The following is a 52,400-nucleotide window of genomic DNA, read 5'->3' on the forward strand; positions in this document are numbered from 1 at the left end:
TGTAAGTGCTGGGTTGAACCTATTGTAGACTATTCTAACTATGCTACTTGTGTTATCTAGCTTGTACATGTACTTGATGAAAGAGAAACAAAATAGATTAAAACATGTTTCTAAAACATTTATACAGAAGCAATAAAATCATCTCGGCCACATATGTACAGCTGGAAATTTGCTGGATGCAGCGTCAAAAAAACAAGCAAACACAAATCATGGGATGTTGTTCATTGTCATAATACCTCTCCTGGAACTAGGTTCATGCATGGCATAAATTGAATAAAGCAAGGTACATGGCTATGAGGGAATAACACAAGGTACATGGCTATGAGGGAATAAAGCAAGGCACATGACAATGATGGAATAAGACAAGGTGCATGTCAATGTTGGAATAAAGCAAGGTACATGGCTATGAGGGAATACCACAAGGTACATGGCTATGAGGGAATAACACAAGGTACATGGCTATGAGGGAATAACACAAGGTACATGGCTATGAGGGAATAAAGCAAGGCACATGACAATGATGGAATAAAGCAAGGTACATGTCAATGGTGGAATAAAGCAAGGTATATGGCTATGAGGGAATAAAGCAAGGTACATGGCTATGAGGGAATAACACAAGGTACATGGCTATGAGGGAATAAAGCAAGGCACATGACAATGATGGAATAAAACAAGGTACATGGCTATGAGGGAATAAAACAAGGTGCATGTCAATGATGGAATAAAACAAGGTGCATGTCAATGGTGGAATAAAGCAAGGTACATGGCTATGAGGGAATAAAGCAAGGTACATGGCTATGAGGGAATAACACAAGGTACATGGCTATGAGGGAATAAAGCAAGGCACATGGCTATGAGGGAATAAAGCAAGGTACATGGCTATGAGGGAATAAAGCAAGGCACATGACAATGATGGAATAAAACAAGGTGCATGTCAATGGTGAAATAAAGCAAGGTACATGTCAATGGTGGAATAAAGCAAGGTACATGTCAATGGTGGAATAAAGCAAGGTACATGGCTATGAGGGAATAAAGCAAGGTACATGACAATGAGGGAATAAAGCAAGGTACATGGCTATGAGGGAATAACACAAGGTACATGGCTATGAGGGAATAACACAAGGTGCCTGACAATGAGGGAATAACACAAGGTGCCTGACAATGAGGGAATAACACAAGGTGCCTGGCAATGAGGGAATAACACAAGGTGCCTGGCAATGAGGGAATAACACAAGGCACATGACAATGAGGGAATAACACAAGGTGCCTGGCAATGAGGGAATAACACAAGGCACATGACAATGAGGGAATAACACATGACACATGACAATGAGGGATTAACACAAGGTGCCTGGCAATGAGGGAATAACACAAGGCACATGACAATGAGGGAATAACACAAGGTGCCTGGCAATGAGGGAATAACACATGACACATGGCAAGCAAGCTCATGGTGATCATGATTATGATGTTGATTTTAAGTGGACAAAAGGCTGGACTATGAGAATGAAACAGTTGATGCTGGTTTGTCCTTTTTATTGATTTCCAAAGAACAAATAACTGATCACATGTTTCTTTTGGACAGAATAACTAGGCCCCTGGGACTCCTTTCATGAACCAACCTTTACTAAGGTTAACCGTAACTCCCATTCTTTAGCATTGCACCAAGGTTACTTTAATCACTTACTATCACCTTAGTGCTTTGTGAAAGGTGCTGATTTTATGTTCAACGTCAAAATTTCTATATTCAAATGTACACAGTTTGTAAAATTTGTAGACAGCTGACAGCTGGTTAAACCTATTGTCATCGAAATCCGTATTTCGTTTAACGTTTCAAGTTTTATGTGGAACATATCCGGTTTCATTCGATCCGGTTTCTGGTCAAAGTACACTTTCGTAACTCTCCGTAAGAAGAGTTCCGTCAGCATCAATGGCGGAGCTCTGAGGGCTTTTTGAGGAGAAGGCATTTTATCTGTCAATATCCCAGTCATCATAATACCAAATCAACAAACTACTGTTTATTTTAGTAAAAGAAGTATTCAAGGACATAATCAACTATGTATGGTCAAGATGAAGGTATATGTCGTTGTAATACGGGCAATTGTATTTGTTGTTTACATTTTGCGCACCAGCATCAGTTCAAAATGCTGACAAAGAAATACGACGCATTAGATCATAACTGATAGTGCATCAGTGGATCAGCTGGTGTAACTAAGGTTTTCTTAGTGAACAAAGTCCCTTGTTTATCTACCGAAAACCTACTAACGCGAACACATCAACTTCGCAATGTTTATATTTTGGCGGGTCCTAACACAAATCTGCCAGCGTACTCAATAATTTCCTCATCTTAATTCTAAATAATTTAGTCTCCAAGAGAACTGAAAGTACTGTGCCAAACAGTTGTTAGTTAAATGAGACCCAATCGTACTAAAATCGTGTCTGACACTTCCTACAAGTCATTGTTTTCGTTTTATATTTTGAAAATGCAACATAGACCCTCTTCAGAGTCACAGGATTGTGAAAACTGTCTTCAGTTAAAACTGTACTACAGATGTATTCTGGTAAATGCAGATGTACTTGCATCTCAGATCTAGACACATTACTGTCAAGTTTTAGGTTTTCCACTGCAATGTTGAAAATACTTCTGATAGATCTGACTTCACAGGGAGCTTGTTTTTGAATTAGCACATTTTTGCTACAGTTCTAGTGATGAAATACACAGAATCAGTCTATGAAATAGAATAGAAACATTGTTTCTCATTGTCAAAAATAACCTTCATCAATGTCCATATATCTCATCCTCACCTAAAATATAGGTTTTGTTCAAATTTTAGAGACATTTCAGTTTGAAACAGAAACATCACTAAATCGTTACAGAGAATATAATAGTTTGCTGTCAACATCAAAGTGATAGATCGTCTGCTTGGTGTTGATATCAGCCATTAGAAAATCATACAGCTTATGTGATGGTTAGCAGATGTAGATAGCAGGTCAATGACAAGAGTGAAAACCAGAACAATTTGTCCTAGAATTAATTCATATCTTTCAAGGACAAATGGCCTTGATTTCAGATTGTGCTGGGACTTTTCAGTATAGTAGAATGTACTATGTACTTAAAGTTAGAACCAGTGTTAAAGATGACTATCGCCAATCCCAGAGTTGCTCAGTGTTACTTTAAACAAATTCCTGGTGTCTTGTTGCAGAAATGTATGATGAGGGAGATGAAGGGGATGACCTCACTCCAGACCTGTGGCAGGAGGCCTGTTGGATCGTCATCAGTTCATATTTTGACGAGAAGGGTCTGGTACGTCAGCAGCTCGATTCCTTTGATGAGTTCATCCAGATGTCGGTGCAGAGAATTGTAGAAGATGCACCACCGATTGATCTGCAGGCAGAGGCCCAGCATACATCAGGGACACTGGAGACACCGGTGAGATATTCTCTTGGATGATTCAGTTTTGTGATGTAGCAACTTATTTTTATCCAAGAGCTTTGTTTGTGTAAGGGGCGGTTGGGGAGCCTAATGGTTAAAGTGTTTACTCATCACTACAAAATCCACTGAATCAGGTTAAAGTGTGGTTAAAGTGTTAACTCAGTTCCCCATATCATACAATGAGGGAAGCCCACTTGAGGTGTCCTCTGATGTGATATTATTGATATATTCCTTAAAACAGCATAAAACAATAATCACTCACTCACTGTTTGTGTATAATATGTTTGTTATCCTCAGAGACAATCCACATTCTTGTTAATAGGCATTTATCTCGTTTTACCGTGCTCAAAAAATCGTGGTAGGCATGTTGTTTGTTTTTCAAGGCTAGACAAATGATCTGATAATCTTGGTAATTAAAATGTATTGATTGAAACAACGCCTGTTCCATTTTGGGACTGTTTATTGTTGGCATTTTAGTGTGCAAATGACTGGTGCAGATGTGAAAGAAAGAAAAGGATCTTAATGAGTATATTCATAAATATGTCATGTACAGTTTACTTACGCTTACACCAGTTTTGCATAAACATATTAAGGAATTCAATGCCTATTTTATCCATACTAGTGTGTCTTTTTGTAATTTATGTATACTGCCAGCTGTAATTATTCTCACAAAATCATCTTACAAGACAGCTGTTACAGCCTTCAGCAATAGTTGGCTTGTTCAAAATAAAGGGGTTTTGCTTCTCTGTTGGTATTTGAATCCAGGGATCCTAAATAGAATTTCAGATGACACAGGAACTCTTGAAGTTGATGTTCATGCTGAATATGGTGAAATGTTTGTTTACCTACAATAGTGTGTCGTTTGTGTCTTGGCATAGTTTGCAGTCACGTTTGCCTTGCTACACTTTGGCTCATTATTATGATTATTATTATGATTATAGACAGAGCATACATGCCGCAATCACTATAGTATAACTCATGTCCTTTGCCTTTCAGCCAAGGTACCTACTGAAGTTTGAGCAGATCTACCTGTCCAAGCCCACTCATTGGGAGAAGGATGGTGCTCCTAGTCCCATGATGCCCAATGAGGCACGGCTCCGAAATCTCACGTATGTATAGGTTTGTTAATGTACTGTTAGCACTTTGTCACATATATTAAACAGTAGGTACACAATATTACATGGTATTTGGCCTTAGAGACTTGCTTTTCTAAATGGACATCTTTTTCAGTATAATTTTGCATTCACATGTGACTACGATGACAAATTGCAACTTTGCGCAGATAGGTTCAAATGACTGACACAGTTATTCTGTGACTTTCAGTAAGGCAATAAATGAAGTTCTCCCTGCCATGTGTCTGTGGATAGTAGGGTAGCCTTGTTGTTAAACTTAAAGCGTCATTTGTCACACCAAAGACCAAGGTTCATTTCCCCATATGGGTGCAATCTGTGAAGCCATCTGGTGTCCCCTGTGATGACATTGTTGGAATATTGCAGAAGGTGATGTAAAACTAAACTCACAACGTGTCACCAGGTACTCTGCACCTCTGTACGTGGACATCACAAAGACTGTGATCAAGGAGGGAGAGGAGTCGGTGGAGACGCTGCATCAGAAGACCTACATAGGCAAGATCCCCATCATGTTGAGGTCCACCTACTGCCTACTCAACGGACTCACAGATCGTGATTTGACAGAGCTGAACGAGTGTCCGCTGGACCCCGGCGGCTACTTCATAATCAATGGATCTGAGAAGGTGCTGATTGCTCAGGAGAAGATGGCTACCAATACAGGTGGGTGGACTTCTCATACAGCAGGCATAGCATTAACAGCATCATACACTGTCAGTGATGATATGAACCTCATCATGATTGCATTAAGAGATCAGGCACACAATAAAAGTCATTCGGTTGTAAAATTAAAAAAAAATGTTGCGATTATTACTTAAGGATTTGCTGGATCACATTTTCATGTGTCTGATATGAGAAAAAAGCAATAGGGATGTGGATGAGTGTGTTTTGTTTACTATTTTGGTGGTTAATAACTTAACAGTAGACCTCTCAACAGCAAACCTGACTGCTTATTCTCTTTGTTCCAGTCTACGTGTTTCAGCAGAAAGACTCGAAGTATGCCTTCAAGACAGAGTTGAGGTCATGCCTGGAGCACTCGTCACGTCCCACCAGTACACTGTGGGTTAACATGATGGCAAGAGGGGGATCGGTGAGTGGAATTGTCTTTGTTAAAATTGAAATATACAAATCCAGTTGGTAAAGAAGTGAAGCAGAATTATTTTAGAAATTTGACACTTAATGGCTGAAGACAAAATGAATCCTTAAATATGACTTAGCTGTTAGAGTTTAACCAGGGTACACCTAACAAGATCCTCAATGAGGAGTTATCTTTTTGTTGAGGTATCTGATTTCATTGGAGCTGGCTGTGTATTGCTGGGGTAACCGAATGATTAAGACGTCTGCTTGTGACACTGAAGACCTGGGTTTAATTCCCCACATGGGAACAATGTGTAAAGTCGATTCCTGGTCTCCCCTGCCATGATATTGCTTCTGTATTGCTAAAAGCAGCTTAAAACCACTCACTCACTCACTCACTCACTCACTCACTCACTCACTCACTCACTCACTGTGCTGCGCTTAGATGACCTTTTCCCATCTGTTTACAGGGAGCAAAGAAGAGCGCCATTGGTCAGAGAATCGTGTCCATTCTTCCTTACATCAAGCAGGAGATCCCCATCATCATTGTGTTCAGAGCTCTGGGCTTTGTGTCTGACAGGGATATCCTTGAACACATCATCTATGATTTCGATGATCCTGAAATGATGGAAATGGTAAAATTCTTTTTCAGAAGAAGTCCTCCTTGGGGTACATATAAGCATTTTTTTATGTCCATTAAAAATCCCTACGACAGTTGTAACTATTTTGATAATAAAATATTTACAAAACAAAAAACTCGTTTTTGTCTTGTGGGACCACCTTTACAGGGCCCCCCTAGGCCCCCTACAGCCAAGAGCAGGTAACTCTGGCCGTCTACCTCGCACCTCACTTTTCATGCTGTCGTTCGACTAGAAAGACGTGTGTGGTCCATTTAGATAGTTTTTTGTGCTATCTGCCTACGGAATTATGAGTGAGAAAGAGTCAGCTACTGTATGTATGGTTCCTTTTCTTTCGTACGGGCGTTAGTTGGAATTTCTTGGCTGAAATTTTCATTCATATATTGTTGTAACTTTGCCGGTCGGGTCCTATCTTCCTGTCATGTGGCAGGCAAGATGGCGGTCTTTATGGCTTCTTTTTAGTGCGGGAAGTGTTTCGCTTGCGTCTCACTTATTCCTACGTGTTTCTTATTAGTATGTTTTACATGCTAAGATGTCTTAACCCATTTGTTCTTGTTTCAGTCAAAATGGGGATGTTGGTTTTTAAGACTTTTCGTCTTTTTCATTGCATTACGCACTTGTGTGTGCACACTTGTTATTGCATTTATCCGCTTATACTTTCTTGTTTAGCTGGGTTAATGTATTTTGGCAATTTATTATCGCCCGTGCGTTTATATTTTGCATATTGTGTGTTCAATTGCGTATGTTTTCTGTACATCAGTTACCATTAGTTGGTTCTGATTGTTACAGTTTCGGGGTGCACCCAAGTCTTGGGTCTAGGCTCAGGCACGGGTGCTGTCCCCGTGGGAATGTCAGATCCAAGCTACGGCTCTGGTGTCGTTTTCCCAGCTGGCTCTAGGGGTTTTGCACCGAGCACCGGCTCGGGTGCAATTCCGCTTGCCGGCGCCGGTCCATCGGGTCTCGTACCGTTGGTCACCGGCAACCTAACTGGTGGTTCTCGAGCACCGGCTTTGCCGCCTGCCTCGGTTCCGCTCAGTGCATCGGGTGTCCCTGCTTCGGCAGCCGACCCCACAGGGTCTCGACACCCTGGTTCTTCAATGAGCCAGGGGTAGGCCGACTCGGACATCTCGGCTCTTCTGGGTCTGTTGTCCTTGTTGACGGGTCCCTTGTGCGTCGGGGTTACCGGCAACCTAACTGGTGGTTCTCGAGCACCGGCTTTGCCGCCTGCCTCGGTTCCGCTCAGTGCATCGGGTGTTCCTGCTTCGGCAGTCGACACCACGGGGTCTCGGCACCCTGGTTTTTCAGTGAACCAGAGGTAGGCCGACTCCGACAACTCGGCTCTTCTGGGTTTGTTGTCCTTGTTGACGGGTCCCTTGTGCGTCGGGGTTACCGGCAACCAAACTGGCGGTTCAAGCACCGGCTTTGCCGCCTGCATCGGTTCCGCTCAGTGCATCGGGGTCCCTACTTCGGCGGTCGATCTCACGAGGTCTCGACGCCTTCTTTTTTCGGCGAACCGACGGAGGCCGATTCGGAGCTTTTCGCTCCGTTCGTCCCCGGGGCAGGTACGTGAATGGATCGCGGTAGCACTGACCCGATTCCACGGAGTTTCGTCTTCCTGGGAAGTGTTTACTCCGTGCAGGGTAGCCGAGATCAAGGGGCTGTGCCGCAGGTGGTCGTCCCTGCGGACGCCCCCGATCCCGCGGAGTTTCGTCTTCTTGGGGAAGCGTTTGCTCCGTGTAGGGTGGCTGAGGCTCAATTGCCTATTTTACCTTCACTCCTCAGTGAGGTAATTAATCTGCTCCTGTAGGGTAGCCGTTCGCGGTTCGATCTCCCGGAGCTTGACCGGCTACTTGATGGGGGACGATGCGCTATTTGACCCTCCCGCTGTCGACGAGTGCGTGTACGCCTCGATCGCGCTTGGGGGGTCGTCTGGCCACTGCCAGGCGTCGGCTTGTCAGGGTCGCCGCTTGCCGCTTTGTACCTCATCGAACCAGGTGTTGCGCTCGGTTTCCGCTCCTTTGAGGAGCAATACCGGAACACCGTGCAGCAACTTAAGGTTGCGGTGCACTCAGCCTACCTCTCTGTCTTGCAGAGGCAGGTGGTGTCGCAGGAGGACGGGGACGAGGATTTTTCCTCGTCCACGTTAGAGCGGCAACTTACGGAGGTGCATTCACATTTGACGCGCGACTCAATGCGTTCACGAGTCAGATGATGTATGCTGTGATTGGCCTTCGTAGGTTATGGCTGTCGCCAGATATTCACCGGCTACACAGCAGGCACTGCTGTCTCTGCCTTTCCGACTGGGCTTGACCCTGTTCCCGGGGGCTTTGACGGGAGTTAGTGAGGCTGCGGAGGCCGTTAGTCAATTCAAGGACTCTTAAGTCTTTTCTTGAACAACCCTCCACCTCTCGCTCGCGGCCTTCGGTCCTCAGCTCAAGCTATCCTGCGACTCAGTCTAAGGATGCGCCGAAGTGGACTGCTCCACTACAGGCACGGAAGAGCAAGGGCAGGGGTAAAAGGAGTACCTCCGGAGCCCTCAGTTGTCCCGTTGCAAGCGGCAATCTCTGCCGTCGGCCGGGACACTTTGCCTTCTACCCGAAATTCCTGTGGGTGGTCGCCTCCCGTTATTACTCAGGGATGGCCACACGCCACAGTGGAAGCGAGAGCTTACTCCGGTGCCGAAGTCGCCGGAAAAGGTGGCAATTCTCCATGCCGAAATTCAGTCTTTACTGGACAAGGCAACTATAGAGATGGTTCCATCAGGACAGGAGACTATGGGGTTTTACTCCACTTTTTTCCTGGCAACCAAAAAGAACGGAGGGTTCAGACCCATTCTAAATCTCAAGGGTTTGAACAACTTGATAGAGGTGCCGTCTTTCAAGATGGAGACACTGAGGTTAGTGATCTCGTCTGTAGAGGCAGGGGATTGGCTTACGTCAATCGACCTCAAAGACGCATACCTCCATGTACCGATGCATCCCGATTTCAGGAAATACCTTCGGTTTTCCTTCGACGGGGTTTGTTATCAGTTTCGTGTGCTCCCCTTCGGCATCTCCACGGCGCCAAGGGTGTTCACCAAACTCATGCTTGTACCAGTTCAGGTCGCCAGGGCGCAGGGCAACTTTTGTTTCCCGTACCTGGACGACTGGATCCTCAGAGCGCTCTCCCAACACCTAAGTCGAGAATCCACACAGCAGGTGATGGATATTCTCACCAGACTAGGTTGGGTTATCTATCTTAAAAATCAATTGGTGCAGAGGCAGGATCTGGTTTTCTTAGGGGCGAGGTTCGAGACAACCCGAGGGGTGGTTTCTCTGTCCCAAGAGCGCATTTTCAAGGTACAGGGCATAGTGTTAAGGTTCCTTCAGTCCCATATTGCCTCAGCACGGACGTGGCTTCAGTTGCTAGGCAACATGGCGGCGACGGTGGACATAGTCTGGCGTGCACGTCCGAGAATGCGTTCCATTCAGCAGGCGTTAGCACAACAGTGGTCCCACTCGGAGAGCTACGAGAAGAATCTGGCTATTCCCCAGTGGTTGATACGTCACTTGCGGTGGTGGACAGATACCGGGAATCTATTCAAAGGTTTACCTCTGATGACCCCGGTACCGTCGCTCACAGTTCAGACGGATGCCTCCCTCACAGGGTTGGGGGGGATGCGTCCTGGGCGACCTCGCGATGTCGGGACTATTGTCCGACCAAGAGGCGACCTTGCACATCAATGTGTTAGAGTTGAGAGCTGTGACGTTGGTGTTCGAACGCTTCGTGGATCAGGTTCGAAGCCGAGTGGTTTGTCTAGAGATGGACAACCAGACGGCGATGTCCTACATTCTGAAGCAGGGCGGCACTGTGTCTCCGTCGCTCCTTCAGGAGGCGTGGCAGTTTTCTACTATGGTGCGATCAGTTCAGCATACAGGTTATGCCTGTGTATCTCCCATGGGTCGACAACGTGCGTGCAGATGCGCTCTCACGACGTGTTCTGGCTCCCCACGAGTGGTTGCTCGATCGGGAGATATTCGGGATTATCTCCCAGTTGTCTGGGTCGTTCTAGGTGGATCTGTTTGCCTCTGGAGTGACGAACTAGATTCCGGGGTTTTTGTTCGCGGATTCCTGATCCGAGAGCGATTGCCGCCGACGCCTTCCAGCGGGACTGGACGGACAGGGTGGTGTCGGCGTTTACGCCAATTCCCCTGATTTCCAAAGTTCTGTCTCAGCTTGCCACCCAACCAGCGCGGCTACTAGTGCTTCTCGCACCTCTGTGGCCGTCTCAACGCTGGTTTCCGGTAATACTCAGGTCGCTAGTGTAGCCGCCGGTACTATTACCGCGGCGACCGAACCTACTATCCCAGGACGGCCAGCCTCACCCCAATCCCCAGGATTCAGTGGGTGGCCTGGCCACTGTCCGGAATCGTCTCCAAAAGAGCGGAATTCCTGCATCAGTTGCAGACACAATTCTGGCTTCGTGGACGGATTCCACGAATGTACAGTGTGAGGATAGATGAGCCTGTTATGCGCGCTGGTGTGGAAATAGAGGGATTCTCGATCCCTTTTCTTCGACTGTAGTTGAAGTATTGGAGTTCTTACCGTCTTGTTTAGAATCTGGCTTAGCCCTTCTACGATTCGAGGCTACTCCCTGGCTATTTCAGCCTTCCACATACCCGTTGAGGGTGCCTTGTTGGGACAATACCCCCGGGTACAGCGTTTTCTTGCAGGCGTGGACAGACTGCGTCCGGTCGTGAAATTTGTCTCGAGTATTGGAATGGTTACCCACTCCTCTCGTTTATGACTTGGCCAACCCGTCGTTACAACTGTTAAGTTGGAAAATGACTTTTTAGTGGCGGTTACGTCTGGTAGACGTGTTAGCGACTTACACGTCATGTTTTCTGACCCGGATCTTACTATGTTCCATAAGGATCGGGTTAGCATTCGCTTACCGGATTCATACCGCCCAAAAAAATTCGATCATTCGCTTCGAATGACCGCGCCTATCGATCTAACTGGGTGCATGCTGCCTGCGTCGTCTGATAATACATACCGTAAGGTTCGTGTATTAGACGTTATGAAACCTCTTAAAGTTATTTTAAGAGAATAGCCTTGCTCCGCACGGAGAAACAGCTATTTTGCTGTTGTGGGGCGGAATGGCTGGCTATCCGACTGATACACAGACGGCATCCCGATGGATTGTATCGGCAGGCTGCAAGGTCTATATACATAAAGGCTTATCTCCCCAAAAAGGGGTTGTCAGCTCACTCAGTGAGAGCAGTGGCCACGTCAGAACCGTCATTACCAACTGAACAGACACTCACGAGAGTGTGCTCGGTTCGGTCAGTCAGTTCCCTGCAGTAGACAGAATAGTTCTGCTCAAGCTGATTAAGCTTTGTTTGATAACTATATCTGTTTGCACTCGGTGTTGGGTAACTATCCATTCCCATTTTATCGGCGGTGATATTTGGTGATGGTTTCTTAGTCCCGCCCTCTTTGGCTGGGTGCCTTACTTTCCTTTCCATTTCCCTGCTTAGCTTGCTAGTGCGGTATGGACAAGGTTCAGTTTGGCGAGTGTCCCGTACGTCCAGGTCTCCAAACTTTGATTTGGGTGGGCGGGGTTTCTCATTTGGGATTTCCCAAATTCTAGCCAATGGGCATGTAAGCTTTGACAAGCGGGTCCTCAGCTTTGTCACGCCCCCGCCTTGATTGACATCAGCGGTCAGGTGACCAGGTCGGTGCCTTTTCTATTTCCGTGTGATTGTAGATTTGCACTTCGATCGAATGGACTGTTGCTGTCAGACAGAATACCACTCCCAATTGCTTCTCTTCGGGAGTCTGTTTAATGCTTATATGTACCCCAAGGAGGACTTCTTCTGAAAAAGAATTATACAAACCTGTAGAGGTTATGAATTCTTTGAAGAATGTCCTCCCTGGGGTACGGCCACCCGCCTCCCCTCATTCTGTCTGATACGTTCAGCATGAAAAGTGAGGTGCGAGGTAGACGGCCAGAGTTACCTGCTCTTGGCTGTAGGGGGCCTAGGGGGGCCCTGTAAAGGTGGTCCCACAAGACAAAAACGAGTTTTTTGTTTTGTAAATATTTTATTATCAAAATAGTTACAACTGTCGTAGGGATTTTTAATGGACATAAAAAAATGCTTATATGTACCCCAAGGAGGACATTCTCCAAAGAATTCATAACCTCTACAGGTTTGTATAAATTTAGAGTAGTTTTGGTAATTCGGGTTATCTCATTTGATCAGTTTTTGATTGTTGTTTACTGCATCACTCAGCAATATTCCAGCTATATGATATCATTCTGCAAATAATCAAGTCTGGACCATGATCAACATCATGAGCATCTGTCTATGCATGTTTAATTCAATGACATGTCATTAAAGTCTTGAAGCCTTACCATTTGATCCCTTTTGTCACCTCTTATAACAAGCGTGGTTTGCTGAAGACCAATTCTACATCCGTGAAGGTCCCGGGGTAGAATTGGCCTTCAACAACCCATGTTTGCTATAAAAGGCGACTAAGCTTTTCGTAAGAGGCGAGTAACAGGATCGGGTGGTCTGGCTCACTGACTTGGTTGACACATCATCGGTTCAAAATTGTGCAGATCGATGCTCATGTTGTTGATCACTGGATTGTCTGGTCCAGACTCGATTATTTTCAGACAGCCACCATATAGCTAGAATATTGCTGAGTACAGCATAAAACTCAACCCACTCACTGAAGACCAATTCTAATCTTGACCTTCGTAGGTCCCATTAGAACTGGGAACAACTTATCAGTGTTTATGAGGAATCAATAGTATCAGATTCATAATGGACATGATTTTAAGTCTTGATTTGATCACAGGTATTGCAATAGTACACATGTAACCTGTCAACATCCCAATCTCACATTCCTCCTTTGTGAACAGGTAAAGCCATCGCTGGATGAAGCTTTTGTCATCCAGGAACAAAATGTGGCTCTCAACTTTATTGGCGCCAGAGGTGCTCGGCCTGGTGTCACAAAGGACAAGAGAATAAAGTATGCCAGGGAAATCTTGCAGAAGGAAATGTTGCCTCATGTGGGCGTCAGTGAGTTCTGTGAAACCAAGAAGGCTTATTTCCTTGGCTACATGGTCCATCGGTTGTTGATGGCAGCTCTAGGGAGGCGTGAGGTAGATGACAGAGATCACTATGGCAACAAGAGGCTGGACTTGGCTGGACCCCTCCTTGCTTTCTTGTTCAGAGGGTGAGTTAAATGTCTGTTCTGGCTCTGTGCAAACTGTTGTTTTGGTCCTACATGATCTTCTTTGAGGTCATTTGTTCATATTTATTAAAAGTTTGAAGACTCTTTGTCTTGTTTTACTTTCCAGCATGTTCCGTAACTTGATGAAAGAGGTACGGATGTATGCCCAGAAGTTCATTGATCGAGGGAAAGATTTCAACATGGAGTTGGCCATTAAGACTCGCATCATCACAGATGGACTCAAGTACTCCTTGGCCACAGGCAACTGGGGCGATCAGAAGAAGGCTTCGCAGGCCAGGGCTGGAGTGTCTCAAGTTAGTACCCAGCCAGATCGGGGTGTCAGGGTGATTACAATCCATACCATAGGTGCCTTTGGGTAGCATTCCTGGAGTTAGGTTTTTCAGTGCAGAAGACGGAGAGTTATTGTTGGTAGCTGCGCAGACTTAGGGTGTCCGTTGGTAACTGGTCAGACTGATGGTGTCTGTTGGTAGCTGGCCAGGCTTGAGGTGTCTGTTGGTAGCTGGCAATAGATTTTGTCTTCATTTAATTTTTTCAGTTCACTTGTTTTGAACAATGTTTCTCTTTGACAGGTGTTGAACAGATTGACATTTGCCTCCACCTTGTCTCACCTACGACGTCTCAACTCCCCCATTGGGCGAGACGGTAAACTGGCCCGACCTCGACAGCTGCACAACACCCTGTGGGGTATGATCTGTCCAGCCGAGACACCCGAGGTAAGGTTTTTATTGAACTACACTTTCTGTGAAATCCTCTGTTGCTTTATGACTGTAAACACCTTAAACATTTTAAGCATAGAGCATGTAAACTGGGAGGTAAAGTTAAGTGGTTTCATCACCAGCCTTCAAAGACAAGAAATTAGTTTTGAAATGGTACTTGCTTCCCTGCTTAGTGCAAGGGTAATAGACAACGACTGGTCAGGTGATGTCAGAAAACTGTGACTGAGTAGGGTGTTCTTGTTTAATGTGACCTGGTATCTCATGGACCATAAAACTGACATTAGCTGGGACTAGTACAAGCAGACACATAACACAGGAACACATAACACATTGGATTTTGGATATTGTGTCGATTGTGCTCACCTGTGTCTCTGTGTTTGTCTGAAGGGTGGTGCCGTCGGCCTGGTGAAGAATCTTGCTCTGATGGCCTACATCTCTGTGGGGTCACAACCGTCCCCCATCCTTGAGTTCTTGGAGGAGTGGAGTATGGAAAACCTGGAAGAAGTGGCACCATCCGCTATACAGGAGTATGTAGCCTTCTCCATATATAGGATTCAGCCTGTTCTAGGAATGATTTAAAAAAACTGGATGAGAATAGGGCCCAGTACCACATGCTTGTAAGTCAGCTAAAATGAGACCTCTGTTTCAGTGCGACCAAGATCTTTGTGAATGGGTGCTGGGTCGGCATCCATCGTGACCCAGACCAGCTGATGGCCACTCTGAGAAAGCTGAGAAGAGAGATGGACATCATTGTATCTGAGGTCAGTCATTGTTTAACACTGGTGGCACATTGTGTCCCAGAACAATTGACTTTTAATAGAATATTACGTCGGAGGTCAGTCATTGTTTAACACTGGTGGCACATTGTGTCCCAGAACAATTGACTTTTAATAGAATATTACGTCGGAGGTCAGTCATTGTTTAACACTGGTGGCACATTGTGTCCCAGAACAATTGACTTTTAATAGAATATTATGTCTGAGGTCAAATATTATGACTGAGGTCAGTCACACCTTGTTGTGTGTGGTATGTTTCCAATATTGTGTTTAGGATGCGTGGCAATTTTGATTCTATCAGGACATTGCATGTTTTCTAGGTATCCATGATTCGCGACTTCCACGACCGCGAGATCCGTATTTACACAGATGCAGGACGTATTTGTCGGCCACTGCTGATCGTGGAGAATCAGAAGCTGTTGCTGAAGCAGAGTCACATCAAGCAGCTGAAGCAGAGAGAGTACAACAACTACAGGTAATAATCACTGTAATCCTGGAGAACAGACCAGATTGGTCTCCTCACCTGCAACATATACCGGTCATGACTGACTGACCAGTGAATATCCGGGTTCGAATAGGCCTGCAGCAACCAGTGGTAGTAGGCTCGCTGACTTGGTTCACATGTCATTATATCCCAGTTGAGTAGATCAATGCTCATGCTCTTGATCACTAGATTGTCTGGTGACTTGATTATTTACAGACTACTAATGTAGCATGCATATTTGCCGAATCCATTGGACAGCAACAAACAAAAACGTAATTGGCGGGGCAGACATTACTCTGTCATCCTGTGGAGGTTCGATAGAATAGGTCACTTTTAGTGCTTTGTTTAGTAATCATTACCCCTGATGGCATGGACGTTTATTACAAATAAATACACTGTGTACTGGTGATTGGGTGCCTGGTCTTGATGTGTGGATTTGAATCTCGGATGGGTCTCCACCCTGTCAAGTACAAGAATCTGTTCTTTATTGAGAAAGGGAAATGCTAAATATGTGTTTCATATGCTTACAAAGCATGATGTAACTAGTACAGTTTAAAAAATGTGTTACAACTCACTGATGTCACTTTCATCATTTTAACTGGTATATGAGTGATCCGTGAATGTCCAGGGTAGAATAGGTCTTCAGGAACCCATGCTTGCCATAAAGTATGACTATGCTTGTCGTAAAAGGCGATTAACAGGAATGGGTGGTCAGGATCAAAACTTGGTTGACGTGTCACTGGTTCCCAGTTGTGCAGATCGATACTCATGCTGTTGATCACTGGATTGTCTGGTCCAGGCTCGATTCTTCACAGACAGCTGCCATATAGTTGGAATATTGCTGAGTGCGGCGTATAATTGTAGATATGTTTATCTGCACTATCAGTGCATGTTGCCAGCTCCAAACAGGGTTTGTGATACTGGAACATGCTCATATTCCTGTGTATCATGGCAAGTGATCTCTGTCCCCAGTTGGCAGGACTTGGTGGCAAGCGGCGTTGTGGAGTACATTGACCCAGTGGAAGAGGAAACAATCATGTTGGCCATGACTCCAGATGACCTCCAGGAGAAGGATTCGGCGTACTGTTCTACATACACCCACTGTGAGATCCACCCTGCCATGGTGCTCGGGGTGTGCGCTTCCATCATCCCATTCCCTGATCACAACCAGGTACAGACTCATCAAATGCTGGACCTGTCTTTGAATAAAAGGCTGAAAGAGTCTTGTATTCTTTATCAGCAACTGTTTATAACTGGTAGATGTATGAGTGTATTTTCATGTCTTTTGTTTGTCTGAACATCTTAATAGTGTTTTGGGCTTAAAAGTGGAGCCATTTGAAATAAAATGAATGAGTAGAAATGTCATAAAGAATTCCAGTGAAAATATCAGATCAAAGTTCTTTTTCACAGAGATGAGCACTCTTTGGCTTATGTTTGTCTTTGATAGTGTTGGTATTAGAAAATCCTGTGAAATCAATAAAATACATCCTACCTCTTAGTTTGTAATCGAAATATGTTTGTGGTTTGATGTTAAATTTGAAGCTGACATGACTATGGAGTTCTTGTACACTTAAGACGTGTGGCAGGCTGTATGCATGTGGAGAGTATATTACTTGTGTCTATGTTGCAGTCTCCCCGTAACACCTACCAGTCTGCTATGGGGAAGCAAGCCATGGGTGTCTATATCACCAACTACCACGTGAGGATGGACACCCTGGCCCACGGCCTGTTCTACCCGCAGAAGCCCCTCGTCACCACACGATCCATGGAGTATCTTCGCTTCAGAGAACTGCCAGCTGGTAGGTACAAACTGGTGTTCAGATTGTCATACTGCTGTACACAGTGACATAAACGTGTATTATTCCATTAGCTGTCTTCCAAGTGGGTAATACTGTGGCACTGTTTGTAATACCATTGATTTACTGTAATTCTATTGCACAGACTGTCATATCATAGCAGTGACTGTCATGCCATTTACTGTCACTCCATTGCACTGTCTGTCGTTCCATTACACTGTCATACCATTGAACTGGCTGTCATACCATTGACCTGACCATCATACCATTTAACTGGCTGTCATACCATTGACCTGACCATCATTCCATTGACCTAACTGTCATACCATTACCCTGTAATACCATTGACCTGACTGACATTTCATTGCATTGCTTGTTATTCCATTACACTGTCTTACCATTGACTGAACTGTCATACAATTGACCTGACCATCATTCCATTGACCTGTCATTCCATTGCACTGTCATACCCTTGACCTTATTGTTGTACCATTACATTGTCATACCATTGACCTGATTTTCATACCATTGACCTGTCATACCATTTTACTGCTAGTAATACCTTTGACCTCACTGTCATACCATTGACCTGAGTGATACCATTGACTTTTCTGTAATGTTGTTGACATGTCATACCACTGGCATGGTTGTCATAACATTGACCCTGCTGTCATACCATTGACCTATCTGTCATACCATTGACCTGCCATTCGATCACACTGCGACCCGTGAAGGTTAGGGGGTAGAAAAGGTCTTCAGCGACCCATGCTTGCCATAAGAGGTGACTATGCTTGTCATAAGAGGCGACTAACGGGATCGGGTGGTCAGACTTGCTGACTTGGTTGACGCATGTCACCGGTTCCCAATTGTGCAGATCGATGCTCATGTTGTTGATCACTTGATTGTCTGGTCCAGATTTGATTATTTACAGACCGCCACTATATAGCTGGAATATTGATGAGTGCAGCGTAAAACTCAACTCACTCACTCACTCTCACTATTCTTACAAAATCATCTTACAAGACAGCTGTTACAGCCTTCAGCCATACCTGGCTTGTTCAAAATAAAGGGGTCTTGCTTCTCTGTTGGTATTTGAATCTTGATTATTTACAGACCGCCACCATATAGCTGGAATATTGTTGAGTGCGGCATTATACTAAACTCACTCACTCCATCGCACTGCTTGTAGTATCATTGACCTGACTGTCATTCCATTAACCTGATTGTCATACTACTGATCTGACTGTAATACCATTGCTTTAGTTTTTCTGAGCCAGTGCTTGTGCCCGTTCCAGGTATCAACTCTATTGTGGCCATTGCCTGCTACACTGGATACAACCAAGAAGATTCTGTCATCTTGAACCAGGGAGCCATTGACAGGGGATTCTTTAGGTAGGCAGCCACTAGTCATTGGGGGTTGTTCAGCTTGACCTGAGCTACTCTACATATGCATGACCCGGGAGGTCAAACGGGTGGTTGGGTTAACTTCATTAAATAGGGGAGCTCGCTGCCTAAAAGCCCAAATAGGAAACATTAAACCATCTGTAGCTAATTGTTTAAAGAAAGTTACCACATTGCTGATGATTTCTTGACACTGAGATGTCAAATGCCGACCTTGTCTTGGCTGCTCAGACATGTCAACAATCACCTGACAAAGGTGCACCCCTTCACAATAATAGACCCAACCTGTTGTGACACGGTCACGCAGTGCATTAGTATTCACTTGATCAGGTCACACTGAAGAACCTGTAATAAAGACATACCAGTGATGTAACTGTCCTGATGTGATTGATTGTTTGCTTGTCCACACCACCAACCACAGGTTGGTCAGGTTGAGGCTCAAATACTTGGCAGGCACATTGACTTTTCTGTGTGTTTTGTTATGTAAGATGGAAAATGGATTTTGAAGTATGGTAGTTGAATGCATCCTCTCCAGGGTATATGTTCCAATAAGTCTCCACTATACCCTGGATGCATCTGTGGGATAATTTTATTACCTCCCTTTGCTGGCTCCGCTTTCTCACAGTAGCCCATCAGTTAAGCTGACATTACAACCGAACTTGCCAGTGTCAATAAAGAAAGTGTTTAGCAGCGGTGAAGGTTTGTTAGCAGTGTGACTCAGATTTGGGGAAAATCATAAGGACATATTGATAGGTCCAAAAGTTTAAAAATATATGTGCCAGAACTCCTCCTAACTTTTTTTACAGGACCTCTGCATGGTTTGTATTTCCTAGTTTAAAAAAACCAAAGTGAGTTGAGATTGGTTCACTCATCTTCCCAGTGTGGAGACTGGATTGGATAAAAAGCTAGCCAAGGGAGGTAATAAATTTATCAGGCTGAGCTGTACATGCTTCCAGGCTATTGTGGAGACTTATTGGAATGTATACCTTAGAGATATCAAAGATTAGTTGAATGTGGCATTCAATCAATCAGGCTTTCTGACAGTTAATTCCGGGTAGATGAGGGAAATTGAATGGTCTTACAATGTAATGCTTGCCAGGGAACCCCCACTACTGTTTGGACTGATCTTAATGTATGTTTTAATATGATCATCCTAATTTTATCTGTCAACTGAATCTGCTTTCAGATCTTTTTTCTTCCGTTCCTACAAGGATTCTGAATCTAAGAAGGGCCTCGATCAAGAGGAGGTGTTTGAGAAACCAACCAGAGACTATGTGCAAGGTAAACATGCTGACATATTGGTACAATGTGTGAAGCCCATTTCTGGTGTCCCATTGCTGGAATATTGCCAAAAGCAGCATGAAACTTAAACTCATAAAGTGGAGTTGTATGTAGTAACAGCTGATATTTTACAGACAGTTTTTCATGCTCAGTAAGGTGAAATGAGCTGTAATGTCTGCTCGTCTTGTATGTAGGTATGCGGCCAGCGACGTATGACAAACTGGATGATGATGGCATCATCGCCCCGGGAACCAGAGTGTCTGGAGATGATGTGTTGATTGGGAAGACAATCACACTCCCAGCTAATGACGATGAGGTCAGTCTGAAATGATATGGTATCAACGGAGTTTAATATCTGTATAATTAGATATAAGCAAATAATGGGTTTACAGTAAAAACTGTCAGAAATTATTAACTTGAAAGTAAGACATTGCTCATAATATTAATCATTGGTTTGTCCATCTTCATTACTTAAAACCTTTGTCATATATTTACGATATTGCTAACTGTCTTACTGTCCTTTGTCATTCAACGTTGTTTTCTCAAATGACATAAAAACTGTAAAACATGTTTTCAACTGTTTGTGTTGCAGCTTGAGTCCACAGCCAGGAGATTTTCCAAGAGAGATGCCAGTGTCTTCATGAGGAGAACTGAGACAGGCATTGTCGATCAGGTGAACAATTCAATCTCTATAAATGCTTTGTTTATACAAAATCAGAAAGAATAACTGGTGCCATCAGTTCAGTGCATAGATTGATGCTCATGTTGTTTATAACTGGATTGTCTGGTCCAGACTCAAGTATTTACAGACCCCGAACCATATAGCTGGAATAGTCCTGCCTGAGTGTGACATTAAACAACAAACACCAAGTAACATGTCTGTGATGGGGTAGAATATGCCTTCAGCAACCCATGCTTGCCATGAAAGGTGACTATGCTTGTCGTAAGAGGCATCTAATGGGATCGGGTGATCAAGCTCGCTGACTTGGTTTACACATATCATTGGCTTTCAGTTTTGCAGATTGATGCTCATGTTGTTGATCACTGGATTGTCTGGTCCAGACTTGATTATTTACAGACCACCTCCATAAAGCTGGAATATTGCTGAGTGCAACATAAAACTGAACTCACTCACTCACTCTTTTCTGATGTTGTAGGTGATGGTGACCATCAACAATGATGGCTACAAGTTCTGCAAGATCCGAGTGAGGACGGTAAAGACGCCTCAGATCGGAGACAAGTTTGCCAGTCGGCATGGACAGAAGGGTACCTGTGGTATAACATACAGGCAAGAGGTATGATAAAGGTCACTCAAAACATTTTCAAACTGAATTTATGTCCTCTACATTATAGCAGTCAGACTGTCTTAGTTATAGTGATGACTGTTATGACACACATTAAACAAGAATGCTATGCATGACAAGCCTTTCAAAATCTGGGATAGAATTGATCTTCAGCAACCCATGCTTGTTAAAAGGATTGGGTGGTTAGGCACTGCTGACTTGCTTGACATGTCATCATATCCCAGTCGTTGGATCACTGAATTTACAGACTGTCGCCGTGTAAAAGAAACTTGTGCATGACATTGTTCTATTACTGTGATTTCGAGCCTGTACTTGGCTGTCGAAACCTCTTCTTCACTGATTCTGAATCTCAGTACATAACCCTTTATCATGTGTTTCTCCGAGTAGTATTTGGCAGAGATAATGTCGGCCTTCCTACCACATCATAGTACTAAGGGTAGTAGGGTAGCCTAATGGCAAAAGTCTTCACTCATCATGCTGAAGATCTGGTGGAGTCCATTTCTGGTGTCCCACTGTCGTGATATTGCTTGAATATTGCTAGAAACAGTGTAAAACAAAATTCTTACTCACTTTGACTATGCTTTTTGTAAGAGGGGACTAACGGGACTAACGGGATCAGGTGGTCAGGCTGACTTGGTTGACACATGTCATCAGTTCCCAATTGTGCAGATCCATGCTCATGTTGTTGATCACTGGATTGTGTGATCTAGACTCAATTATTTAGAGACCTCCGCCATAACCTGAAATATTGATGAGTGCGGCATGAAACTCCACTCACTCACTCACTCACTCACTCACTCACTCACTCACATTACTGAAGTATCATTCACAGTATCATTGCACCGAACTCTCTCGCTCATGTATGAAGGAAGTTAAGGATTATCTTTGTCCTGATGTAAGACTTGTTTGTTCAGGACATGCCTTTCACGTGTGAGGGGATCACCCCTGACATCATCATCAATCCCCACGCCATCCCCAGTCGTATGACCATCGGTCACTTGACAGAATGCCTACAGGGCAAGGTGGCCGCTAACAAGGGCGAGATAGGCGATGCCACACCTTTCAACGATGCTGTCAACGTACAGAAGGTGTCGGATCTACTCAGTCAGTATGGCTATCATCAGAGAGGCAATGAGGTAAGTGTGTCATAGAGGATAGTTTCAGCTTGGAATGAAGCCTCTGAAAGACAGGATTTAGGTACTGTGAAAAGAAAATCTGTCAAAGTTCATTGAAAGACCTTGAAAATGTAGGATCATTCTTTGGTTTATTTAAATATATTTTATTCACAAATGTGAACAAGATTGTGGACAAGTTATCCTACTTAAAATAGTATCTTAAAGAGACTGTCAGTGAATTCCAGAAATTGATAGTAATTACTTTTCGTGGATATTGAAAATTTTACATGAAATTTGGCCTTTAACTGTATAAATGTTTGTAAACTTATGAAGTAAACCTAAGGTTTTATCTGTCCATGCCGACCCATGTAGGTCCCGGGGTAGAATAGGCCTTCAGCGACCCATGCTTGATAAAAAAGGCGACTATGCTTGTCGTAAGAGGCGACAAACGGGATCGGGTGGTCAGGCTCGCTGACTTGGTTGAGACATGTCATCGGTTCCCAATTGCGCAGATCGATGCACATGTTGTTAATTACTGGATTGTCTGGTCCAGACTTAATTATTTACAGACCTCCGCCATATAGCTGAAATATTGCCGAGTGCGGCGTAAAACTGAACTCACTCACTCACTCACTCACTCTGTCCATGCCACTATTAATTTTCATTACCCATATTTCCTTCAGTCTCTGAGAATATTTGTGTTTTAACCATCTTGTTTCATGTAGTGCTGATACACATACCTGTTTAATTGTAACCCTTAACGGTTTAGTCAAGGTATGTTATGACCCTGATCACTCTGATGTTGTTTTTCTCCTGTGTGAAGGTTATGATGAATGGGCACACAGGACGGAAGCTGAATGCCCAGATCTTCTTGGGTCCCACCTACTACCAGCGTCTCAAGCATATGGTGGATGACAAGATCCATTCCCGTGCCAGGGGTCCTTTACAGATCCTCAACAGACAGCCTATGGAGGGAAGATCTCGGTAAGAGGAAGGAGAAGGGATTGTAGTTTTAGTGGTTTTCCGTACCTACATACAGATACTAACCCTCGGGTTAAAATTGGTCTTCACCAACATGCTTGTTGTAAGAGATGACTAATGGGATTGGGTGGTCAAGCGTATTGATATGATTGACACGTCATCACATCCCAGTTGTGCAAATCGGTGCTCATGCTGTTGATCACTTGATTGTCTGGACAAAACTTTATTATATACTGACAACCACCATATAGCCGGAATGTTATTGAGTGTGGCGTTAAACAATAAGGAATATTGCTCCCAGCTGTTGACCATTGTCATCCTGTCCATGCCTTATTTCTTAAGTTGTTAGTACAGCTGACATGAAGTTGGCACAAAACAACATGCACTTCATTCCACTCAGGGCCAATTAACGGTGAATCTTGTTGAAAGAAAACTGAATGCTCTATATCTAATACATCACTTGTGGAAAGACGTAAATTAATGTTGACATTGTTGATGTTTTTCAGTGATGGTGGTCTGCGTTTTGGCGAGATGGAGCGAGATTGTCAGATTGCTCATGGTGCCTCACAGTTTCTTAGAGAGAGACTCTTTGAGGCATCTGACCCATACCGGTGCCATGTGTGTAATGTCTGTGGCCTTATCTGCATAGCCAACCTTCGCAACCAGACGTTCGAGTGCAGGGGCTGCAAGAACAAGACACATGTAAGAAAACATTTACATATACAAGTCAACTCCACTGACAGTATCCATCTCTGGTGTTCCCCGCTGTCATATTGCTTGAATATTGCTAATAGCCATGTAAAACCGTACTCAGTCGCTCCGCTGATAGCATAAGCATGTGTAGCAGACTGCATGTTTATGCAGGAGTGGAAATAACATATTGCCTGACATCCCAGTCCAGTCTTTTTTTTCCTCCAGGCATACAGATTTGTATGTGACGCAGTACTTGTGTCCAGTTGACTTTCCGATGTTAATTATGTTTCTTACTTTAAAAAAAAATGTCAACAAGAAAATTGGCTGGTAAAGTGGAATATTATCAGGACAAGTGATTTTACATGTGCAACTGTGCCGGAGTACTGTAGCAATTTTTATGTTATTTCCACCCCTGGTTTATGTGATAATTCTGTTTTGATATATACTATAATATTTGAACTGTCCACTTCAGATTTTGTTTCACTTGGTGACTTGTGATTCACCCTGGGATTTTTCCATAAAACATAACATGCACTGTATTGTATTTGGTGTTGGTTAGTAAATTGGTCAGAGAGGTTGTGACCTCAGCAATTTATCACTCACCTATGGTGTCATTATACAGGGTGATGGGGTAGCCCCGTGGTTAAACTGTTAACAAGTCATGCCAAAGACCCAGGTTTGATTCCCAACTGGGTACAGTGTTGAAGCTGATGTGTGGTATCTTCCACTGTGATATTGCTGGAATATTGCTAAAAGTGGCATAAAACTAAACTCACTCAGCTCAGTGTATGATATGATGAAGCTTGAGTTTGTCATACACAGATCATGTGGATAGATGTCTCTGGTTATACCTCATGTACTCGTCTGTTCACATAAGGATATAGCTCGGCTGACATTACAGTGTTTCGATCATCCTTAGGCCAGTTGGTTTCCACTTGGAATAACATCATATTCTTATTTTCCAGATTTCCCAGGTGCGGATTCCATATGCGTGCAAGCTGTTGTTCCAGGAGCTGATGTCCATGAGTATTGCACCTCGTATGATGGTCATTGCCTAATGTGTGTGTCAGGGAGGGAATTTGTCAGTGAGCTCCTGACAAGAACAGCATGGAATCAGTTCACAGACATTCTATTTCATCCATTAACAGTTAATGATCCAAAGATGGATGCTCCTGCATTCATTGTGCAGTTTTCAATGTGGTGACTGTAAAATCTGATCAAAGAATATGTTGATCAAAAAGACGAGTTTCTGCAAGGTGCATGTTGCTATATCTGCATGTACTGTGGAGAAGGTATTTGAAGTGCTGTAAGCTGCAGTTCCTGGGTTCAGTTTAGGAAAGTATTTTCATATTGTGTCAGAATGTTAGGCATTTAGCACTCCCCAGGATTGGTGAGCAAAGCTAGCAACTTAAGTGCTGGAATGTCATGTTAAAGGTCTGTGTTTGATTTTGGATTGGGTCATCGAGTCATTTTCTGGTGTCCTCCACCCTACGGATTTTCTAAAAGTGGAACAAAATACTCTTGCTACAGGCTTTCTCGAGCCATATTTACATGCTTGGAGCATGCTGTTGCCATTTGGTGAACAGTCAAGAGTTCTAAAAACATGTTTAATGTTTTTCAAGAATACACTCTACTCAAAATATTTTAAGGATTACTAAAAATAGTATTATAAAAACACTGGTTCAGGACATTTGTAATACATGTTGCTATGTGTATACATGTATACATATACACACATATGAATACATATACAACGTACATTGTCATCGGATCATGTTAGGTGTAAATTATTCATTCCCGTCATCATGTCATTTAATTATGTTGATATTGTACATATTTTCAACCTGTAATTAAAGCTTCATGTCAATATGGCTGTTTGTTGAAGACTTGTCGTTCTCTATGATTACTTGTTTGCTTTCCAAATATGAAAGGGACAACTGGACAAGTGCATGGCATGAGAATGTCATACCAGTTTTGCCAGTGTTATGAGATAGACATTGGTTGCAGACCATCAAGGAATGCCATCAGTAATGCTGACTGTTGGCATTGCATATCTATTAAAATGTCCTTTTCAAAACATCTACATGGAAATTTCTGATTCAATGGCATTATTTCAATACCGCAGCATTGTGTAGACAAAGAGGTCAGATTTTGTCATGGTTTCAAACACATTAAATTGTGGAAACAGATCAGGAACCATACCAACATGTGAAGATTTATTCTTCAGTGGCGTACATATTTAATGAACAAGCATAAAGAATATACATGTATAAATAACTAGGAATGCTTTACAATGCTGGTCAAAAGCACATATACACAAATGCAGACAACAACTTGAAGCCCTCACAAACTGCCATAGTTTTGTAAGGGTATTACAAAGTGGAAGTTACATGCATGTCTGTACATTAAAGAATGTTTAGAATTCTATAATATTGATAGAAAAAATCTGTCACTATTTCTGGGTTGGAATAGAAGTTTGTATTGGGTTTCTGTCAAAAAAGTATGATTAAAACGGACTTTAAACACATGATGAGACCACTCTGCCCGAACTGTACATTGAGTATCCATTACAATGAAATGGATAGCTTTTACCTTCTGTTATATACACTTAATATTTATCACATTTAGATAATCATGAACATGATGAAAGACCAAAGTTTAATCCCTCTACCTCTAGAGAGACACACTAATGAAATGCTTATCAACCTTAATACAGTATATCCTGCAATAAATTCCCTACAACTGCAAACAAATTTGTAACCATTCTTAACAACTATTCATACCATGTTAAATATGTTACTAGCATATTGATAGCTTTGTTGTCAAACAATGTAACATGTCCTAAATGTGCACCTTACATTTTGTCGACGATAATCAGATGTACATCATTCTATTTACAACTATCCTTTCCATGATGCAAGACAGAGTTGCACATGTAAAGATAAATATATCCTCATCTGCAGTGGAGTAATATCTATTCACAATCTTACGCTTTATCTCCAGTATCGTAATTGTACTTTGGTTTAATCGGTAACAACCTCTGTTAACATTGTGTGTGTCCAGGGTGTTTATTAGGACAAATATGATATGGAAAGGAATCTGCAACCATGCTTAAATGTTGGTAGAAAAACACTGAGATGGACATAAGTCCTGGTGAACATCAACTGATTTCATGAAGCATAGCAAGCAGTTATGAAGGTATCTAACATCTGAGTCTCGGCATTTTGTCTGAGAAGTATCTGAATACATGTACAATTTTAGAATTTTAGAAAGAAACATAAGAGTTGTAAGAGGTGCTTATTTTGGGGCATTTTGACAGCCAGAAATTCTCAGACCTGCCTCCCACCAGACCAAATCTGAATGGCTGAAAAGGATATGTCAATAATAGGCTTCAACAATATAACTTATATTACACAACATGTGAGAGAGATACAAGAAGGGCTTCTGTGTAGGTATCCCTATCAAAAGTAGAACTATATAATTATTGACACGCATACACCTAGCATGAACAACAAATGCTTCCTCATTCCGAATACACTTGACCTTGACTGGAAAATATCGTGGATGCCATAAACGCTGCTGTTAGAAGTACTCCAGCTATGACGACGGATGACACCAGACATCTGCTTGACCAGTATCTATGTGGAGCATCAAACATTTTATGATATCAAACGCTTCATCCACTGTGCTAACCATCACACTTCTTTTGCCTTATTTCAAGCACTTGCCAGTGGTTGATTCGTGCAGTGAAGCTTTATCTCACAGTATCACGTTATTACATGTCTGGTGTATAACAAATGTATATGCTCTATGAGTCAAAGGACTAGACAATTCCTACTGAGCTTCCTTGACCATGAAGATCTGGCTCATTGAGTATCATACACACAATGCAACTTTAAATATACATTTTTTTCATAACATGATGTTGACAAAAAAACTCTGACAAAACAAAAAGAAAGGTTTGTCATTCTTCATGGAAAAACATAACTTGTTTCAAAAGTATTTGGAAACGTATTAACTTCAATTATTATACGATGTGAAATAAACTTGAATTAGTATACGATCTGAAACAAGCACTGAAGCACAATCACTACAGAGATAAAAGATCATAATACTTGTGTATGTCATATATCCAAGAAATACAGACTCTGAACGAGTTCAATATGTTCATATACACTTTTCAAGTTAATTAAATATGTCCGAAGCATCATGATATGACAAAAATATGACATTTTTTCATTGAGTTGAAATGCTCAGTTTTCCTCCCTTCAAAAGTAATTTGATTTGTATTCATAAATATCACCCATAATGTCCAACTTTTAAATAAGAGCCCCAGCCTTAAATTTTCATTACACCTGCAAGCACTCACACAACACCCATTCTAATATTCAAATGCGTTGGTGGTTCATAATATATTATATTTCAAGTTTTAAATGATACTGTGTTAGGTGAATAGTATTTCAACTTCCTTCAAGAGTTGCTGGCCCTTGTTGCCAGCTAGGTGGCAGTAGTACTCAGCAGCTTTCTTCAATCCAAGGTTAGTCAGAAATCTGGCATGTTCCAGGAAGACTGCTTCCATCAGTGAAGCTGAAGTCAGACGTACATATATCTGCAGATTCATCCAGACTGTACCAAGAACGTTAATGGCTTGGGAAATCTCTTTAAAATATTATTGTTCTGATTCAGTATATCTCTGTGTTAAGATCTGATTAAGACCTTAGAACATCTTGAATGTCCACAGACCTACTGGGAAATCTGGGATTCAGATTCATCACTAACAGATCCTGGCACATAAAGGGATACAACTCTGCATAGCAAATTATTGGTCAAGGGTAACCTTTCTCATGCAGAAAAGAAAAAAATTCTTTAAATACACCAAGAGTTTAAATGAAACACAAGATAACAAATCTTGAGATGACGTGAATATAATATCAATCAAGTTGTAACTATAGTGGCATCAAATTTATTACAATGCCCTCTAAACATGCATGCATTCTAAACACCAAAACAAACTTTAGTTTTTATGTATATTTATCATTAGATCCAGAAAATACATTTAAAGAAGTAAGATCTGATCATGAAGAAGCCTTAGACTGCTATTGTTACAGTGGTTGCTGGGGTGACAGGAGAGGTGATAGTTAATACTGACCAGTTTCAGTTGTCTTCTCGATGACCCCGAACTCCAGACAAGCCTCGATGAAACAGGTGGCCCTGTCGAAGCATCTCATCCCATATAGCATCTCCACCACCTTGAAGAACTGGCCCAGAGACAGCAGGACCAACAGGGCCTTGCTCTGAATCAGGCAGACAGCAAAACACACACTTACTTCTGGTCAGTGAGTGAGTTGGTTCTAATCCTAGAATTCCAGTAACATCACTCCAAACAAATATCTAGACAGCAGGGGACACTACAAATGGGCATCAAACATTGTACCAGTGTGGGATTCGAACCCAGGGCCTAGGTTTTTAAAGCTCTCTTAGTGCTAAGATAATCGTAAGTGCCATACATTAACATCAACTTATGACTACCTCAGCGCTAAGAGCTTAGAAAATCTAAGCCCTGGACTTTGACCTGACAAGCGAACACTGTAACCATTTTGCTAAGCTACCAACCCCTACTTCATTTGTGTGAGTGGAAATTCCAGGTTCCATGCAAACCATTCTGGGTGCTACACGAGATGAAATTTATTTGGTAGTCAAACTTTAATTAAAGGACCTAATTTATACCATCTTATCATCTTATCTTATTTGTTTCCAGGTTTCTTCTCAAGTTTAAAAACACACAGCTTCCTTATTTGTTTCCCTCCGTATATTACCTTCTGGTTGACTTGTGTCCCACAAAGATGATCCGTCCATCTCTTCATTACTTCACTGCACTCACTGTTGTCCAGGGTAGCCTGAAATATAACACAGACATAGTCTATTTCAGCGGTGTCTCAGAGTGATCAGCTGTCAGAACGTGCTGCATGCAATAGGTAGCACTCAGATAAATCATTATTTGTTAGTTGGTTACATAAAAAGACAACCGAAAATGTCGTGAACAAGAATGCAAGAGTTCCAGAGACAAAAGTCTCAAGGTCAAGCTGCCTCCAAGGAAACATGATTGAGAGTGGAGTACAGGGAGGATAACTCTGGAGTGATCAAAACGAGAAGAATGTAAGTTAATGAATGAATGAGTGAGTGAGTGGATCGTGGATTAGGAGTGAGTGAGGTTTTTAATGCTGCTCTGAACAGTTTTCCAATCCTGAACTCTGCACGGCAAACAACATCGCCTATGATGAATATGTCACCCATGTCTCCAAAACAGTTGTTTCACATAAGACCAGACTAGCTATTCTCCAAACATTCATAGCACTACAATCTTCTCAAGCCCATTCTTAACACACTGGCAACGATCCACGTTTCTTAGGGCCATGAACGTTTCAAGAATAAGGGCACAGTTCTTATTTATTTAACATTCATTCAGACAGCCAGACCCTTGTCATGCAGACAGACAAATGCAGGTCATACCCTCTGATAGACACTGGTCGTGCAGACAGACCCTGGTCATGCCCCTAAAATAGACCCTAGTCATGCAGACAGCCAGACCCAGGTCATGCAAACGAACTCAGGTCATGCCCCCGATGGACCTGGTCATGCTGATAAATTGACCCACAACATACACATTGAGTCCTGACCTTGGCCAACCAGACAGCCTTGTCCCAGTTGCCGTATGTCTGGAGGTATCGACACGCATCCAAACCTTTGTCTATCAGACACAGCAACTGTACCCCTTCTGCAACATACAACAAGCCGAAAATTAATCATAGACACAATATGTATTAACCAATACACTGGTTCCTGGGACACCAAAGGGACATCACTCTGCACATCAAATTCTGGGGTCTGCACTGACTGTCCCTGTACATACCTGATAGTTTACCATTGGCAATGAGGTTTGTGGCGACAAGTTTGATGGTGCTCTGTGAGGCTCCAGAAGACCTGATGCTGGCTACGAGGCAAGCCCTGCAGGACAATAGGTTGATCGTCAGACAAAATATCAGGGTCATACAAGCAACAATTTATTTCTAATCTTGATCAGTCTATGTTATTTCACCATGACTTTTCATTCAATATTCACAAACTGGGGTGTGATGGGACTGTTAATAAAACCCAACTGAGATAGGATCAATATATTAACATCAAATGCCAATTATCTGACACAGTCTGGAACCTGAGACTAACGAGCCTCTTGGCCCATCCAGACTTAAATATAGTAGCTGTCCACCCACCTGAGACTGTCGACGTAGTAGTTGTCATTCTCCGCCTCTGTCTCCAGGAGCAACTGCACCGCTCGGTCTGTCTGGCCTAGCAGCATGTAGTTCTCCGCACACTTCTGAGTGTGCTCGTACGTCGACCGCTTACTGTCATGGAGGGACACACGGTCTAGCTGGTATTTCTGCAATACATGTGTCTCCATATAAGTTCCACAGAAATGACAACATAGCTTTACATCCCCATAAGAAGTTAAAGCCAAACTCAGTTATTCATCTCAATCCAGCGGATATTGGGGAAATCAATAAGTGAACTGGTTTTAAAGTTACATCTGATTGTACTTGATGCTTAATGCCAAATTCAACAATTGTTTGCCTAAGGGTGTGTTAGCAAATATTCAACCTGATTTGACCTGGCAATGAAGTGATTGAAAATATGAGCGATGATCCAAGGTGTTGCCACAGCAACCAGATCACCAGACCAATCAGGGACTTTTAACAATCAGCATAGGTTGCTGAAGACCTATTCTAGCAGATATCCGCATAACAACAAATTTAAACCTGTAAAATCTGTCCTTACTTTAAAGTTCCTGTTGTCGACCATGGCGTCGTAGCATCGCTCCAGTGGCTGGTCGCGGTAGAGGTTGGTGAGAATCCGCTGTCTCTCCACCTCCTCAGGGTTCTCCAGCAACACAAGGTCACTGGCCTCCTTGTACCCCGGGGTCTGTGGCACGAACAGATCAGTCATGTCGGCCTGGGAAGTTACGCGGCTTGGGGACTGTCAAACAAAAACATGCTGACATATACTCAACATAGTCTCAGTTTCCTCAAGAAGAAAACCAGATGAGACTTAAACACAATGAAAATGTGGCATTTAAAAATCTTGTGTTTTTTTTCAAAAACAACAATCTAGGATTTAACACATATATCAATTTACTACAGCTAGGTGTGTAAACATGTTTTTGGGTAACAAGGCCTTAATATTCCTACTGTAACAAATTTGGGGTGAGTCCAAATTAACTATCTGAATCCCCAACAACATGTCTACACCAATATGCAATATTGGGGGACACCAAAAATGGGTTCTACATACTGCACCCATGTGGGAAACTGAACACAGGCTTCGGTGTGACAAGCGAACGCATTAACACCAAGGCTACCCAACTTTCCCCTTCAGATCATAAATACATTCCATAGTTTTAAGGGTTATTTGGGTGGAACTCTGTCTCACTGACATTACCTTGCTTGCTGGCTGAGCTTTCGTTGACCGGAGATAGTGAAGAGCCACCGTCCAGAAGTGGATTTCAGATTCATCACCAAACAATCTGTAAGTACAATAATGCACACAGTCATGGACAGGAGACTAAAATGAACTACATATGTAAGGATATGGCTGCCTGTTACTATTGTTCAATGTTTAATGCCACACTCAGCAATATCCCAGGTATTTCTCAGCAACTGGGATGGAGTCCATCTGTGACTGGGTGTAAAAACCTTGCATTCAACATTGTGTGCATGCTCTTTCAGTGTTATCACAATCTTTAGTGTACTTAAAAGAAACCAAAAATTCATTACATACACATGCCTAGTTGAAGGTATAGCAATGTGCAGTTAACCACCCAGCTGTGAATGTGTACCTCATTAGGGAGGAAAAGCTACAGTAACCTGGTACACCTAGTGACTGCAAGAGTTGGATGATCCCTAGGGAGTTGAGATTGGTAATAGTTTGTGCTGCTAAGACTGACAGTAATACATGTATGCATGGACTGTAGCGCTAACCCATATAACATACATTAAAATACCCTCATATCTTTAAAACAGGAATCTAGAGAAGACTGGCAATGAAGTATTTATTTTCTTATTTAGATCCACACTTGTCTCACATGATGAACTGCTCTGCTCATCATTATTTATTAGTAAACAGTTATTTGTTTGTTTGTTGTTTCACACCACTCAGCAATATCCCACTCTGTAAATAATCAAGTCTGGACCACACAATCCAGTGACCAACATCATGAGCACCAACTTACACCATCAGCATACTAAGGGACACATTGCAATAGACAAACTGACATAAACAAGCTCATCATCATGAGGAAGAAAATAAAACATCCAGTGGTATTTCCTGAGCATATTTTCCCTGGTATCTGTTTCACAAGGAAATGCAGTTCAACAAAAGGTGACATGGAGTTTACCTGGCAGTGAGGAGGCATCTCTGGGCTGTCCCAAACTGGCAGAACGGCAGATAGGCCAATAGGTCACTGCAACAAGAGTACATACATGCAGAAACACCTACTTCTTGTCAGATCATGTTAAAACTTGTCAACAATGACCAATGTTCCCAATGAGCCTACTCACCTGTCTATGAGCTGTAACAGGGAGCTGACTGTCACCTGTCTATGAGCTGTAACAGGGAGCTGACTGTCACTTGTCTATGAGCTGTAACAGGGAGCTGACAGCCTACTCACTTGTCCATGAGCTGTAACAGGGAGCTGACTGTCTACTCACTTGTAACATGCGGCTGACTGTCTACTCACCTGTCTATGAGCTGTATCAGAGAGCTGACAGCCTACTCACCAGTCTATGAGCTGTATCAGGGAGCTGACTGTCACTTGTCTATGAGCTGTAACAGGGAGCTGACTGTCTACTCACTTGTCTATGAACTGTAACACAGAGCTGACTGTCACTTGTCTATGAGCTATAACAGGGAGCTGACTGTCTACTCACCTGTCTATGAGCTGTATCAGACACCTGACACCCTACTCACCTGTCTATGAGCTGTATCTGTGAGTTGACAATCCTCTGGACTTCCATGTCATCCTCCCTCATGCCCTCCAGACTGAGACTGAACTCCTCCGTCCAGGGCTGGTGCTGCAGGAGGCACTTCATCAGCTGTGACGACTTGGGTGGCAACAAGTGTGGACTGAACACTGGCTCTGCATCAAGTACAAGTTCAGTGAGTGTCAGAGAATATGATACCAATAATACAAAAGCTGTACAACATTGACAACTGAAGAGGCTATGCTGAGACAGGGAGTGATTTGGAGTTACCTCCCTTTAATTGTTAACAAACAATCAAGCTTAATCATTCAAGACGTTTAGAGATTGTTTCTGGTTTCTGACTCGGAAAGTAATATGAACCCTTTACAAACTTAATTTGAGTCTTATCAACTTTGCCATTGAAAAAGTGACATATATCTGAAAACACCACATTTCTGCACACTTGAAACACTACTTCCTATTCATGAACAGAGACTGACAGTGAAACGTTCTGGACATTTGTGAATGTCCTATTACAGAGCCAGTAAATTATTGATGCATGAACCATCAGCTTATGTGTAAATATTCAATAGTGTTTTTTATATATTTTATAAACTACTCATGAATCATAAGTGGCTATTTATTGATTTCACAAACTAGTTCTGTATGTACCAATTTGTCAGCTTGAAATGAAACATTTACAGTTTTATGTTTTTTTAATACAAAAGTTTAATACATAATTTAATGGCAGATAACCATTTTAAGGGGGCTACGGGGGTCACAGCAACAATTTAGATCTATTTGGGGGTCAAGGAGAGGTATATTTGAAAAGAAGGAAAGGCTGTCATTAGTGTCCACAAATTGAGATAGTCCTCGATCCAATTATCTCGTGTTCCTCCCCTCTTCCCTCTTTCAAATGACCTGTCCCCTTTCACCCCTACCTGCCAGTCAGACTTGCTGACTTGCCTGACATGTCATTGTTTCAGTTGTGGAAGTCATTGCTCATGCTCTTGATCACTAGATAGTCTGGTCATGACTCGAGTATTTACAAACTACTTATTTATAACTGGAATATTGCTGAGTGAGGCAAAAAACTAAACTCTTTCAGTACCTACCTGTGAGGTCCCACTGGTCGATGCTAGAGCTGGCTTTCTTCATGGTGATGTCAAAGATGTGGACACACCCACTGGCAGTGACGACCACCGGCCTGTCTGACCCTGCCCACTCTGCATCCACAACTTTAGCTATCTCCTTCGGACTCTTTATTGAATGCAAGATTTCAGACTGAAACAAGACAGTTTGTTTAATTAGTACCAGTTGCATGACAAGGGGAGATAACTGTGGGTCCGCTTCCCACTGCCACTGCCTCACCCATATCCATGAAAATCCGTGTTAGAATTTGTCTTCAGCAACACATACTTGTCACAAAAGGCTACTAAAGGGATAAGGTGGGCAGGATTACTGACTGGATTGCCACACGTCATCGTAAGCTCATGATCACTGGATTCTTTCCTCCAGGTTTAATTATTCATAGAATATTGAAATATAGCTCGAAAAGTGCCAAGTGCGGCTTTACACAACAAATGAAACAAAAGAAAGATTATAACTGGAATTTCTTCATGTTATTAATTCTGACTGTTTTGCAACACAAATTATGGGTAACAGAAATTCTAAATCAGTTATATGATATTTGTCTGCAAGATTCATGCTTTGCAAGATAACTCATACAATCAATAACAAAGCCCATGGTTGTGGATCTAATATAAACAAGCTTGTTGACAAAAATAGTTAAATGTTTTGTGACGTCTTCCCTGAAAAAAATGTCAACACCACAAGTTTCCCCTTACATTTTCAAAATCACAACATCAATTTCACATCAGATATTCCTCAAGGATAAATTAGATAACCACTATATTCTCATTACTCTTGCATATCCAGGGATACACCTAGGATGCGTGTCTGCAGCATTTCCCCATCAAAATATGACTTGCCACTGACAGAAATAAGGGTTGTATCCTGTAGACACAAAATATTTCAAACACCTCATCCAAAACATTCAAGTAAATATAATACAATAAACATTGTTATCATTCGCCATAATTGCTTAAACGACTATTAAGTGAACCAGTTTTAATCCACGTGCTAAAACATTTGTGATTGGTTGTTGTAATAAGTTCAGCCAATGAAAGCCTGTGTTTCTAAAAATATTTCATTTGATAACTTTCAGTTTCAGTTTTTGTTCATGATCGTTAACAATAATTCTAATAAAAAAATTACAAGGTTATTACAAGGCTATTAAAACAGTTCATTTACATCCAAATTAAGTAAATACATTTAGCTGAAAACACCTAAATTTAAAAGGGGTTGACCTAAAATTAACCTTGTGGGGCACTTGGACCCTCAAACTTTGGGACCACCCAAATTTAACCAGATGGGGCACTAGCCCATAAAAAATTTTATAGGTTTATCCCTGTATATCTCGTACTGATTTTCAGAACACCCCCCAGCCCCCAAGGAAATTCTGAAGACAATCACTGTAAAAGACATAGTGCAAGTTCAGGACACACGTCTTCCAACACCTACCTTCCCATCCTTGTTGATGTCCCAGATGACGAGACCATCATTGTGGAGGGTGAAGAATTTGAAATTCTCTCGACCCGGAGCAAACCGAATCTTCTTGATCCAACCACGGCTGGATGGTGTGGTTCTAGAATCCAGGGGAAAACATAACAGAAGCGTGTCACAGGAATACTTTTCTATGGTAATACTTCAGTCAGCCCTATCAATTGCCCAGGGTATTATACATCAGTTCTGCAATGACACTTTCTGAATGATGTTTGGATACATGAAGCATGACTCCCTGATATTTGAATGAAATATGACCTACCTGGATATTTTGGCCTTGAGGTCCCACAGACACTGAGTGCCATCAACATCACCAAACACCAGGAAGTCTCCCTTCCAGGCCAGCGTTGTCACCGTGCTCAGGCCACTCTGAAATGTCAGGTATCTGTCTTTGAAGTATGGACGGAATGTAATGAGTGAGTTTAGTTTTACGCTGCAATATTCCAGCTATGCGACGGCGGTCTGTAAATAATCATGTCTGGACCAGACAATCCAGTGACCAAACAGCATGAGCATTGATCTGAACAATTGGGAGCTGATGACATGAGTCAACCAAGTCAGTGAGTCTGACCACCCAATTCCGTTAGTCGCCTCTTACGAAAAGCAGAGTTGCCTTTTATGGCAAGCATGGATTTCTGGAGACCCGTTCTACCCCAGACCTTCACGGGTAGGACAGAACTGAAGTTACCTGCCACTACAATGAAAGATATCAAACAACCAACAATATTGGCACACAAAAAAATAAAAGCAAATTCATTTTGACTTTACTCAAGGTACCAAGTGAACCTGTCTGAATTCAGAGCTAGGGTTTGACTAAGTAAAAACATTTGTAACAGTCTCACGTACAACCACCTACTTCTGGGGGTATCTTGGTGACGTCGGAAATAAGGCTCCCCTCTACTATGAAGTGAAAGACGGTGCCGTCCTTGTCGGTCATCACAAAGTGTTCCCTAACAGTCACCTTGCCCTGGCTTTTCTTTTCTCTGGCAAAACACAAAGTTGCATGTGATATGAAATGATTCTCAAAACTCAGCAGCAGACATATTGGATATGAAGTGCTTTTTGTTTACCTCTCTAACAACCCAGCACAGTAGATTTACAAAGGAACAGCACACCAATGAAAGGAATGCATGGGACAGATAGGATAGACACAGCAATGCAAAAATAGGACTAGAACTGCACAACAATGAAAGGAATGCATGGGACAGATAGGATTGACACAGCAATGCAAAAATAGGACTAGAACTGCACAACAATGAAAGGAATGCATGGGACAGATAGGATAGACACAGCAATGCAAAAATAGGACTAGAACTGCACAACAATGAAAGGAATGCATGGGACAGATAGGATTGACACAGCAATGCAAAAATAGGACTAGAACTGCACAACAATGAAAGGAATGCATGGGACAGATAGGATTGACACAGCAATGCAAAAATAGGACTAGAACTGCACAACAATGAAAGGAATGCATGGGACAGATAGGATAGACACAGCAATGCAAAAATAGGACTAGAACTGCACAACAATGAAAGGAATGCATGGGACAGATAGGATTGACACAGCAATGCAAAAATAGGACTAGAACTGCACAACAATGAAAGGAATGCATGGGACAGATAGGATTGACACAGCAATGCAAAAATAGGACTAGAACTGCACAACAATGAAAGGAATGCATGGGACAGATAGGATAGACACAGCAATGCAAAAATAGGACTAGAACTGCACAACAATGAAAGGAATGAAACAGCACAGGACAGATAGGATAGACACAGCACAGCACAGCAGATATAGGACTAGAACAGCACAAGTCTTTGAGGGGCATTTAGAAGTGAAATGCATAAGGATGAAGATTTTATGGATATCAACTTCTTTATATGAGAACACAACGTTTCGGAGTTAATGCTTACTCCTTCATCAGGTGATTGAGAATGGGGTACAGAGCTATATATATGTACCCCATTCTCAATCACCTGATGAAGGAGTAAGCATTAACTCCGAAATGTTGTGTTCTCATATAAAGAAGTTGATATCCATAAAATCTTCATCCTTAGAACAGCACAACAAAGTCATGATAGACACAACAGAGATACGACTGGCACAGCCCAGCAGAAACAGGGCAGACACATATGACAGCTTGACTCACTTGGTGCTGGTGGTGCTGTCTGACATACTGGTCTGTGAGGAGGTAGTTGTGGGCGGTGTCTCCCCATCAGTAGACTTGATCATGGCCGTCTTGTCCTCTTCCGCCCCCGAGTCCAGCAGCTTCTTCTTCAGACTCTTCAGACTGTGGGAGGGGGACCACACCTGCGGCAAGGGGAACATGTGACATCAGACCACTCCATACACACCTCAACTCAAGAATCTTCTCCACACATATTAATTTTAAGGATCAAGTTGAGACATTTACAGATAAAACTTAAAGGTCACATGCAATGTAAAACACAACTTTGCAGATTCTGGTACCTTTCGGTATGCACTTACCGAAACAAATAATAAAAAATGCCAATTCAACCTATAAAGTTGAAAAAAACGCGATGAAAAAAAAGCCCGCGAAATCGGAGTTCAAACGTTTCACTAAATTCCCCCCAGCGCTGGGGGGAAAACTGGTTTCAACAGCTGTGCTGCGCTGCGCCCATAACGCATGCGCAGTGAATAGGTTCGCGGAGCTTGAAACAGTATGCCTGCCCAGCGTCTGAGGTCGTGAACAGTAGTCTAATCTTGGATGTGTACACAAACAAGTAAATAATCTACTCGTTACGTAAAACAATTGTGGTAAGCAGTCTCTGTCACAAAGAAAGCTCAGTGTCTGGTTTATTCACACCTATATGTCTGTCTGCCTCTCTTCTAAAGACAACATGCAATACACATCTTCAATCATTGACCACGTGCAATTTGAACTTAACACCTATCAGGCTATACGACAAAGAAAATAAGTTGATTTATGACTCGTGCAACCGAGTCTCGTGTCTGCCACATGTAATTAGGCACGTGTGATACACATAACATGTTTTTATGTCTGTGGGTTGCAAACAAACTATATTCATTTTTTTCGGATGACTGGGTCTGACGGAAACAACTTGTGCAACTTGTCAGTTTCAAGTTGTTATCCATAAAGAAATCTTACTTCCTTGTCACTGGCTATACTTCTAAAATGCCCATCAAACAGATCATCTTTCTGTACACACAATGAACCCTCAGCATATCAGCAAATGAAACAGCCAATCGGAAGCCGTCGTTACACTTGAGTGCATATCCACCCGCTATGACTGGGTTCGGTCTCCCGAGGGCTTCGTTTCGGGGGAAGTTAGCCCAAGTACAAAATATTGCACTTTTGAATCGCGATTGTACGGTTATAATTGTGTTTATTTGTTTTTAAAAAGCAGCAATGTATATTATATGTCATGAATAAGTGATAAATGTGTTTTAATTATGTTTGATTTTTTGGTTGCATGTGACCTTTAAAGTTGTACACACTTTGTGATCTGTGAACTATGAACACCGTATCTTGCTATTTGGTATCAAGTTGTAAACATCTAAAGTCTACCTAATATGATATACAGCTTTACCCTTAATTTCACCAAAGACTTTTTAGATTCAGTGGTACTTGATTACATAAAACCTCTTTGATTCTGTTCACAATAAAATACAGTTCACATGAAGCATTATAGCCATAAGCTGAAATTATAATTCCAGAATAACTTGGAAGTTGAGTCAAGAGTTTTGTTGATGTTGAACTGACCTGCATAGGTACCACAAGGTATGCCAGCATCAACACAATCATAAAACTGGAGACTCTGATGATGAATGATGAATTCATGAGTGAGTTTAGTTTTACGCTGCGCTATATGGCGGCGTTTTATAAGTAATGGAGTCTGGACCAGACAATCCAGTGATCAACAGCATGAACATCGATTTATGCAATTGGGAACAGATGACATGTGTCAACCAAGTCAGCAAGTCTAACCACCTGATCCTGTCACCTCATACTACAGACATGGGTTGCTGAAGATCAACATACTAAGCCAGACCTTCATGGGCTGACTGATGTCGGACTCAAGGCCTACTTACAGCAGCTGTGGGTCTGGGGAATGCTTTGGGCAGCTCCCTGATAATGGTCAATGTTCTCATGTCCCACAGCTCCAGCGGCTTGTCCTTGAAGGCCAGCACAAAGTACTGTCTGCAATACACAGTAGGAACTAACATGTCACTTCAGTGGAGTCAAGATACCGAGCACACCTCATTAAAATCAATACAATATTACAATGTTTTCGAAATCTCCCATCTCGTATTTTTAAGGATACCTGGTAACATAACCTTGGTTTTAGAAAACTAAAGATTCATAGCTTTCAAACAAAACCAAACATTTTGCTTTACCTTTGGTAGACATGTTTCTATTTTTTTCGCCCCAAACCACTGTTAAGCAACTTCAAGGAAAGACAGTAACAAACCTTGAGTTGGAGAAAACAAAGATAATAAAAACAATTCCCTAAGTGCTATGCATTTGCTTCCCCTTTAAGCACAAGGATGTAATCCCTCACATGAAAGCACACACGCAGAGAAATGGTCCAGCTAGTTCTCAAAAGTTCAGTTTCCTATCAGAAATCTTAACACTATACCAGTCATAAGTATATGTCAAAATACAGGAGTTCTAATCATCATAATGCTAAGATCACTATGCAGAACTGGGCCTCAAAATGGCAGTAGAGCATAGACGTATCTGCAGTGGTCTGGAGGACTGGACACTAACCTGAGATGTGAGATCTGCAGTGACTCTATGCGGGACTCCTCGTCGCGCTGCGTCCTCACCAATGTCACTTTACCTGCAGAAAATACATCAGTCAGCTCTGGTTTGGAAAGGACCAGACAATCCAGAGATCAATATCATGAGCAACAATTCTCATGTCAAGTATGATGACATACTAGCATGCCTGATCACCTGTAACTTCGGTCACCTCTTACAAGCAGCATTATACATAAAAAGTAGATTATAATCAATTTAGATAATTTTCTGAAACAATTAAAAGAGATTGCTTTAAACATTAAATATTACTCTGGAAGGTCTGGAAGGGCACTGTAGCAGCACTCACCAGACAAGATGTCCACATAAAACACCTCGTTCTTGACCAGTCCACTGGGCCCTGGGTTGGGGTAGGCGTAGGAGAGGAACGTCTTCAGTCCGCACCACTCAATACCTCTGTGGCATAAACACATACAGTTAGTATGACAATCAAATGATGCTCTATGGATGACAACTTCTCTATTACGTTATTATGTTATTTAGGTATAGATTCATTATGTTATTTAGGTATAGATTCATTATGTTATTTAGGTATAGATTCATTATGTTATTTAGGTATAGATTCAGTATGTTATTTAGGTATAGATTCATTATGTTATTTAGGTATAGATTCATTATGGTATTTAGGTATAGATTCTTTTACTGTTTTCAAACAAGGCTGAAGTACTACAGCACTGACTTCTATACATCAACATGATTCGTTAAGAAAACATGAACATATACATCAAAGGAATAAACAACAACTACAATTTCTGATACTTTTTCAAACTATTTTCAAATATGAAAACTAGTTTACCCTTGAAACTATGGAAAAGGTGTCACAAAGTGCAATGCTCCAGATATGTATCAAAGGTTGCACATGTGTTAGGCATAATCTTTGACTGTTGTCTCAAGACGGCATTCATAGAGTGCCACAATGTCACAATTAATCCAATACTTTTGGATGAATCAGACCTGAATATGGAAATACTATCGGATCTACCTGGTCACAGCTGTCCTCCGACAGCAAGACTATCATACTCACCTCACCATGGAAGAGTGCAGGCTGTATTCTCGATCCAACTGACCAGAAGCCACATTCACAATCTGGACAGCACCGGAGAAGGTACCTGAATTGTTTAATGGCTTGTGTTTTAAAGAATGATACATTTGACAAGGCAAACAAGACCATATAAGTAATGATCTCTTAATTCATTGATATATTTTTTCAGGATCAAAATTCCCTCCAGTTATTATGCTCCTAAATCAATCAGGGCAGGCACATGACAATGTAACTGAAATTCGTTTTAACTCATCAGCAGATAGCATTAATCTACCTTACCTAGAGCCAGAAGAGGTTCATAGACATTCCAGTTTTTGTTTGTGAGAGGAGGACACATTCTGATGGTGGTGACGTGTGCAGCGATTCCATTCAGCAACCCAGTCAAGATGAACTTGAGTTGAACTGTGTGACCTTTGTTTGACCTCTGACCTTCACCCAGGGGCAGCTGGGACTGACCAATGAGATCAGTGAGAGCAGCCTTGGGGTATGCCAGGCTGGAGATGACAGGGAAGTCCTGTTTGCGGGACGAAATCTGCTGGGCAGGGGATGGCAGGGTGAGTCCAGGTGTGTACAGAGGAGATGCTAGCTGAGGGTCAATCTCAATCTGGAACACAGGAAGACATTTGGGTTTTTTTGAAATATATATGTCAAGTATTTCCTTCTGTTTAAAAAGTCTCATGCGATGCAATAAGAAGATGTCAAAGATCTGAATGCTATCATCCTAATAACATATTAACATTATTTCTTTGTTGTTTAAACCTCACGCAACAATATTCCCACTATGATGGCGACTTGAAAAGATCTGAGTCTGTATCTAGTGATTGACGTGAGTGAGTGAGTGAGTGAGTGAGTGAGTGAGTGAGTGAGTGAGTGGATAGGTGGTTGAGTGGGTGAGTGGGTAGGTGGTTGAGTGGGTGGTTGAGTGGTTGAATGAGTGAGTGAGCAAACGAAGGACAGGTTTAAAGACAATGTAGCAATATCATGACAAATGACACCAGAAAGTAGCTTTCCACATTGGGAATGGGCAAACACTTCAACCATTAGCCTACACAAGTCCCCCAATGTAGGCTATACTGACCGGCATGTCCACGGTGTGGAGGTCCCAGAAGATGACCCTGCTGTCGCTCATGATGAGAGCCAGCGTCCGCTCTGAGGTGAGGGAGGAGGCTATGCCATACACCCGATTGTGTCGTGTCACTCGCAGCGGGTCCGACTGACAGCGGAGGTCATACGCCACATCCAAGGATACATTGGGTGGAGTGTCGTCTGGAATAACAGTACGCATACAATAGGGCTGCTGAGTTAGTGTACACTGTGAATAGTGAGAGACTTAAGTAAAATCTGACTGTCTCAGTCATTATTCTGCATGAAAGTAGACTGTTCTCACTTATCATGCTAATGTAACAAAAGCAGAACTATACAATCCTGGGCAAGATAATCCAGTAATCAACAGCAAAAGGATTGATCTGTGCAACTGGAAACTGATGATATGAGTCAACCAAGTCAGCGAGCCTGACCACCCAATCCTGTTAGTTGCCTTTTATGACAAACATGAGTCATTAAAGACCAATTCCAACCCATATCTTCATGGGTTCAAAAATCCATTTACATCTGGTACAGTTTGTTAATGGCTCGCTCACACGGTATGAAGCTGACTTACCAAAAGCTCCAGATCCCTCGGATGCAGGCGCAGACATCAGGTTGGTCTTGCGGCGGACCCGCACCGATATACTGCCGTTCTCATGCAGACAGTAGAACACATCTCTCTGCCAGCAGGGGATAATCTGCAGACACAGAATAACAGATGCCTGAAGTGTCATACTGAGTTAAGTCTGTATCTCCAAAATAAACATAAAGAGGCAGTTCTGAATGGAGATAATAATGGCGTGATTCTGTGGATACTGCAGTTCACGGGTTGTATTTGTCAGCTCTAATGATGATGGAACCAAGAACTGATTTTGACCAGGACATACCCACATGTTTGTAAGAATACAATCTTAATGTTAGGAAGCAATTTGCGACAAAATATGAGAAAATGTGACATCCCCTCTATTAGGAAAACAAATCAGACACCTGCATGATGAAAAAGAGTTCCTGTATTTCTATCTCAAGCAACATCTTCTAGGAAAACCTGTACTCAGACAATAAAACTATCTATCATGAAAGGCTGAACACATTCAGACATGCTACTCGTAACATACTGACTCACCTGGGCAAAGGAAGAGGCTGCTTTGTCAAGGGAGATAATCCCCACAGTTTGGTTGATTTCAAGGTCAAGGATGAGGAGTTCTCTAGGGTAGAGGAGAAGAAGGTGGTGGCGACAAGACTGATGGAAAGACAACTGGATGCACTCATTCAGAGCAATGGTCTCTTCATCAGTCTGGTTTGACTTGCTGCAACACAATAAAAGTTATCTTCAATAAAAAGTACAATTTCGGTACATTTGGTAATCTCTTCTGAAAATTATTCACTTAAAATTATTCAGCTTATCCGTCATCCATCCATCCATTTGTACACCCACCCAAACCATCCATCTACCCACTCACCAAAACCATCCATCTGTCCACCCACCAAAACCATCAACTTACCCAACCCATCCATCCACCCACCCAAACCATCGATCTGCCCACCCACAAAAACCATCCATCCAAAAACCCAAACCATCCATCTACCCAACCCACTCAACCATCTATCCACCCAAACAAAGCATCCATCCACTTATCCAATGACCCATCCATCCACAGATCCAAACAATCCACCCATCCACCCACTCAAACCATTCATGCATCCATCCACCCAAACCATCCATCTGAATGCCATCAGTTAACTGACCTTGGTTTACTCTCGCCCACCAGAATCCTGGTCATCCGCTGTGCTAGATTCTTGGAGGAAGACTTCCTTTCGAGACTGTTGGTGTTTCCAGCCTGGTTCACAGACGAATCTACACACAACAACCATCAAAGTCAAACAACATACTTGATCATCTACTGAAGCTCAAGCCTGTGATAGACCAGAGTAGGCCCACTCTCAACCACAGGGTTATGTGGGAATAATCCTTGAATTTGTCACGATATCCAACCCTAAATCTGCAGAAAATATTGGTGAAAACTTGCCAGGTGACAGGACTATTATAGTACTGCCTCTACTGCCACACTAGAACAATATTGATACTAATCATCATTGAGAACAAAACAAACAGGATACCATAGCCAAATTGACACAAAATGGCTGCTTGATTAATACAATGATCCCAAATAAGAAATCTCACAAAAGCCTCTCAAAAAGACAAAATTTAGAAGTGTTTACCTACAGCATAAGAAAGCACTTACTCTGACTAGAGGGGCTGAATATGTAGAACTTTTTGCCATTGCTGGAAGGGGTCTTGGTGATGGTGAAGTCATCAATGAACACAATGCAGTCCTGACCCAAAACTGAAACATGAAAACAGTATCTGTGATACAACAATAACTACATAAAGTTGTTTGTTAGAATTGCAACAATACTCAGCCATATTCCAGCTAAATGTCTGGACAAGACAATCATGTGATTGATATTATGAGCATTAACACCATCAGATTACCAAGTCTGACCATCAGATCCATCTTTTCATGACCTGCAGATGTTGTTTAGGAACAACTCTAAATGTGCATCCACACAGGGTTAATAGTTAGTTGTTACTTTGGAAACAGGCTACCCTGTCTTCATTAAAACATATGACATAAGCCAACTGATAAAATTTCATTGGAATTACAGATCCACAACACAAATACCTTTCAAGACATTTTGACTTCTGACTCACATGCAAGGTTCTTAGAGTTGAAGGGATCAAAGGAGAAGGAAAGCAAGTTCTCAGTGTAGGTCTTCTTCCAGAGTCTGGTGCCGGTGTCAGCATTCCACAGAACCAGGGAGTATGGGGGATGCAGCGCCACCAGCAGGTCACGTGATGCATCCTGGTTCCGCAGCCATTCCATGTCTGAAACAGTTCCAGTGATTATGGTTGCTGATCAGCCATGTTCAGTCTCTAATCAACATTCGTTACCAAGTCAAGGAAGGAGACAAGCATGTGCCAAGATGGAAGAATAGGGTGCAAAAGCAAACACCAACTTTCAAAAACACTATGGTCATTTACTTAGCATTATCCTTTTCTTATATCATTAGTTTGTTTTATAAATCCCCAATCATCAATATTCCAGCTATATGGCCAGTCTGCAGACAATTAAGTATGGACTAGATATTCCAGAGATCAACAGCACGAGCATCGGCCTACACAATTGGGATACAATGGCATGAGTCAAACAAGTCAGTGAGTCTGACCAACCAATCCAGATAGTCGCCTCTTACAAAAGCATAGGTGGCTGAAGATCAATTCTTACCCTGATCTTCACTGGTTTGCATTGATTATACATGTTATACATAGCACTGTACTCCATCTCACCTTGAACTGGCTTGTTTCCCTCGGAGAACTCCACTTTGGCCTGTCCCTGTGCCACGTCCCACACAATAATGACCCCAGCAGCATCAGCAGACACCAGACGCAGAGTGTAAGGGCTGTTGAGGTCATGGTGGTAGTTCTCCTTTCCCCATTTCACCTTCACGTATTCAGTAGCGTAAGTCATTTAGCAGTTACACAGTTTTATACACCTGCACACATTTGACACATGAAGCCATCCACTACATGGTTTGGTTGGTCTGTTATTCAAAGCCACATTCAGTAATATTCCAGCTATATGGCGGCGGTCTGTAAGTAACTGAGTCTGTACCAGACAATCCAGTGATCAACTGCATGAGCATTGATCTACGCAAGTGGGATATGTGTGTCATCTAAGTCTGCATGTCTGTCCACTGACCTGTTACTTGCCTCTTATGACAAGCATGGGCAGCTAAAGACCAATTCTATTTGCCATCCTCTACTGATAGAATCAGTTCTAGTGTTGGGAATTGGTTGATATCTCACAACTGATTATTGCTTCATTACCAACGAACAGTCATCGACAAAAAATGGTTAGAGTCATTTTTCTGATTTCTAACTAGTGGGAATTGGTTGAAATCTCACAGTTGATTATTGCTTCATTACCAACAAACCGTCATCGGCAAAGATTGATTAGTCATTTTTCTGATTTTCCAGTCTAGGTTGTTATTGCAGATATGTATAACATGACACAACTAGCTACTTTAAAGTGACGACTGATATACCATGATCATAAACTTTCTGGAGTCTTCATGAAATATTCAGTCATGACTTTTCAGTCAGTGAAGTGAGTTTTCTAAGAACAAAACAGGTTTTCAGGCTATGACAACATCATCAAGAGTTCCCAAGACTAAACCAATTGTTTCCAAATTGTTTGTGCTGGATGATGAGAAAAATGTGATCGATTGCTTGGTCATTTGGTCACTACAACCAATCTTTGGTTATTTCAATTAATCAGTGTTGGAGAAATGACTGAAACTAACTGAATGGCACAGAACGGATTCTTGTGAGGAACAATACTGTCACATAATTCACAGATGCCACTGTCCCTCATCATCATGAATATAGTTTTAATACATACTCGTCTATTCCATTATTCCAGCATTTTGACTATGGTAAAATCATGTTCATATTTATCATATTTGACAAGTAAATATATAAATATTATCCAAGGGTGAGACGACTGACTTGTGAAGTTGCCTCTTTGAAAAATATATCAGCCTTATATAGTCGATATGATGTAGGAGATAATCTGAAACCGATGTAAGGTGTAGACATTTACCATTTGGTGACATCTAGAGTCTCCTGACAAAACTAAGGGAGGCAACTCATCCCTTCAATTAGAACACTGGGCCACTAGTGCCAGGTCTATGAGGACTAGTACTTCTTCCACTTACTTTTTAAAGTTTAATGAACATCAATTTGTAATTATCACAGTGTTCCTGTGTATCTTCATTGTAAATCATGCTTTTACCATGTTTACTCACTTTGACAACATTGGCCTTGTGTTTCTCAAGCACTTGAATAACCTGCAAATCCATATTAATAAGAGGCAGATGTCAAATTGGAAGACATTTATATATTATTCATCTTGCAAAATTTCTAATACTATTTACTGTCAACCTACATAATCAGCTAATATAATCTAATGTCATGTCAATAGATAAAAGAAGGCCCCAACTCAACAGCATCTTCACAATTATGTACATTATTATCAGAATGCGATAAAACCTCTTTCTTCATCACATCCTAGATGTTCAGTTTTTGTTTCTAAAAATTAAATTTTACTATGTTCTTTTTCATACTTGCATTGGAAATGTTTTCTTAATCTCAATAAAACACTTTTCCATAAGGACGCCAATGAGCTGAGGTCTTTTACAGATTGGAGTGGTTTGGATTGATTACTTAAGCCACACTGAGCAATATTTCAGCTACATGGTGGTGGTCTGTAATTAAGCAAGTCTGAACCAGACAATCAGACTAGAGTGAGAGAATTTGGTTTAATGGCATTTTTAGCGATATTCCAGTAATACCACAGCTCGGAAGATCAGAAACGGGCTTTACACATTGTACACATAAGAGGAATCAACCTAGATCCGCTGCATGATGAGTGATGCTCTATCCATAAGGACACCACCTCTTTTCAGATTAGTGTATCATGTAAAATAAAACAAGAAGACAACTGGAAAACCTATACAGCAGTGGCACAGATAGGTTGCTGTTTAACATCATGCTCAGAGGGATGGTGGGATTCCCTAGCTCATCATGCCAAAGATCCGGGTTCAGTTCCCTACATGGCTACAATGTGTGAAGCCCATTTCTGGTATGATACTGCTGAAATATTGTTAAAAGTGGTGTAAAGTTAAATTCAATCAATCAGACTCAGAAATGCTCCTGCTAGATGACGGCAGCCTGTCAATTTGAGTATGGACACAAACCAGTGATTGATTAAGTCAGAAACAATCAACATCAATGGATTAATGAAAGAAAAATCAACAAAATCAACTTTGTCACAGGACTTGTCGAATCAATCCATTCATCTCTTACAACTTAATTTACATTGCTGACCCAAATCTACTTGAAGACCCTCTGAGACATACCTGAACCGTCCCCGGATCCACCACAGTCACAAAGTTGTGGCAACCATAGGCCAGCTTCCCTTGCCAACCCCTGAAACACACAACCATCATCGTCATCATCATAATCATCAACATGATCAAATCTCTGACATAATGATTTCGTATAAACTGGTAGTCCATTATCATCACAAAACTGACATAATAATTTTGTTTAAACTGGTGGTCCATTATCATCATCATAATGAATCATCATTTCAAAGGGACAACAAATTTTTATATAAATGTATGGTAATCAAAATAATGAATCATCAACGAGATCCAGAAGTGTATTTTCGTGCTATATGAAAATACCTGACACCTTCCACTGGTTGGAGTACAAACATCAAGTTATTATGCAATACCTCTCCACTTACTAAGTTATGTCACTTAATAGAAAGTAACGTAATATATGTACTGAAGGTCCAGAGAGACGTGAAAGGTTTAGCTGTTTGAAGTTGAAACGTAGCATGTATGGGCCCCCAGAAAATTATTCCTGAGAGGAAATGTACCAAATTATACGAAGTTAAATAGGCGAAACATTCGAATTCCCAAATATCATTTGACAATGCAAGAGCTGTCAGTTATATACACGGCATAATATGTTTACAAATACTGAAAAGATCAGCTAGCCTGTTAACTGTTTTTACGACTATTTTGTAAACAAGATGTAGATTGAAGACAGATAACATGTTATAATCAGTGTCCAAAACTCACCAGTCACATGCATTTTTGTTCTGGGCATGCAAGGCCCCTGTAATTATTTTAGGGAACAGTTTCATTTTGCATACACAAAATCAGTAATGAAACTGTCACGGATGTTTTTTTGACAGATACAGAATACACCCCAATCGTCACGACGCCATATTGGAATAAAATCCGGACACTTCCGGGATCTGGTATAGTGGGTTAGTTAATAATCAATCCTCACTAAAACGGACTATGAAAATGCCTATACTATGAGAATGTTGCATTGATAATGTTTTGGGCGTTTTATCGGATGATGCAATTATTTGCATTTTTAAACCAGATTACTGTAGTTTCAGGTAATATACAGAGTACCAGGTCTCCTTTTTGTTGTAGAACTTGTTTGTTTTTTTCATTTGTTTGTTTTTTACTAGTTTTTATTAGTTTTACTAATACATAGTTCAGAAACTTAGATCTTATGTTCGGCGAAGGGGGTATGAGTTAGTTGAGTTAACAGAGACCAAATACCGATATATATCCATATATTCATTCAAATAGTAATAATCAACCGACACCACCATCATGTGGTATATGAGATAGTTCTCGAACGCACTTCCAGAGATATTGGTATATGGTCTCTGGAATTGAGCGAGAGAAGTGGATATCCGATATCGGTATATGGTCTCTGGAATTGAGCGAGAGAAGTGGATATCCGATATCGGTATATGGTCTCTGGAATTGAGCGAGAGAAGTGGATATCCGATATCGGTATATGGTCTCTGGAATTGAGCGAGAGAAGTGGATATCCGATATCGGTATATGGTCTCTGGAATTGAGCGAGAGAAGTGGATATCCGATATCGGTGTCTGGTCTCTGGAATTGAGCGAGAGAAGTGGATATCCGATATCGGTATATGGTCTCTGGAATTGAGCGAGAGAAGTGGATATCCGATATTGGTATATGGTCTCTGGAATTGAGCGAGAGAAGTGGATATCCGATATCGGTATATGGTCTCACATTCTCTTCCCACAGAGGTTACTTGTCATTTCCTCGTAGGGATATGGACAAGTAACCCCTGTGGGAAGAGAATGATGGTCTCAGCAAATAAGCAAGAGAACTAGATATCCGATATCGGTACATGTTCTCTGGAAATAAGGATGAGAACTAGATATCCGATATCGACATATGGCCTCTGGAAATAAGCAAGAGAACTAGATATCCGATATAGGTATATGGCCTTTGGAAATAAGCAAGAGAACTAGATATCTGATATCGGTATATGTTCTCTGGAAATAAGCAAGAGAACTAGATATCCGATATCGGTATATGTTCTCTGGAAATAAGCAAGAGAACTAGATATCTGATATCGGTATATGTTCTCTGGAAATAAGCATGAGAACTAGATATCCGATATCGACATATGGCCTCTGGAAACAAGCAAGAGAACTAGATATCTGATATCGACATGTGGCCTCTGGACATAAGTTGAGTCATCTAAGGTTACATGAGTTCAAGCAAAGAGAACTGAAATGATTCAGTACGATTCAACATAACTTAGGACAATGCCGTAAATCTGAAGGATAAAATGGAATCTGAGATATAATACAAAGTAATATGTTTAGGAAACTATCTCCATCTTTATACGTTTGTGGCTGCAACCAACACCGAAGCACCTGGTTAGATTCCCCACATGGGTACAATATGTGAAGCCCATTTCTGATGTCTCCTGCTGTGATATTGCTGGAATATTGCTTAAAGCGGTGTAAAACTTAACTCACCCCACGTTTATTATATGCATTTTTATTAGAGATGAATGGGTGGTGAGAATGGTGGCATAAAACGTTGTTCGCGTGGCGTTTGCTTCCTCCACAGGGCAAAGGTTTTATAGTGATATCGCGGCGTGGGATAGCGGAAATGGGCTTCACATATTGCATCCTTGTGGAGAATCCAACACAGAGTGGAATTAAACGGAACTTTGACTAAGCTCTGCATCTCTTGAAATTCAACGACCCAAAAGACAAGGTGGGACAAATACCTGTGTTTTTGCAGAGGAGGAATGTGATGTTGTAATACAAA

At 41.9% G+C, this 52,400-nt stretch overlaps 2 protein-coding genes across 3 annotated transcripts; one reads left to right on the forward strand and one right to left on the reverse strand.

Moving 5' to 3' along the window:
- The first annotated feature begins 1,883 nt into the window (after positions 1 to 1,883).
- LOC137266463 (DNA-directed RNA polymerase II subunit RPB2) lies at positions 1,884 to 25,938 on the forward strand. The gene is made up of 23 exons (XM_067801964.1): positions 1,884 to 2,076; positions 3,204 to 3,430; positions 4,430 to 4,542; positions 4,967 to 5,223; positions 5,529 to 5,650; positions 6,108 to 6,272; positions 13,186 to 13,502; positions 13,627 to 13,813; positions 14,090 to 14,233; positions 14,624 to 14,763; positions 14,886 to 14,997; positions 15,333 to 15,487; positions 16,469 to 16,667; positions 17,127 to 17,295; positions 18,588 to 18,684; positions 19,880 to 19,974; positions 20,169 to 20,290; positions 20,567 to 20,647; positions 21,132 to 21,269; positions 22,193 to 22,414; positions 23,217 to 23,377; positions 23,881 to 24,076; positions 25,033 to 25,938. Exons 1-23 carry the CDS (start codon positions 2,058 to 2,060, stop codon positions 25,123 to 25,125), a joined length of 3,531 nt encoding a protein of 1,176 aa, XP_067658065.1. The 5' UTR covers positions 1,884 to 2,057; the 3' UTR covers positions 25,126 to 25,938.
- A 317-nt stretch (positions 25,939 to 26,255) lies between these two features.
- Positions 26,256 to 50,526, reverse strand: LOC137265585 (WD repeat-containing protein 11-like). 2 transcript variants are annotated; one of them, XM_067801008.1, is made up of 30 exons: positions 50,355 to 50,526; positions 49,623 to 49,692; positions 48,510 to 48,551; positions 46,990 to 47,143; positions 46,354 to 46,527; positions 45,884 to 45,985; positions 45,387 to 45,495; positions 44,764 to 44,947; positions 44,215 to 44,338; positions 43,633 to 43,820; positions 42,834 to 43,158; positions 42,537 to 42,621; positions 41,802 to 41,908; positions 41,462 to 41,534; positions 40,783 to 40,891; positions 38,858 to 39,018; positions 37,562 to 37,688; positions 36,968 to 37,074; positions 36,664 to 36,787; positions 35,196 to 35,364; positions 34,088 to 34,256; positions 33,516 to 33,581; positions 32,561 to 32,645; positions 31,901 to 32,098; positions 31,339 to 31,505; positions 30,978 to 31,072; positions 30,745 to 30,842; positions 29,884 to 29,964; positions 29,217 to 29,361; positions 26,256 to 28,654 (listed from the first exon to the last, which is right to left on the reverse strand). In XM_067801008.1, the coding sequence occupies exons 1-30, from the start codon at positions 50,417 to 50,419 to the stop codon at positions 28,512 to 28,514; spliced, it is 3,846 nt and encodes a 1,281-aa protein (XP_067657109.1). In that variant the 5' UTR covers positions 50,420 to 50,526; the 3' UTR covers positions 26,256 to 28,511. The 2 variants fall into 2 exon arrangements, with proteins under 2 accessions (XP_067657109.1, XP_067657108.1); XM_067801007.1 differs by having other exon boundaries at positions 30,730 to 30,842.
- Positions 50,527 to 52,400: the final 1,874 nt, after the last annotated feature.

This window comes from Haliotis asinina, chromosome 15 (genome assembly GCF_037392515.1).
Source record: "Haliotis asinina isolate JCU_RB_2024 chromosome 15, JCU_Hal_asi_v2, whole genome shotgun sequence".
NCBI lineage: Eukaryota > Metazoa > Mollusca > Gastropoda > Lepetellida > Haliotidae > Haliotis > Haliotis asinina.

Coding starts and splice junctions, on each gene's coding strand:
- LOC137266463 (XM_067801964.1), top strand. Junction 14,764..14,885: donor GCACCATCCGCTATACAGGA/GTATGTAGCCTT, acceptor CCTCTGTTTCAG/TGCGACCAAGATCTTTGTGA. Junction 24,077..25,032: donor GCTGCAAGAACAAGACACAT/GTAAGAAAACAT, acceptor CTTATTTTCCAG/ATTTCCCAGGTGCGGATTCC.
- LOC137265585 (XM_067801007.1), bottom strand. CDS start 50,419: ATGAAACTGTTCCCTAAAATAATTACAGGGGCCTTGCATGCCCAGAAC. Junction 41,909..42,536: donor CTGCACTCTTCCATGGTGAG/GTGAGTATGATA, acceptor TTTATGCCACAG/AGGTATTGAGTGGTGCGGAC. Junction 31,506..31,900: donor TCGACAACAGGAACTTTAAA/GTAAGGACAGAT, acceptor CATGTATTGCAG/AAATACCAGCTAGACCGTGT.